Genomic DNA, 72,089 nt, shown 5'->3' with positions numbered 1-72,089 from the left:
AAAAAAAGAAGAAAAGAAGAGTTGAAATAGAAAGAGCGATAAAAATCACGATTCTTATAATTTTGTGTGGCCATCTATATATAGTAGTCCAGACAACTATGATTATCTAACAAACTTAATTTGTATTTATTGCACTCAACTTGAATAAGTAAGAAATTATCTTATTTTAATTTAGTCTTTAATTCATATGATTTGAATTTAGTTAAATATATATAATTTGATTTGATTTGATTATTAGTTAAAAATATCTCAGTTTCCTATTTTATTCATTGATTTATTATTTTAATGACTAATAAATTAATCAAATTAATTAATTAGTACACACAATAAATTTGGTTTAATAAATTAAAAAATAAATTAATAAATACTAACAGAATATTAAAATAAATAAATTAGGAAATACTACCAAATCAAATTGATATAAATATAATAAATTATATGATATTTAAATATCTAATCAAATCAATTAGTTGATATAGGTAGTTTATCGTAATAACTTGTATTTAATGAGTTAAAAGAAATAAATTAGGAAACACTCTCAGAAGCATGCCATGTCAGCTCCATCATTAAATGCAGAAATCTGATTTTTATATAATAGAATAGATAGAATAGACTAGTATATGTTCCCGTGTCCTACACGGGATAATAAATAAAATTATATAAATTTTTTTTATTAAAATTTAAATAAAAAATATCTATTGTAATTATTATTATAAATATTTTATAACTTAAAAATATTAAAAATAATTAATATTTATTTTAATCAATTTGGATTGGTTGAATGGTCATCTCATTTGCCGTTTAAGCAAGTATTTGGAGTTCGAATCTCGTCTTGTGTGTATAACAATCCATTAGTTAGAGACAGACCCTTAATAAATAAACCATCAATATGTAGTGGATTAGTTCTCGACTTGCCGAGTTAGAAAATTCGTAGAAAAAATTGTATTTGTCTTTAAAATAAAATCATTTTTCATTAATAGCAATACTTATGGACTTTTGTCTTTGTTGAAATTTACTTGGGACAATTTTATTTGTTGGTATCATATTCATTCTTAAAGTCAAAACAATATGACCAACATTGTTACTCGTTAAAACTTCACATTTTATGAAATGATTTTTAAATTTTCAAATTCATAAACTTATGTCATTACAAAAGTTATTAGATTGATTAATATTTCTTGATAACATGGTGTACCAAAATACCATCGTTGAGTATTATTTAGTGTAAAAAGTAACTAATAATAACTTTTGTTATTCAATATATAATTTAATCTATTAAAAAATAAATTAATATTTTCTAAACTTGTAAATGAATTTTCTTCTAATTTCTTACACCATTTTATTTGATAATATTTACCATTAAAAAATAGCAAATCACCATACTATTTTACAATATATATGATGTACAAAGTAATTTCTTATCTTGAAATAAATTCTGGTTAGTGAGATAAAATTTAAAATATATTTTTTTATTTTCTTACTCAAATTTAAATTTAGAATTGATTAACAACTCATCCTTTTTTAATTTCAATAAAAAAAATAAATTGGTTAGATGCAAAATATTCAACATTTAATAATTTCAATCATTTAAATTTTAATTACCAAAAATTGGATTAAAATTTAATTATAAACTCAATAATCGATAATATATATATATATATATATATATATATATATTAGTATGTAAATAATAATTTCCAATGTATTGATTATTTTTTTTTACAGAATTAATGTATAATCTATTGAGAATTGATTTATTATTCAAAATTTTTTTCATAAACTTTGTAATATGTGATAATAGTAATCTTATTTTTTATTATTATTTAAGAAATTTTTCATAATTTTTTAATTAAGTAATTAACTTAATTAATAACCTTTATTATTATTTTATACTAAAAAATATCAATTTATACTATTTATATATTTTTTTACTACTAATAAATAAATAAGTATTTACACTATTATATTTATTGTCTTAGATAATGACTTAAGTTACTTATTTTGTATGTTAAATTTATTAAATATTAAAATAAAAAAAATAAATTATACAAATAGCTAAAGTGAGGGCCCCGGAGATAGGATTTCTCAACTGTCGATCGACGCGACAATCATGCCTGCTTGACAAAGCCTTTTTCAGTCTCCCAATAAACGAAAAAGGATTGCTGGTGACTCTAACGCCATCTTACTATCATAAAAGTTATTTCATTCCAGAGTCTCTGGCTGAGGGATATCTAGTTTAAGTGCCAGTTGCCATTGAGAAAAAAAGGCATTTCGATTAAAATAGATAGAAAACATATTATTTTGTCGCGGTTATCCCGGACTGCGTTCCGGAAAAAGTGGCCTACTAGAAATGAAAGAAAGGGCGAGCACTCTTGTGTTTCAACCCCACTATCACTATACTATTCATAGTTATGGGGCACGGAAATTGCTCGTCCTGCTCGAGTCGAGCAGTCTCTAGTTTCCTTTCCTACAGAATAGTGTTCGGTTCCATTCAGTGATTTTAGGCCAACTGGAAGGGTCAATCCAGCAGATAGAGAATTAATGGAGTCACTAATAGCTATTGAGTATTCAGTTTCTTTGGATCAATCGGAAAAAAAAAATTATATAACATATATAATAATCCTTAATATATATAGTTTCATGTATATATTAAGATTATCTATTTTAATTATGTAAATAATTATTGTTATTTTCACTTTTTTGTTACATTAGAAAATAATATTTAAAACTAAAAAAAGAGATAATTAATTTTTTAATTTGAATTAAAAAAATGTCTTGTAAATATATCAAACTTTTATATATATTAAGTGTTATAATATTAAATAGTATAGTAATTGCTATAACAATGACTCAAAATATTAATCCAAGATATATTTGGACTTAGTAAGACCTCAATGCAAGCAAGATCAACTAAAATTCATTGTTAGGGTCCAAAATCCGACTTAGGTTCATTACCTTAAAGGCCCAATGCAGATGAAGTCCACGTGTCCCCTCTTAAATTGGCTCAGATTGGATCTCCATTGCTAGTTAGATATGGTAATGAGTACTCAGGGGAGCGTGAGAAGTCCCCTTTCCATCCCTCACTCCTATTTAAAAAAAAATGCTCCTGTTCCTTCTTCGTCATTGCAAGTTCCTGTTTAATTATCCCTTAGGAAACGCAGATCTTCTCGGATATCTACGAATATTCTTTGAAAATTTTTTAAAAAGATTAACACAGAAAAATATAATATAATAATCATAAAATAATCAATTCAATATAATTCAACATAATTTATAACATATTCGTTATGAAAAATAACATTTCAAAAGGAGAAAACATGAAAATATATTCCAACATAATAACATAACATAATTTTTTGAAACGATATTGAGCAACGTAGTGACGAATTTGAGAGACAGAGAAAGTAAGTTAGAGAGAGAGGATCGAGACTGAGAATGAGTCTGGAAGAAAAAGGAAAATTTTGAATTAAAGACAGAAAGTAGGGTTACTAAATTCAAGAAATGGATTTATGTATATATAAATTAGGATAAATTAATAATTTTATATTCGCGTATATTTAATAGGTTCCATGGGGCGGGTACTTATGTCCGTGTCCTCATTAGGGGTGGCAAACGGAAAAGCCCGCCCTATCTCGCCAAAAGTCTGGCATCTGGTGGGCTGGCCCGTCCCGCCCCGCCTAATAAGGCGGTCCTGAATTTCTCCCCTGCTCCGCCTAATGGTAGGCTGGCGGGATCTCCTCTTTTTTTATAAACCATTAAATATTAAACAATATATATGATTTTACAATAATTTTAATAAATTTATAATTTCTAAAAATATAAAAAAATTATAATTTTTAAATTCACACACATTAAAATCTTTATAATTATAAATATGTAATAAACATAATTATAAACCAAATTTTTTAAAACAAAATAATAAAATCAACATTGTCTAAAGTAAAACAAATATTATCAAAAATATATAATTAAACATCTTCAAGTTTATAATCAATCAAATATAAAACATAATCCAAAATATAACTTAGAACATCTTCAATGATCATCTTCATCCTCTTGTAGATCAATTACATCATAGAAATTTGTAAAAAAATAGCTCTGACAAAATAAAAGTTTGGCCCAGCAAAAAAGTTTGTCCCGCCCCGCCAAAGCTCATGGATTAAGCGGTACGGGAGTAGGCGGGCTTTTTAAGTTTGGCGGTCTTAAATTTCCAACCCAACCCACTTTTTTTGGCGGGTTATGCGGGTTAGCCCGACGGGTTTCAACCCGTTTGCCACCCCTAGTCCCCATCCATTTTTGTATGGCAGGTCGTGAGGATTTCACGAGTCCCCATCTAACCCAAAACGCGAGTAATCCCTGTAAATACCCGCTTTGGTTGTTTTTGTGATCATCCTTATTGTTAGCATTCATTGGTTCGTGACGTGGAGCTATTCTAGCCACTCAATAAATTCTCAGATAATCAAAGTTTAGGTTATATCATTTTTATAAAGTCACATGTATCCTTATTATAACAATATTAATAAAAGATAAATGGATAAACACTAAACTATTGTTTGGATATAAGATGGAAAATAAGAAGAAAGAAAATGGAAAGAAAGAAAATAAGAGGAAAGAAAATGAAAAGAAAATTATATTTTTTTGTGTGTTGTTTAGATGAAGAAAAAATGAATGAAAAGAAAATAGAAAAAAAATTCTTTTTCTTGGATGGAAGGAAAAGTAAGAAGAGAAAAAATTATAATAGAGTAAAATTATATTAATGTTTTTATATATTATATATAAATTATAATTCAAATGGTAACTCTATATTTTTACTCATATTTGTACTTCTGCATCAATTTTTTTTCCAATTTTGAAGAGAAAACATTTACATGAGCTCCACATACACTTTTATGTTTTTCATTCAATTTTTTGTTGATCCAAACAATAAAAACTTGATTTTTTCATCCATTTTATTCTCCAGCATTTTATTTTTCTACAAATTCTTCTAATCCAAACAATACATAAATAAGTCACATTTTCATATATATAACAATAACTAATATCACATAGTAGGTTAATTTACGTTGATAAACCAAAGCCACCCCAAAATTACCTGAATCACCCAAATCCAAAAACGTTACCTAGTTGTCTCCATTTACATTTCTATATAAATCGAATTTAATGAATTCGAATTAGGGTAATATGTAGTAAATCGAATCTATAGGATTCGAATTACTTGCCATTATGATTCGAAAGTAAATTGAATTTAAAGAATTCGAATTATGTCATCCCCTACTAAATCGAATATATAAATTTTGATTTATATGGTTCATGCTAAATCGAAGCAATAAGGTTCGATTTATACTCACTTAGTAGCAATCCAACTCATTGTAAATCGAATCTCCTTCATTCGATTTAGTAGCATAGATAGCATCCAAGTAATTTGAATCTTATAGATTTGATTTACTACAAAACACATAATTCGAACTTCATAAATTTGATTTATATAAATATGTAAATTGAGACATGTACGTGGCCTTTTTTATTTTGGAGGATATAAGTAAAATTAGTTTGCAAATGGCTTATAACGGTGATTTATCCCACATATTATAACTTGTGAAATCATAATATTTTGAGAAGTAATGTATAGACAAATTAAAAGTTGAGAAGTCTAAAAAATTTTAGAAAAAAAATAAAAATATAAAAAAATTACATGTTGATCCATAAGATTTTTTTTAAAATAATTTGTCCATAGTCTATGATTAATAACTTTAAAATTATATATGTTATTTATTTTATAAATATTTTTTATTTTATAAAGATTTATAATTTTGTTATCGGTGATGTTAGTGGTTATAGAGAGATTTTTATCTTTAAATAAATTATAAAGAAATTAAAAATAAAATTGGTTGCTATTTTTTGGAAAATTCATTTAGTTTTTAGTTTAAATTAAAATTAAATTATATATTCAATTTATATTTATTTGTTTATCCTAATGATTGTATATAATAGATAATATATATGAGCATGTTTTGAAAGAAACTATTGAATTTTATATAATTGAAAGTTAATTATGAAATTAAGATTAAGATGAAGTGAAATACAATAAAAATATGAGGAGTGAAAGTAAAATAAAGAATTAAAGATAAGGTAATAAAATAATTAAAAAAAAGTAAAAAAGAGAGAAAAATAATGTATGTAGTTGATAAAAATACACTGTAAAAAAAATTAGTATAATCAATTAATATAAAAGATGAAAGACAAAAATTAAGATATATTTTTGTTAAAAAATTCAAGAAAAATATTGTGAATAAAAACTTATTAATTAAATTTTATGAAAATATTATAAAAAATTTAAAATATTAGTAAATAAAATAGTAACTTCTTTAAGAACTATTAACAAAATACATAAAAGCACATTCTGATTTCTAGATATAGAAATAATAAGAGAATAATTTAAATTAAATTCATTTATTTTATTTTTTATTTATTATTTATTAAATAATTTAATATTTATTTAATTTTGATCAAATCAGATAATATAATTGATTAGTTATAATTAATATTGTTCACCCTAATGGTACAATTGAAACATATTAAAACTCTAAAGGTAAAATTAAAACTAAATATTAAGGATAAAATTAAAATAAAAATGTATTTGCTATCTTGTAAATTTTTTTTAATAAAAATCTCATTTATACATCTTTAAAATGCATTATTTTAATACAATGATATTTTTATTAAAAATAAAAATTATGATAAATATCTCATATATTTGTTATAAATTATATACAAATATTTTTTGAAGCATATCACTTTTATTATATGAAAATAACTTAAATACCTTTAAATATAATTATGATAATTCATTAAGTATTATATTTTTTTACTAATTTATATTTAATAATTTACCTCTAACTTTTAATTATAGTAAAAATGTAAGATATAATGCCAAAAAAAGCTAAAGTGACATAAATTTTTTACTAAAAATTTTTTTTTCATTTTTTAGACACGTGTCTATTTTTTTAAGTTATACATTTTAATTTATATAAATTAATGACAATTAAATGTACAAAAAAAATACTACTTAATAAAAAAATTTAAGATAACATGTTCTGAACAAATTGAAATAAAATAAATATTTTTAATTATGATAATTAATTATAATCACATATATTTATTTCAAGATTTATACTTCAAAAACTTAGTATATTAATATTTTGTATTTTTATTTCTCAATTTTAGACTATCACAAATATTAGTTACTCTTCAATAATGACAATGCTTTTAAAAAAATAAACATAATTAAATGATCTTAAAATTATATAATAATTTTTAAAATAACAAAAAAATATATAATTACCTAAAATATAATATTTGTGTAGTAACTGAAATTTAATTACCAATATGAAAATAACATATAATATCATTTCGTAATCAAATAAGTGTTTAATTAAAGAATTTAATATTTATATAATAATATGACAAAATAAATTAAAGTTTGAGTTTAACCATACCAAGCGCTCAAATTTAAATTTTCAGAAATTAATTATTTTTGTTAAAGTGAATTGCGTAATAAAAAAATTCATATAGTAAAGTAGAAAATAATTTATTTATAAATACAAAATTAAAAAAATTATTCTTAAAATTTGAATATGTAGATAAAAAAAATAAATTATAACTTGCAAAAATTATCTCTAAAATTTATTATAATAAATAATAAAATTGTAAAAATCATGTATCTATATAAATTAAATTATATTAAATTATAAGATATCTAGATATTTAATCAACTTAATTAATTAGTTTGCAACTGATTTGATTTAATAATTTAAAAAAAATTGAATAACCTTTTTAGAAATATGTCAATCTAAATAATATATATAGATTGAAGATAAGAAAAATATAACTAAATAATATAGATTTGAATCTTTATTGCTTGTTCGTTTCTAATTTTTTCGTAATTACTTAATAATTTCCGCCTATAAAACTATCAACTACCTAATATTATGATTTAATTAATAAGAATGATGACATTAATATTTTTCATAAATCTTGTTATTATTTATAATTAGAAAATAGTCATAAATAAATTTATTTCCTTAATGAATGTTAATTTTGTTGTTAAATTCTATATTGCCTTTAAAATTTTAGCGTAATTGATCCTAATTTTTATATTTTGAAATGAATTTACTCGAAAAAATTAACATGTAAATCACATTATTATTACAAAATTACTTTTTTAACATAATTAGTAGTGTTTATTTGAACCATTAAATTTAGCTTCTAATGATATTAAAGTCAACCTATTTTATTATCTTGTGTCTTTAAAGAATTTACATGACTGACATAAAAATATAACAATTGAAAAAAAATTCATTAGAATGAGTATATTCATTTTAACAAATATTCTTCTATCTAATACTATAAAAAATACATCGGCTACTTTGAAAAATTGAGATATATTCACCAAACAAACAATCAATAAAACACTCATCCGTACTTTCTCATTTTGGGTACATTTATACATAAAAGAAATTATACATAAAGAAAAAAAAAAAGAAGAAAAGAAGAGTTGAAATAGAAAGAGCGATAAAAATCACGATTCTTATAATTTTGTGTGGCCATCTATATATAGTAGTCCAGACAACTATGATTATTTAACAAACTTAATTTGTATTTATTGCACTCAACTTGAATAAGTAAGAAATTATCTTATTTTAATTTAGTCTTTAATTAATATGATTTGAATTTAGTTAAATATATATGATTTGATTTGATTTGATTTGATTTAATTATTAGTTAAAAATATCTCAGTTTTCTATTTTATTCATTGATTTATTATTTTAATGACTAATAAATTAATCAAATTAATTAATTAGTACACACAATAAATTTGGTTTAATAAATTAAAAAATAAATTAAAAATACTAACAGAATATTAAAATAAATAAATTAGAAAATACTACCAAATCAAATTGATATAAATTATAATAAATTATATGATATTTAAATATTTAATTAAATCAATTAGTTGATATAGTTAGTTTATCGTAATAACTTGTATTTAATGAGTTAAAAGAAATAAATTAGGAAACGCTCTCAGAAGCATGCCATGTCAGCTCCATCATTAAATGCAGAAATTCGATTTTTATATAATAGAATAGATAGAATAGATTAACCTAAATTATCCTAAGAGGCCTGCTACACATACAAGTCTTTTTGACTTACAAGTCTTACAAGTTGCTACACATACGGGCCTTTTAATGTGTTATTCAACCGTTTCCTGTTTTCAAAGCGCTACACTCACCATGTATTATGAACGACTCTTCTCCTTCCTCTTCCTCTTCCTCTTCCTCTTCCTCTTCGTTTTTTTTCGATTTTCATGGTTTCTGAAAATCAAGCTTTGAAATCATTTTGAAGATAATGGAACTTCCGAAATACACCCAAACGATTACAAAAATACACCCAAACGATTACAGAAATACACCCAAAGGATTACAGAAATACACCCAAAATTCGTTGAAGTACACCTTATGCATAATTCAAAACTCTTTCTCTTTCTCCTCCTCATCTTCTGCTGCTTCTTCTTCTTCAAAAACGATTTCAGAGCTTGATATCAAAAAACAATAAAAATCGAGAATAACAAAAAAAGAAAACAGAGAGAAAAGCACGTAAATAAAGAAGAAGAAGAGGAAGACGAGGAAGAAGAACGTGCAGCAAGAAGAAGAAGAAGGAGAAAGATAAGGAAAGAAACGAAAGAAAAGAAGAAGAGAAAGAGGAAGAAGAACGTGCAGCAAGAAGAAAAATAAGGAGAAAGAGAAGGCAAGAAACGAAAGAAAAGAAGAAGAAGAAGACGAAGAGGAAGAAGAACGGTTCGAAGCGCGTTTTGAGCGTTAGTTTTAATTGGACTTGTAGGGCTTACAAGCCTTAATCGCTTGTATGCAAAAAATTTCTGTTATCCTAATTCCAAAACTAAATTAATTTAGTTTCAAAACTACTAAATTGACCTAATTAACCTTAGCTAACCTAATTTTCAAAACTAAATTAACTTAAGCTAATCTAATTTTAAAACTAAAAGTAATCTAATTTCAAAACTAAGAGCTTATTTAGGTGAGCTTTTAAGAAAATATATTTTTTCGAGTTATCTTTTTTTAAAAGATCTTATGAAAAAGTAAAAGTAATTTTATATTTGGGTATCTTATGCAAAAAGATCTTTTTATTTATCAATTATGTTTGGGTATAACAATATAAAAGTATTTTTTTGTTTATTTATTACATGAAAAATATTTTTTTAAAAAAAAATAAGATCTTTTAAAAAAATATGTAAATTATAACTTCTCAAAAAAGATATTTTTTATTTTTCTAGCGCTTTTACTTTTATTACTAAAAATTTGTTAAACACGCTAAAAAAAATAAAAAAGATATTTTTCATTGAAAAAAGATATTTTTTAATCAAAATAATGACGCTAAAACAAGTATTAAATTAACCTAAACTAACATAAATCATGTCATCCAATCTACTAAAAATTAAGGAGATTGCTAGGTAAACAATGACCATCTTGAATAACATGAACAACTACCAACAATAAAATAAAAATACACTATATCCTAATTTAATGCTACTAATTAATTTTAAGATTAATTTACTCTTTTAACCCTATTAATTCACATTATTCATATATTATTTAAAAATATTGTTGGTTACCTATATTTTTCCAAAAATTAACTAATCTAAACTGACTTAAAAAAAAAAAAAGAATTACCTAATCTAAATAGACAACTAAAGAGAATCTAACTTAGATTTCATATTTGACAGATTCAGGGCGTGGAAACTATTGTGAGAGTTAAGGGTTTGAAATTGGAACAAAAGGAATAGGGAAAGAGGTAGCGACATGCAGACTCCAAGGGAGAACGAGTAGGGGCGGAGCCACTCATACAGAAAAGGGGCACTGCCCCTTAAATTTTAATTTTTGTTTATAAGTTATGTGTAGATTTTAGTTTAACTCTCTTTAAAATTATAATTTTAATTTTTTTATATTAAAAAATTAAACTTTGGCACCTTCCTAAATTTTATCTTAATTCCATCCTTGAGAACAAGCAACAAATTTAAAAAGGCAATGACAAAGGAGTTCTGGAGCGGCTAAAAAAGAGTGGTGGAGGGAGGCAGTGGTTGGGGTTGAAAAAGAGAGACGAGGAGATACTAAGAATGCAAAAATGAAGAAAGAAGATGTTGAACTCAAATTTAAGTTAGAATTTCTATCGAAATTATGGTCGAATTTTTACGACAATATAATAAAAAACAAATTTAGAGAAAGTGTTTTAGTTATAAATATTAATGTCGGATTTCTTGACGCAATATCTGATGATAATATTCGTGTTATTTAAATCTTCAATAGCTCCTATATTTTATTGAAATTTACCGTTGAATTTTAGTGTGTGATACTAGTAACACTAGGGATGGCAACGGTCCCATGGGGCGGGACATGCCCCCCTGCGCCTCCAGAAACCCCCATCCCCCGCCTCCAGACCCTCCCCGTCCCCGCCCCATTCCCGTAACTGGTAACAGGGATTCCGTCCCCGTCGGATATTAGGATATCCGCAGAGTTTGAAGGAATTGAAGAAATAAATAAGAAAAAAATTAAAAAGAAAAAAAAATCCAATAAACAACAACAATTTCACAAAAATCTCAATATTATGATCCAATTTTACAGTAAAAATTTAAGAATCCAAACTCTAATTCCAATTTTCCAGCAATAGAATCTAACTCTAATCCAAATTTATCAATCAACAAAATCTAAAACCTAAACATAAACTCAATTTCACATTAACAGAATCAAAACCCTAAATCTAAACCTAGTTCACATAAACAGAATTTAAACCCTAACTCCAGTGTCCCAATTTCATAGCAATTTTATAAATTAAAAATCAAAACATATGTGAAAACCAATTTAATCAATTAACAGAAACATCTAACTTATTGCAAGGTGGCTGACCACGGAGACGGAGCACAGTCGTCATCATCTTTGCTGAGCAGAGGCGATGCAGAGTCGTGGTGGGAGAGGCGTCATCGGCGTCGTGGAGCAGAAGCGTTGCTGGAGGTAGCTTGTCATCAACGTTGCAGATCTGAGGCTTCGTTGCAAAGCAGAGGTGGAGGCGGCGGTGAAGCTAGCAGCAAGCAGTGAGCAAAGTAGTGAGAGGAAGAGTGAGCGGCGACAGCGATGGAAAAATGTGAGCGACGATAGCGACAGAGGAAGGTGAGCGACAGCAGTGACAGAGGAAGGTGAGGGACTGAGAGTGAGAACGCAAAGATGAGAGTGTGAGATGACTGTGAGAGAGGCTCATGTGAGAGAGTGAAGTGAGTGAGAGAGGCGCACAAATTATGGTTTGAGGAGGTAGGATTTCATCAAAATTATATATATATGAGGGTTATTTTTGTAATTTTATAATCACGGGTAATAAACGGATACCCATGGGGCAAGGACCTATCCCTTGCTCCCGCCCTCCTCGGAAAAAAATGTCTCTAAAATCTGTCCTCCGACAGATAAATCTCCGCGAATATCCGTTCCGCCTGAAATTTTTGCCATCCCTAAGCAACACCCTCAATCGATTTTAATAGATTATTGTATTGTTAGAAATCCTTAGAATTAATCTAACGGTAATTATTGTCGAAATAATCCGACAAAAAATTATATATGCTGATAAAATCACGTATGCAATAATAATAATAATAATAATAATAATAATAATAATAATAATAATAATAAATTTGAGTAATAGAAAACAATTACATATATATTATTGAAAACGAGAGATGCAGAAAATGCATTAGATAGAGATGCTTTTGATAACTAAAGTATATTTCTTATATATTGTTTCGTAAATCACCTGGGTATCGTATATACCAAATTCTTATTGCATGCAGATGTTTAGTTACTGTGTTAGTGATGACGCTAATATAATAATAAGAAAAAGTATATGGAACCAAAAGGTGATCAGCCAAAAAATAAATAAAACTGTTTAATTAGAATCGCTTTTTGAATAATATATTTGAAAATTGCTCCTGGGATCACAGAGCACAAACCAAAACCCAATTTTTCATGGAGCCCAAACACATTTTGGCTGATTTTTGACTGATATGCTTTTGGTTCCTTAGTTGTTCTCTAATAATAAATATGAGAGATCAGAAAATATATATATAATTTAAAACGAAGGCTACTTTATTAGTACTGGCAAGACCAGAGACGTGTATAATATATTTAAGTGCATATTGAAAATGCAAGGAAAGTAGTAATACAATAAAGAGAAATTGGAAAACAAAATACTTACGTCAAAGTACTGGGTAACTGAGTCTTTATCACTTCTTACAAGAAGGGTTACAGAAGAAAAGGTGTACAAGCACTACAGCACAACATTTTATGCGGCTGATTGATTTCTGGTTACATAGAGAAACATTCTTTTGGTTTTTTGCTTTTATACCATACCATATTTTATAGTATGAGATATGTTTGGAATTGGAAGATAAGATCAGGGTTCAAACACTCATGAATGAGTTTTGTATAATGCTTTCACATCAAACTCTTCAAGAAAAACTTTACCACATACTTATGAAGAGGGAATAAACTAAATTACAATTGTGATCAACAAAGGGGAAATAGTTGGGGACGAAGCAAAGGAAGAGACCAACAATAAGCCTCTATCCAGTTCTCTTTTGGTGTAATTTCCATGATGATCTTCTTTAACATCCGAAGTGGAGCCATGACACCCCATTGAACCACCGGCCGCGAGGCAAGACAAAACCCTCGCCGCTTGTTCCCTAACCGGACACTGCTGCCTCTCCTCCGCCGAAGCCGTCTCCTTGGACGGTACAATCCAACCAACATTGTAGAGTTCGATGAGAACATTGATAGGGAAACAATGCCTCTCTTGAACATATATAAGTTTTCTCTTAACTGTTTTCTGAGCAGCATGGCATGATACTAAACTCTTATGTAGCATGTTGGAAAGGTTTGTTATTGGTTGCCATCATCATGGTCATAATGAGTTAATGACTGCAATTATATCAATCCTAATGCTTTTGGAATAATTCTAGTGTGCAATAAAATAATGCTTGAAAAGAAATTCTTTAGTTCCTCTTTATTAGTTTAGGGTGGCGGATGTCATCATTAGAGGAGTAGGCTTTATTAGTTGAGATCGTATGAAATTAGTATAGGGCAAGAGCTACAAGGTGTCTTTAACTCTTTATGATCTATTATGATAACTTGTCTCATGCTTTCACTATATGACCCACGAAGTTTCTCTTTTCCTTTTAAAACTTCAAGGAACGAAGTGAATCACCCATCTGAGGAAACATAAAAAAGAAAAAGAACCGTCTACTTTATTATACTCTTTAAATCATCTATCTACTTATATTATATATATACATGAAACATGATAAACATATTTTTTTCATTATCCCCGGTCTAGTTCAAATTTTATCATATTATGTGTTCGGTTGTTCGTGGAGTCGGTCGGGTGTGAGGTGTGAGTGGTGGATTATTGGGATCTAAATACGAGTTTTGAGGCAGAGAACTGCACCACCGAGTCGTTGGTTTGTTGCTGTAAGACCCAAGACTTTTAAAAAAGTCTTATCTTAAACTAATCTCAAATCATATATTTATTTACAGTTTTATTTTCAGAAAATCAGTTTATTGAAAATAATTTGAAGCAATTTTGATTAATTGGATTTAAAATAAATTAAATTTTATCCAAACTTTATAATTATGGATTATTTTACTATTTACAATTTAAAGTTTTAGAAATTCAAAAATTGAGGTTTGGCTATTCAAAATTAGAGTTTTATCTAATTCTACAACTATTGAATTATTTCTATATTTAAATTGTAAAGTTGGTAGTTGTGAAATAATAAAGATTTTATATGATTTGGATAAATAAATAATATTTTAAATGTTAATACTGCTATCTTGAAAAATGAAGAAAATAAGTATATTATCTTTAATTATTTGATTTGGACATTTTATTGAAAATAATTTATAAAATTGATGAGCAAATAGTATTTTCTATATACCATTAGTGTTGGATTTAAATTAGGTCTCAATTTCTTTAATATTCCTACTTTTATTTGAAATTACAAACTTATCCTTGTACCTAATTTTACCATAATCCTAAAACTCAACACACACAACCCTAACCCTGAAAAACCCTAACCCATGACCCGGTTCCCCTTCTTCCCCCCTTCCCCTTCAACAACACAACGCACACACTCAAAGGAAGAAGAAATGGAAATAAGGAAAGGGATGAGAGCAGAGGGGGATCCGAGAGAGGCCCGAGCCAGCGCCGGTAGGCCTCGCCGTCGCCGCCGAGCTGCTCGCCACTCGCCACCATCGTGTTAGCGCCTCGCCGCCGTCATCCTCGTAGGCATGGAGGAAGCCTTGCTGCCGCTGCTACCCGTGAAGCCGACGCCACCGCGGGTCAGGACTCAGGCAAGAGAGAGAGAGAGAGAGGACTCGTGAGGGAGTCACCGCGGGAAGGAGTTCGCCGCCGTCGCCCTCACTGCGTCGCCGTCGTCCTCGACACGGAGCCAGCCGCCGTCGAGCTTCCATAGCCACCATGTTTCACCGTGGTTGAGGGCGTCTCCACCACCGCACCTTGGCCGACGGTACTGCCGATCTGCTGCTTCGCGGTGCCTAACTGGAGCTTCTGTTGCTGTCGCCGGAGATCGGTGGTTGCCGGAAAACACCACTGTTATCGCTGCCGGAGAAGGGAGCTGCATCGCCGGAGTTCTGGCCGCCAGAAAACCTCACCGCCGTCGCCGGAAAATCCTGCCAGTAAGGGTTCAAGTTGATCTTCATTTCCTTTGGGTTTCCGGAAGCTTCATTGTTGTTGTATGATTAGTTTCAGTTATCATCGCCAGAGGTCTGGTCGCCGCCGCCACTCGAGGTGGTTACCGGGTGCTGCCGCCGAACCGGTTCGGAGACTGCCGCTGTTTCGGTTCAGCCGTTCCTTCTTCATTCGGTAAGCGTTTTCCATTTGAAAGCCCTTTAGATTATTGTTCTGATAATTTAGGCTGAGGTGTTGTGGCGTTATTAGTCGTAGGGTTGTGTATCGATTGCTTGCGTCATGTGCTCGGAGTTCGCGACTGCTTTATTTCGCCAGTTCAGTAAGTATTTATGTTTTGGAATGTCTTGCGTTAGTATTCTAGTATGTTTGGTTATAAACTCTGAGGTTTGGTAACGTAGGTTTGAGTTCTGTATGTTGAATACCGCTTTTAAGTTGCTGTGAGTGCTGCGAAAGTGATCAGGGGTTGAGTTTGTGGATTGCTGTTGAATTTGGTTGAGAGCAAACGTTTCGTAATGCATTTTGGGTTATGGTTTCGACGAGTCGAGGTAGGGGCTTTTTATACAAACTGATTTATTTTAAAGTTGAAATTGTTATAAATAGATATGCTATACAAAATGTATTTCTGGTGGTTATGTGAGTCTTATGAATTGTCTAGTTTTATCTTGAATGAATATGGTTGCCTGTTTGATAGTAACAATGTCTGATTATGATAAATTGGAGATTTCTGGATTGGTTGATTTGAATGATTTTTGATAATTTGAAAGTTGAGTTTTGTTTTATTAGAAACTGATTTGGTCTTGAACCTGTTAGAAAGAGTTGATGATTGGTTTTGTTGGGACTCGAAAAGGGTGGCAAAGTCCAAGTTTTAGGGGAGATGCTGCCGAAATTTCTAGAAAATCTGAGATTTTGATTGGAATTATTATTTTGGAAAAGAATGAATTATTCTTTGACTTAAACGGTTGAGAAATAAATTATGTTTGAACTTGCCTTATTAGAAAAATCTCTATATTTTTGATGTAATTCTTAAGAAAGGAATTATGCCTTAAAAATCAATTTAAATATGATTTTTTTTGTTTTGGAATTTGATTTACGTAAACAGATTTTGGAGGGGTTTTAATGGATTTAAAATAAACCTGGTTTTCAATTAATCTATTTCACTTTACGACATTTAGGAAGAGCTTGAAGTATTTTCTGGAACTTTGATTTATTAAAATTGAAACACTTCCCGAGCCCTTGGGAACAGATTTAAGAATGAAACTGAAATTGGTTTTCGGTTTAAAAATGATTTTGTTTTGGCTTAAGTTTGGTTGGTCTTGAAATTGGTTCGGAATAATTGAAAACACGATTTGGTTTTGGGTTTAAACCCTATTCTATTTATTCAACTCAAGAAGTTAAAGTTTCGGAGGTTTTCAAGGAATTTAAGAAATGAGTTAGGTTATTCTCCCCTGAAGTCTTGAGACTCTGCTGAGGAATCTTACGACCAAATCTTGATTTAGAAATGAATGATTTAGAGTCTTTCAAAGAGATTTTTAACTTGGCATGGTTTTGAGATTTTTGGAAGTGTTGGAAAGATGTGGAAAGTGGCTCCGTTTTGAAAAGTGATTCTTGGTTAGCTGTGATTTAACTATGTTTGTTATTTAAAAGTAAATGGGCCAAGAATGATTTTGAAATAAGATATTGAGCATAATTGATTGTGGATATAATCAAGATTGATGAGTTATTGTTTGGTAGGCGTAAGGGCCGGGTTCGTCCCGCTTATGCTGAGAGATTTGATAATTGACGAGATTGTTGATAAGTCGCTTGCGCCTGGCAAGGACGGTGGTTAATCCCGCTTGTCGAGGTTGCAGCGCTTGCGTAAGGACGGTGGTTAATCCCGCTTACGTGTAGATGTGAGGTCGGAGGCAAAGTATCCCGCTCACATCCTTTCGGATCACAGGAGTGTGCAGGCACTGACATCCTGGACCGTGTGGCGGGCATGTTATCCCAGAGGGTTCCCATTTATACGTGACCGAAGGGCAACATTCCCATGGGAATGTGTCGGGTTGGCAATTGAACCGACAATGTGATATCACAGCCAGTAGAACAGGCATTCATCATTTGCATTTATGTGATATTGTTTGGGTGTGCATATTGTATTTGGTTTGCCTATGTGAATACTTATGTTAACTGCTAACTGTTATACTTGTTGTAATTATTCTTGATTGTGCTTGAACCACATTAAAATTGATTGTGTTTGAATTGATTGGTTTGTGATGAGTTGGTTGCTGATTGAGCTGTTTGGGCCGGGGGCCGTGTTGGATTGGATGGGCTTGAGGCCGTGATTGGTATATTGAGTCTTAGTTCTGTATAAAGTATCTAACCGGTTCAGCATAGACTTAATGAACCTATGCTTGGAACGGGATGATCATTTATACCGTGTAGGTAACTGCTTTCATGGTTACGGTCTAGGAAAAACTTTTCAGACATTTTCTTTAAGAAAGGAAAAATGTTTTGTTTTAGAATATTTGAGAAATTTAGCAAGTCTTCAAAGAGGAATTTTCTGGATTTCGAATGTGAACCTATGGTTTTTGGGAAAGACTCATAAGACGAGCAATGATCACTGAACTCTAAGAATGATTTTATCTTTACGTATCTTGTTATAGCAAATTCTGTAATCCTATAGTGAGGACAAGCGAGGACGACGTTCTCACTCCCCTACAGGTTATTCTTTTTCAGGATATGGAAGACGAAGCTTCAGGAGGGTTATGTTATTTTCTGTTCGGTCTTTTTGTATTACCGTAGCTATTGCTTTCCCTCACCTTTATCTTTATTAAGTTTGTAAGAGGGATAGGAAATTATGATATGTATATTTGTAAACTACTGTTATGTATATATATATATATATATATATATATATATATATATATATATATATATATATGTATCTGATTTGTATGTACATGTATGTTTATATTTTCACGAAGAAGAGTTATTGAAAGGTTATGCGGTTTTAAGTTTTAAACAGGCTCATATTTTAGTCTTAAATATTATAAAAGTCGTGGTAATACTCGAGCTATCAGAGTGGCGCAGCCGAAAGCGTGACATTTTGATAGTTAGGGTGTTACAGGGACCACCTGTAAAACATTCCAATGTTTAAGTTTAGCATTCGTACAATGAGACAGCTATGATTTTTTTAGAATAATGATAACGTATTCGATAAGAGGGGTACAAGTCCCTCTCCCTTATCCTCATTTGTTCGGGTGGGCCCTACTCTCTTTAGGATCCAACCCCTTTCCAACTTTAGCCAGCTGTCGAGATCTTACTGAGGGAGCTAGCTCGGGTCACATGGAGGATGCCTGCCCGTACGGAGGGGGCATGTGTCCGCCTAGTGGGCCACATGGATGTTATTGGGTTGGGCCAGAATAGTTCCCCAATGCGTCAAAATGTGAGATCCACGGCTGGTGCATTCGCCTACTTGGATTCTCGTAACGACAGCCTCTATCCAATGCGGGTCAGTCGTCACGGATTCGGACTTCTGAAGGCTTCCTAGCGTGTGGGAGTTGCCCTCAACACCCGTTTCAAGAGCGTCGCTTCGATTGCTAGTGCGGAATTTAAAACCACAAACTAACCGGCAAGTGCATCGGGTCGTACCAAGTAGTACCTCAGGTGAATGAGGGTCGATCCCACGAGGATTGATGGATCAAGCAACAATGGTTAAGTGATTTACTTAGTTAGACAAGCAGAAAATGGTGTTTGAGTGTTCAAAAGCATTAACAGTAAATTCAAAATATCAGAAAGCAAGCAGTAAACAAGTTATGAAAAATATATATGGAGAAACAGTTAAGTCTTCAGAGATATCTATTTTTTGAATTGACTTTTCTTACTAACTATTTTAATCATGCAAGATTTAATTCATGGCAAAATATATGTGACTAAACCCTAATTCCTTAGACCTTTTTAGTCTCCTCTAAAATTCATCAACTGCTAATTCCTTGGTCACTTAATTCCAATTAGAGGGTGAAGTTCAATTTCTAGTTTATATGCCACAAAAATTCTAATTACCCAAATATAAGAGATTATATGTCACGTATCCCGTTAAGTCCAGATAATTCAAAATTTAGGATAAATTGTTTTCAAGCTGTTGTTCAAGTAAAGAGCTTTTCCAAGTTATACAAGAACTCAATTAGAACATGGGTCATACTTCCGTTCCACCCAAATTCATAAGATAAAGAACAAAAATAATTCTTGAATATAAATCAATACATGAATTAAAATAGAAAAATAATTGTATCAATCCATACAATAGATAGAGCTCCTAACCTTAACAGTGGAGGTTTAGTTGCTCATGGTTCAGAGAGAAAAACTAGGATTCGTAAAAACTGTAAATTTTGGAATGAGGTAGAAGAGAAGAGAAGAGATTTCCGAAGGGCTGATTCTTTTCTCTTTTATATCTAATTCTAATTAATGTAAAAATATAATTCCTAAACTAAATAATATCTTTTCCTAATTATAAATAAAATAAAAGTTTAAATCAAAATTATTTTAAATTGATCCGTGCAGCTTTGGACGAATTGGGGACCACTTGATTCAGTAAGGTCTATGCTGAACTTGGAAATTCTCAAGTTCAGCGTGGATGAGGCAGTGTTGCAAACTTTGTTTCCCTTGAATCCACGCTGAACTTGAGAATTTCCAAGTTCAGCATGGAGTAATGCATGCAGCTTCCTTGATGCGTTGGGCTCCACGCTGAACTTGAAAAAAATTCAAGTTCAGCATGGAGAAGGCCATATGGAATGGAAGAAAAGGGTATACTATTATATACCATTGGAAAGATCTGAAAGTTAGCTTTCTAATGTCACTAGAATCACGTCAATTGGACCTCTGTAGCTCAAGTTATTTCTGTTTGAGTGCAAGGAGGTCGGGGTTGACAGCATCATTCGCTTTCTTCCTTTTCTACTACAAAACTCCGTCAAATCCATCCGAATGCTACCTGAAATTAACATAAATTGCAAAAAACTCAAAGTAGCATTCATAGTTGCTAAAAGATATTTAAATCTTGATTAAACTCCACAATTTGAATGCAAATTCACTAGAAAAAGATAGAGAAGATACTCACGCATCAATTGCTGCGCCTAGAGAATTAAATGTGCTTTAGGCGTGATTTGAAAGCGCGTGAAAATGTCGATTTGCCCCTAATCTTTTGTGCTTTTTCTCATATAGTTACGGTTACCACCTTTGCTTCGCATTCCATTTCTACTTCTCCCTTCATTTTTCATGTCCAGTTATCTCTTCTACCCATTTTCGCAATTTTAGGTTTTGTGTATTGAAAAAACTTGTGATTTTGGTTGTTTAGGGGTGCTCTAATATGAGTTATTGGTGGGTTTCACCCAAAACTTCGGTGGACAAGGCAAGGATTCCCTAAACCCTTTTGGTTTGTTGATATTGTGAGTTCTAATGTTGATTTTTTGGTAATTGTATAGTATTAGATTGAAATTGGTGTTGATTGGAGTTGATTTGGTAAATTGGATTGCTTTGAGTTAAGTTCTTGTGGATGAACTTAAAAGCTTGTGAGGAAGAAGTCATTTTTGGTGGTTTTGAGCTTGGAAAAAAATCGATTAAGGTACGGTTTAAATTTCATTTAAATACCATATAATATGATATGAAATCCTATGCTAGATGCCTCTAGGAATATGATTGAATTGTAGGATTTGATGGAATTAATTAATGTTGTAATTAATGATGTGTTGGTTTTGATTTTGAATTGGTAATTGGTTGTTTATGAGTTGTGAGAATGTGGTATGAGTTACTTAGAAGTGAATAATTGTATGAGAAGGTGATATGAGATTGGTGATTGTGAATGATGAGTTGTTGATTGATCGTTTATGAATTTATGAATTGATGAAATTTGGAGCGAAGGCCGTGAATTTTGGGTCTGAGAGTGGAAAATGTGAGTTTGGTCAGTGTGATGAGTTGAATTGATGAGAATTTGATATGGTTGTGATTGGGTTAGTATTTATTGAAATTGATTGTTGATAAGATGAGAATTAGTAAATTGTGAATGGAAATCGTTAAATTGAATAGATAGAGAGGTAGAGCATAAAGGAAATGTATGTTGAGATTGGTTAGGGGTAATAAACTGGTATAATTTTGAATTGGTTTGGATTGTGAATTTCTTGAAATTTGGCAAATTTTGTTTTTAGGTAAAAATGAGTTTTGGACCAACTTCAGCGGACCGTAACTCAGTCTTCGGAGTTAGAAATTCAATAAAATTAGATTTTTATGAAAGTTTATTCAATGGTCTTTCCAATAGTTTAAGAATAGTTGAAAAATGATTTCTAACAAAAAAGTTATGCATATTTAAAGTTTTTTATTAAAAAAATTGAATTATGCAGCATATTAGCTTTTTGAAAACCTACTATGCATGCGTATGCGAAAACAGTATGCATACGTGCCCATGTTTTTTTGACACATATGCGTACACGGAAGCCATGCATACACTTGACCACTCTATTTTGTAGAAAATGTATTTTTTTTATATATATTTAACCATTTTTCATGCCTTCTAAACCTCTATAAATTCTATTATAAGTCTAAAGTCGGTGAAATAGAGAATAGAGTAGCAAGAAATGAAACTAAATGAGATTGAGACATGATGATGATGGTTGCATATTTCATTAAATAAAATATTTAATTAATTTAAATAAAAAATTCTATAGATCTATTAATTTTAGAATGATTTACTTGAATTTATTTTTGTTTATAAAAATATCTTCAAACTAAAGGAAGATTTAGTTTTAAACAAAAAAAAAGGTTGTTTAATATGTTGTATCACGTCTTGTGTTAATCTAAAAACTTATAAAGATTTAAATCTATCTTTATTTCTATTTAATATTTTTTAAAATCAAACTTTAGACTTATTTTTAGTTTATAATTCAATATAAAATATATCTAATTTATTTTTTTAGATTTAGATTTAATTTATTTCTATTATATATAAATACATATTGGTCGTTGTCAACCAGCTATAACTCGGCGTCATCCGTTATAACTCGTCCATTTATGAGCTATAATTCGGTCAGATAAATGCTCTTATCATAATTGACGATCAAACGGTTCACAAGTCAGATACATTGTCCACCATTTTTATAACTGACCTTAATCCCAAAGCGTAACGGATGAACATCCCATCATATAAAGCAAAGTAAAGTATTTTCTTCGGCAAGTTCGAATACTGACTTAAGTTTTGGAGTGCCTTTACAGGTATACTCCCCCTTTTTTCATTTGTTCGCGCTCTTACGTCACGTTGAGAAGAAAGCTCGAATTCAAGGATTGGACGTTCAGCCACCGAGGTGATAGCTCGGCAATCATCCATCGTTAGGGGCCGATCTATTTCGCAAGTAAGAACACGTATGATGTTTCTTATGAATAAAATATTTTTTTTGTCAAAAAAAATAAATGAGATATATAACATAATATAAAAATATAAGTTCTAATTAATTTAGAGTATAAAAATTGTCACTTCTATTTTGGGAGGATGTCTGACTGCGTGGTGGTGCTCTGAAAGTCCAGTTTCCGAGGCTCTTCTCAGTGTCAAACCAAAGAGGATCTTTTATAGGGGATTGCGGGTTTTGGGATGGGGTTGAGTGGATATGGAATTTCCAATGGAGGCGAGAGCTATTCCAATAGGAGTTGGACCTAGTAAACCAGTTGCATGATGCATTAAGACTAGTCAAACTGGCTCATGGTAGTGAGGATCGAGTTGTATGGAAATTTGATAAACAAGGGATATTTTCTACTAAATCTTTTATGCAGGTAATCCAGGAGGACAACCTTCCAGAGGATATAACAAGCTACAATTTTACAAGGACAATTTGAAAAGGTTTAGTTCCACCAATGGTGGAACTGTTTGTCTGGTTTGTATTGACTGGTAGGATCAATACGAAGGAGATGCTGAGTCGGTTGGGAGTTATCCATCAGGAAGATATCATATGTGTGTTTTGTAATAAGAGTATTGAGTATGTTCACCACTTGTTCCTTGGCTGTGAATTTTCTTGGCAGGTTTGGTGTGCTTGGCTAGCATTTGTTGGAAGGCAATGGTCATACCCAGGAACGCTAAAGGAACATTTTATAACTTGGACTGAGATATCAGCTAGTAAAGAGGAGCGTAAGAGGTGGTTGATGGGATTTTGTGCGATTATCTGAAATATCTGGCTAGAAAGGAATAGAAGAATCTTTCAAAACAAAGGAAAAGGAGTTGCTGAGGTCATTCATATGTCCGTTATAAACTATAAGGAGTGGCTAGGTGGAGATCCTTTTTGTTGTTGATGGCAATGCCGGAGATGTCAATGGGATAAACAGTAATATTACTTGGAGTTGGATAGCGTAGTTTATGATTTTTTGTTTTGTCTACTAGTGTTTGCTCCACTTGATGTGTTGAGCTATTTTCTTTAAAAAAAAAAATATTATTTTTTTTTCAAATTTATGCAAATATTATAGTTCTAAAAATCAGACTGAATCAGTGGGTTAGATCGATCTGACTGAGAGCCGGCCGGTTTCTGTAAAACGATGCTCCCAGAACCAAACCCGTCTCACACGTTTCTTTCTTTAGACTCGGAAGTTCAGAGCTCTTGCCCTCAAAAAACCAAACCCTAGCCATCTAACCTCCATCACCGCCGCAAGGAGAGAGACACTACTGCCGTCCGTCGCGCTCAGGAGCTTCTCTCTTCGTCTGGTTGTCGTGCTCCAGATCTCCAACCCCTGTTCACTCTCACCCATTGCAGTTTCTTCCTCAAGATCGGCGTCCGTCGTCTGCGCTTCTGCCGCCGTCCGTCGCGCTCAGGAGCTTCCGTCTTCGTCTGGTTGTCGTGCTCCAAGTCTCCACCATGAAGACGGACGAAGAAGGGTCGCCGTCGTCCATGGCGTTCAACTTTTCTTCCTCTTACTCTGCTCACTGCCCTCACCGAAGGTAATGGTTGCTCTGTTCAGTGCTCAGCCACGTTCTTGGTTGATTAGCTTTGCTCTGTCAGGTTGATGATTATTGATGACTGTGTCACTGCTCATTGCTCACTGCTTCTTGCTTAAATTGAAAATCTTGTTAATCTTGTTGATTAAATTGATGATGGATGACTCTGTCACTGCTCATTGCTCATCCATTTAGAGATTTTCATTTTTATCTAGATTTTTTTTATCTATTTAGTTTTCATGAGAGAAGAATTTTATTAAGATGAAGAGAGAAAAAAAAAATGGAGAAATAGAGGATAGGAGACCCAATTTTCATGTGTTCAGAATATCAAGTAATTCTCATAAGCTGTGAATTTATCTTGTTACAAGGTCCAACATAGATGCTAACAGAAAACTGTTGCTGAACTACGAATTCTTTGTCAAATGGTTGATATTTTGGGTTGGTGACCATGATAGGGGAATACAGGGAAGATTAGGAGTAAAAATGGGGAAGTTGCATTTTCTGACCCAGTTTTTTTTTTTTTTTGGAACTCAATTTTGGTTTCCAACTGTATCAATTGCACAGCCTCTATGACATGGTATAATGGTGAAACAACACAATGTGTTTTCATTTTTGGTCTTCTATGGGAAAAGACTGGTTTTCTTGAGATTGATTTTTAAAAGTTGTTATATGTTCTGCTTAGATTTTGTTGTGGGACATGGGGAATTATGGTATGCTCAGATGTTGTCATTAGTTATTAGAAATGTTTGCTATTTTAATTATAAAGATGTGCTCTTTCTCACTTTCTATCTGAATTGAGCTTATTACATCATGCTTCTCCTCTGGGACTGATAGCAGAATGGGGTCGATTGCAAACGATGACTCTTGTTAATCTTGCTTTATCTATTTATATTTGTTTAGATTGTTAAATGCTGGTTAATTCAGCATAGGCTTTTGAGAACTTACATTTTCCATGGTTGATGAATATTGCCAATTATACATTCGCCCTGTGTTTATCCTTATTTTTGTTAATTTTTGTGCTAACAACCTTGTTAAAATTGTGCATAAATTATGTGTTTATTTATGTTTTATTTATTATAAAATAGTTATTTCAATTGAACCATGATTGAATCGGTTGGACTAGTAAACCAGTAACTAGAGTGGTCGATGACCGATCCGGTTTTTAGAATCTTGGCAAATATAGAAGGCAAAAATATAATGTGCAGTGACATAAAAAATATCATTTCTCTATGTTTTACAGTAAAAAATAATAATTTTATTCTTTTTTAATATATCATTTCTCAATTTCTAAATGTATAAAATTACCCTTTCAAATTTGTGAAAAAGGTGACAGCAGTGCGGACGGAGAGTTTGGAGTGCGAAGTCATCCACTGCGAGAAGTGCGAAGTTAAAAGCTACTTAAGAGAAAATACTTGAAGTTAAATAATAAAGCAAAGCAGTGATGGCTGTGATCACCCGCCGAATCGCTACTCTTACTCACCGCTACTCCTCTTTCTCAACTGCCACAAAAGTTCCCCTTCTCTATGCCTTCAACGAAAACGACACTACTTCTAACCAAAACGACGCTGCAACACTCCAGCTTCTTTCTTGGGGCAGAGGCGGTTCTGGCCAACTTGGCGGCGGAATCGAAGAAATCCGCCTCTACCCTGCCCCGGTCGCGAACCTTGTCCTCCCTAAAAACTCCTTCGGCCTGTCCCCAACCCCCGGCCGCCTTCTGGACAAACCGGCCACCGCCGCTGGCGACAGTGCGAAGAAGAATAAGAAGAATAAGAAGGAAGAGGTTGTTGAAGTTGGCATCTCGTGTGGGCTTTTTCACTCTTCTTTGGTTGTTGATGGATCCCTGTTGGTTTGGGGCAAAGGTGATGGTGGAAGGTTGGGTTTTGGACATGAGAATCCCTTGTTTGTTCCTTCATTGAATCCACATCTTGATAGTGTTCGCTCTGTAGCCCTTGGTGGCCTGCATTCGGTAGCGCTGACCTCCGCCGGCGAGGTTTTCACATGGTTAGAATCTCTTCAACTCTGGCTTAGTCTATGTAGCTTTTTGCAATTGTAAAAATTAGATCGCTTCGAAAACTTAGTAAAACAATTAAATGTTTTTAGATACAATTTATATCAAGATTTAGTTAATTATGAATGTGCTCAATTTTCAAAATGACATGTATTTTGATGCAGATCTATTGTCAAAAACAAGTACAATTTGATTGATCTTTGGTTTGTAGTCCGAAGCTAATCATGCCGAGAACCATCATCTTATACTATAACTAAATGACAAATATGATATGAGAAATGAAGCGGAATTCATAAAAGCATTGTTGTAGAAAGAAGAATTGTATGAATTCTATCAATATTTGAGCCTTCCTCTATTGTATAGAGAGAAAAGGAGGTTTGTTTCTTGAGTTGTTCTATATTGATCGAATTGTAATGGGTTTGAAACTTGATAACAAGTTAATTGCCATGATAACCACACTTAGGCAATTGTTAATAAGTTTTATTGTCATTGTTTTAATTATGAGGGAGACTCTTACATTGGTTACCATGATTGTGAGTTTTGACAGAGAGTTTGTAGCTCTTTTGGTGATGGAAATGCTCACTTGAAGCCTATGATTTTGACTTTATGTCAAAAATCATTGACGTGGTTTTATCTTTGAAGAGTAGTGGAAGTGAATGTAGTCTCAACATTTAACATTGTGATATCTTATTTATCCAAAAAACTTTGCTTAGTAATATGATAGATTTTTGTGGAACATGGTAATCAATCAGAAATTTGGTGTTTTAATGGAATCCAATGATGTTGACTGATATAGCCAAATATATGGTAGTAAGAAAAGGCTGGTTTTTGTTTAATTTAATGTCATAGTAACTAAAGAAAGCTTTTTGCATGATTGAATCTAAGCATGGCTGCATTGCTTTGTTGCTGATGAAAATGTTCATCTGACTATCCATGCATCCACTTATCCAACAGATGATGATTTTGACTTCTATCAAATAGGAAAATGATTGCCATATTTTATGTTGAATATTTATTTTGAAGCTTATATGGGTTGTGAGTGTGGAATGGCCATCATAAAAAATTTTATGAATGAAAATGAAGCTTGCAGGGGTTATGGTGGTTTTGGTGCACTTGGACATTCGGTATATACTAGAGAACTATTTCCTAGGTTGGTAAGGGGCTCCTGGGAGGGAGCTATACAACACATTGCTACCAGTGGAACACACACCGCAGCAGTCACAGAATCAGGTTCAAATGATGGCCAGAACTTTATCTGTTCATATTTGGAGTTTGGGATTTTATTGATGAATTGTTGGATAATGTAGTGTTTGAATTTGAATCCAAATTCATTGCTTTTGTTGTATCTTGACTTAATTCAAATTGTTTCTATTCCATATTTTGTAAAAGCCTGATTAATTATGAATAGTTAATTGCAAGTTGCGGATATGGACTTACCTTTTATTTTGCACAAGAACCTTGAGATAGACAATGTTTTGACCCGATTTTACCATGTGCTGAAATTCAAGCCATTGGGTGGTAGATAATAAACTCCTTACCTTTTGGTGAAGAAAGTTTAGTTAGCATTGGCAAAAACAACATACCTAAAAGCTTAAGTTATTGAATGAAGAAACTTGAAGACTTGATGGGTTATATTCAATCCTATATCCATTGACAAATTGTCATGTGAAATGACGAATCTATATAATTGATGGCATTTTCTGTTGGATGCAGGGGAGCTTTATATTTGGGGTCGAGATGAAGGGGATGGTCGGTTGGGCCTTGGTCCAGGCCGAGGCCCAGATCATGCTGGGGGATTGAGTATCCCTTCGAAAGTAAAGGAATTACCTGTGCCCATTGCTGCCGTTTCCTGTGGGGGCTTTTTCACAATGGCATTGACAGTTGATGGACAATTGTGGAACTGGGGAGGTATTGTCACTTCCTTTATATAAATTGTTTTTCTACATTTTCTCTTGAAAAACCAGAACAATTCATTTATCCAGTACTTTCATTTTGAAAATTGACAATGTTAGCATCTTTTCAGCCAATTCTAACTATGAACTTGGGAGAGGGGATAAGATCGGTGGTTGGAAACCAAAACCAATACCTAGCCTTGAGAATGTCCGAATAATTCAAATTGCAAGTGGAGGATATCACTCCCTAGCATTAACTGGTAAGTTGAGGTGAAATTGTTCAGCTGAATAATTTCATTTCATCATATCATTTGAACTATTTCAATTTTCACTTTTATTAGATGATGGCAAAGTTCTTTCCTGGGGACATGGCGGACATGGTCAGTTGGGTCATGGATCTTTGCATAGTCAGAAGATACCAACAGTAGTTGAGGCTTTAGGGGAAGATCATATTATATATATTTCGTGTGGGGCTTCTTCAGCAGCAGCTGTGACAGGTAAGACCTTAACGCAGTGTTATGTCTCTACATTTTGGAATTTTAAGTAAGATAAATTAAAAAAAACTTTATCCTTTTTTCCTGCAAAATGAGCTCACTTTATGTAAAGTAAAAGAATGTCTTCTTGGTCAATCAGACCTTGGTAAGCAGCCATCACTCTCTTCACTATTAAAAGTGAAAAGCTTTTAACAGAATGTAGAATGAATTGGTCATGCTGCAATTAATGATATACTTGAAAGAGCACTTAAAAGAAAATATGGAGAAACTGAAAATATATCTAGTGATGAAACGATAAAACTATACAAGCGATTTAAAATATGTAGATGTTTACCAATTATCTCCTAGTAATTAGTGATTCCTTGCTTGCATGTAAGTTGGGTGGTTCTTTAGTAACACATATACCAACTAGAGCCCCTAAAGGAACATGTGTATGGCTATTCGTCCAGTGTCCAACTTTTTTTATAAGTGGTTGTCAATCTCAATGTCTAGCATTCACCATTCTCATTGAAATTTGAGTGTCAGATAGCGCCAGCCTGAAATTATCTTTTAACTTTTATATATAGTGGTATGATGGAAATTAAACTCTCGCATTGAATTTTTCTTTTTTTCCTGATAATTTTCTTTTTTTTCCCCCCTAATAATTAAACTTTCCCATAATTTCCAATCAGTGGTATAGTAAACTCTTTTGTTTTTGTTGAAAACAGATACAGGAAAGCTGTACATGTGGGGAAACGGCACGGATTCTCAGTTGGGAGTTCCTGGGAAACCTGCAGTACAACCAAGCCCTGTTGAAGTTAACTTCTTAATGGAAGATGATGGAATGGGACCCCACAAAGTTCTATCAGTTGCAAATGGTGCAACCCACTCCATGTGTTTAGTTTTGAGGGGAGGTTCTTGATACTGTTGACACAGAAACCCCGTGATGATACTATCCTGCCCTTGAACAAAGATAAAGTTCTTAGGCAAAAAGGCAAGCTTCATTAGGTAAAATTCATAAAAATCTTTTCTTTTGTTGAATAAGATGTCTCAAGATTATGGGAAATTTCTTTGATTTTGGATCCTTGTCTTGAAGGCCCGATTCTCATCACGTGGATCCTGGAAATTTTCTTTCTTGGGTTTGATGAAGTAGATCCCGTTAGTATGAACTTTCTGAGTACTTGGGAAATCTCAAACTTAGTTGTAGGAGAATGCTACGATGCACTGAGTTGAACTTGGTTGAACTTGATGCATCATGCACAAAGGTAATCCAACGGCTCAAATCTAGTACATAATAGATCGACATAAATTTACACCGTCGGATTGCCATAGTGAGAATTTAAGACAATTGTCATAAGTTGCAATGATCTAGGATTGATAAGTGTCTGTGTTGTCTGTAGGAAGCTATCATAGACAATACAATTTTGGACAATTTCTTTCAAAGTACTGAACTACATGCACAGTTCTCCTCCGTGCTCCACGATTGTTGGGTTCAAGTAATTGTTGTCATAAGAGACTCAAGAGGATAAGGCTGATGCTTTTACTCCCAACTTGTATTGATATTGATTGATAACAATTTATTTGATTTGTGGCTAAAATTTTGCTTTATCTTATCTAAAAGATAGGAGTGTCTTTGCTTTATGCTGTTTGCTACATTGGCACATAAGAGGACCAAGATTGACATTAATTATTAGCAACCATTATCAGTAGCATCTAGTTAAAGGGGAGTAAAACTAAGCTGGGAAAAAAGAACAAGGTTAAATTAGAGTACCAACTCTACCAATGGAAAGTCTAGAGGGACTAGAAATGATTTAAATTATATTTTGATCACCTCACTGAAGAAATCTACTGCTTAAGCTTGCTACACAGTTTATGCTTGGGAACACATTTACAATATAAAATAAGCTTTATTGTTCTGAAATAAGTTATCATATGAGTAGAATGAAAAGTAAATGGATTATAAGCCAAGTAATAATTCAGTTGAAAACCAGTTTACAATAAAAAACTAAAGTATTGATTACCGTAATCAGGACATACTGTTTAAATTATTTTAATCTTATACATGTACACATAAATTGCTTGTTAAGTCATGATTGAAGAACATTTTAGTTAATACATATCTTTAGAACAATTTTTAAGGATTAAAAAAAAAAAATAAATGGTTACTATTTAAAAAAGGTAAGATTATCAAGCTTCCAATAACAGTATTGAACACATGATGTTAAAATTTAAAATCCTCTAACTTGGTATTATTAAATAATACTCTTAAAATGCTTGCTTAAAAAAGCAGCTGTTCAAACAAACTATTTGAACTAGAGCTAATATTCCCGAAATGATACCTAATCATCTGATAAAGTAATACAGTAATATCTAATTAGAACAGTAGTTGTCTCTTTGAAACTCCTAAATAGCTGAATAATTCGTTCATGTTTGAGTAGCATCCACTTTTAGTTTTTAGTATGAACTACTGCATAGTGAGACGTAGCTAACATTTAGGCAAATCTGCTGGTGGAGGAGGAAGTGAAGTTTCAGGTGTTGGTCCATTCTCAACTACAAAAGCAGTGCCTAGTCCCCATACTTGATGATCATCCACATGGCAGTGTACAAACCATACCCCTGCAACAGATATTAAACTTAGGAGAGTCGAATTTAGACCTCTAAAGTAAGGGAATTGGTTAAGTGATAAGGTGAAGGATTTTCATCATATGTGAATCCTACAATCTTAATTTAAGGATGATTAACCTCTTAGTTTATTACTTTAGCAACTTCCTCATTTTAAAGAAGTTTGATGAGAGTCTAGTACCCTAAATTAGCCAATTGAAATTACTACATTATTGAATTAGCACATTAGATAATGCCAATTACCTGGATTGTTTGCTTGGAATCTTATAATAGCCCATCCTCCTGCAGGGACTGCAACTGTATTCCGGAACTGAGGATTCACCAAATTAAACTTTGCCTTATCTCTAACGGCATCGTAGTTCCCAAACCCTTGAGCCAAAACATGGAAACTATGACCATGGACATGGATCGGATGGCTTTGCGCTTTCAAAACCCCCGTGTTTTGAAACACAATCTCCACCGTGGAATTGAACTTGAACTTCTTCACCTTGGTTAATTTTGGCGAATATACCAGGCTCATGTTGAAAGTGAGGTTAGTGTTTGTGTAGTCAAACACCATAGGAGGATTATCAGGGAAATCAGTAGTGTACACACCACTTACATTGTAATAGGAAGCTTCCAACATAGAATTACCTTTCCCTTTAGGGAGCATAAAAGACTCATTGTTCATGTTTGCTGAGAATTTTTGGTTGAGTGGGCCGACACACTTGGCTTTCAAAGGGCACTTCTCAAGTCCTATCCCAACGGTGATGAACATTTGTTCGTCAACGTTGAGTGGGACAGGGACCCAGTGTGGGCCCCCAACGAGACTCGATAAGTTACTAAACAATTTGAAACTTGTTGGCGTGTCAAAGAATGGAGGCAGTAATGGCATGACCGGTGGTGAAGCTCGAGTATTGTGTCCGTCATAGACGACGATGCCACGTGTCATCGTTCTATCAAAGAGTGGAGGTGGCATGCCAACGCCATACGGAGATGCTGCCATGTAGTATGATCCTGTTGGTTGGTCTGCTTTGAATAGAACGTCAAGGGTTTGACCAGCTGCCAGGATAATTATGTCTGTAACGTATGGTTTGGTGTATGAAGCATCGGCGGCAACCACCGTGAGTTTGTGATCGGCTATCTTGAAGAACAGATTGTTATTCAGTGCAGCGTTGATAATTCTTAAGAGGTAGGTCTTTCCATGCTTCACCTTCATCTTGAACGTCTCTGAATTAATGAGTTTGAATAGTTATAAAGTATTAAACAAAAAATCAACATCATAAATGGTATTAGAATAATGAAATCACAATGAATAATATTTGGTACGGTTTAATCTATACAATAAATATACTGATCTCTATTGAGATTTACGTGGTCATAGTTTTTTTTTTTTGGTTTGCACCAGGGTATCCATCAGGCCGGAAGCCCAATGACTAATCCCTCGGGTACTGCAGAGGCACACAAAGTGGGCGACCCTCCCAAGCAAGCAAATTCCATTCCCATCCTCCAGTGAGTATCGAACCCGGGAGAGATGGTTAAGGGACACAGACCCTCATCCATCTGTGCCAACTTGCGTTGGTACGTGGTCATAGTTGATAAGCATTAGTATAAATGATGTGCATTAGTATTAGTATTTAAGTAATTAAGGCCATACGATTTTGAGAACAATTAAAGAGATCGCCAGGGAAGCCATTTATGGTGTAGGCATTAGATACAGCAACACCTCCACTTACGAGTGCACCTTCCAAAGCATCCAAAAAATTAGTGTCATACCAGTCACCTACATTTTGATAAAATAAAATGTCATAAATAATTAAATATGTTACTCTCTCTCTCTGTATATATAATGAGGAGTGTTAGGGATAATTGCTGGTCTCCTAGACTTCTCCATATATAATATAGGGGTTTAGGACACATGTTAATATTACTAATTAATTGTTCTTATAGAAAACATGGGTCTTTATTAGGATTTTTTATTTTAATAAATTAAATAAATATTTTATTTATTGAAATAAATAATTTTAAAATTTATTATGAAAATATATTATCTATCCTTATCTCGTTTACACTGTAAACGAGATAATTTTTAAAACCGCCCATCTTTCATGTTATATAAATAGTCTATTTTCTCTATTATTTGAAATGTTCTATTTTTAAGAGTTTTGTCTAATTTAAATTATTAATATTTTTTATTATTTTAAAAAAAATATATGTTATATTTATAAATACATATATCTCGTTTAGAGATAATTTTTAATGTATCTCGTTTATAGTGTAAACGAAATATATAGAAATTAAAAAATACACATATCTCGTTTACAGCATAAAGAAAATACATTAAAAATTATCTCGTTTATAGTATAAACGAAATAAGGGTAGATGATATATTTTCGTAATAAGTTTTAAAATTATTTATTTCAATAAATAAATTATTTATTTAATTTATTAAAATAAAAAATCCGTCTTTATTAAACTCATTGTATAAAATAAATTAACTAATATCTTTTATTTGTACCTAGTATTATTGGAACCTGGTGGTAGGGTTTTGGAAATGGGTATGGACCATTGCGAGGGTGAATGATGAAAGCACCATGAAGGGTAGCACGTAAGGCAAATGAGTGAGCATGCCAAAATAAAGTTCCTTCTTGTCCTATGACTTTATATTTATAAGTGAATTTATGTCCAGGATGAATTCCACATTGAGTTACATATTCAACACCGTCTGCCCAAGAAGTAAAGAGCTGATATATTCCATGCCTGTGATACATAATTCAATGTGCCATAGAGAAGTTAGCCATAAATTAAGATTGATATTTTTTGGTTCAAATTATTTGCAATTTTCATTAAAGAATTTAATATTGCTACGTATAAAGAAGTTTCATTCGTGCATTTATTATTAGGTCACCCAAAAAATACATGTATTTATTATTTACTGTTATATCAACAGAAATATTTTTTTTTTGCATCTATTGCATGAATTTTATCGAGACAAACGGAAATGATTCATAATTCTGTAAAACATTTCATATTGTCGGTGTATTCAAATTAAATTCTTTAGTAAAAAAAATATACCTTTTTAATAAATATAAAATTAAGTGATTCCAAAAATAAATTTACTAAATAATCCTGATTTAAGGATAATGTCTTACATGGAAAATGCAGTCACATTTAGTTTTCACCAAGAAGACAATTACTCAACCTTTAACATTCCTATGGATTAAGGATAACTTGACAATTTAATAATAAAGTTTACATAAGAAAATAAATGATTATGAGATAGATAACCAAAACAACTAGGGGTATAAAATGGTTCGCCTCTATTATAATTTTAGGTTTGTTGTTAGCTTGAGCCTCAATGAAATTGCCAAATTGATAGATAATTTAAGAAGTATAGTTTACATCAATTTCTTTTTCATTCTTTAACAAGTTGATTTATTAAATGAATTGTCATCATTATCTTATCTTCGTTAAGACTTGTTTGTAACTTCGCTCAAAATATTCTTGCGGACAAAGTTCAACTTCGATTTCAAGAGAATCCCTTGCTAATATTATTATATTTAGACATTAGTTTACTCAGGATAACTAGCTAGTTCTACATATAAAAAATAAGTCAATAAAATTAGGCATTTCGTAAATATCTTACGTAGAGACAATTATAAAGTTTTATTTTTTATCTTTTAATATTCAAATCAACTCTCTATATACTGTGTAAACCAGCCTGCCTTTCATGAATGTTAAATCTTCACGCACAAATAACATTTTTTTTCCTATTATTTTCAGTTCTATAGATATACAATATATTGATTGCTTGAGAAATTAATTAACAAATAATAACTACCACATGCAATAAAATACACCGGTATAGTAGTCTCTATATATTAATATTAATACGCAATATTTCTTAAAAGATTAGCAACAAACATGGGACAAAACAAAACCATCTTTTGCCGAAAGCCTCATAATCTGTCCTTTTTCTTTTATTGGGTTTTGTTTCGGTGAATGAATTTACCGTACCAAAGAGTTCCGCAAAACAGAGGAGGAACTTGCATAAAAAATAACGAATAAAAAAACCTTATCTGCTTAAATTTGGTTTAGGAACACAGCTAACAGAAAAAGAGAAATAAAACAAGTCAGAAATAAAATCCTTGCCAATAAGAAAGGGTCACACTCACATTCAGAATAAGAGAGTGCATAAAATACAGAGTGAACACAAGAAAAAAAAATGAAAGAAAGAAACTCACAAAACATCATTTTTACTTTCTTCTCTATATCTCGGTATACTTTTATATTATCAAACATAAGAAAAACTAATATCTTTGATGACGTAAACAAAAGACCAAAAAAGAAAATAAATGGTAGTGATTTAAAAAAAATTTAAAGTTGACTCAACAATGATTATTGACCGCATTGAAAAACTTCAATATAATGCTGACAGAAATTAGAACAAAAATTTGTTGACAATTTAAATATTTAAATATACTGAATAGGAAAGTGATAAATATAAGAATGAAAATTGTCACTCTTATTTTGATAATGTTACTTTTGTTTTTTCCCTCTAAATTAATACAAACATACAATACAAAAACCAATTTGTGGAGTAGCACCATAAAAAATGAATGTGGTATTATCATTTCCCATAAATATATTTGTATAGGTAATATGTAAAGTATGAGAAAGCAAAATCAATTTAATTTGATAATTAAGCAATTTGACCAACATAAAACTTTAAGAAACACTACAATAAATTCACGCTGAGGCAATTCTTAAAAAATATTATCTATAATAAGAAAAAGCAATATTTTTTATCAGACAATACTTTTTGATAAAACACAACGTTTTTTGAAAGGTTGGTTATATAATTATGTTTGGTCTAAAACAACGCTTTTTTGCATCAAAGGGAACCTTTCTTAGCAACACTAGAAAAAACGTTCTCTTTTCTTCTATATAAAACAACTTTGAGTAAGGATTCAAAAGTAATGCTTGACGAATTACTTTATTATAATACTTTTTACGAGTTGTCTTTGAAAATATATGTGAGTGTTGTCTTTTTTAATACCTAAATTAAAACAACACTTATTTAAATTTTTCTGTGTTACTTTTTTAGATATCTAAAATAACATTTATCTAAATTTATTTAGAATTATTTCTTTAAAAAGATATATGACACTCTCTAATAAAATTTAATTATTTAAACTAGATTTAATAGATAAAAAGATTAAGTTTGTCTAATTTAAAGGTCAAAAGTTCTTTAAAAAATTAAGTTTGTCTAATTTAAAGGTCAAAAGTTAATTATTTGATCAAAGATTTTAACTTAAAATTATCAACTTACAACTCATAAATATGCAAATTGATAATATCACAAATTGTTATATTTACTTTGTAATTTCACTACCTATGAATTAGTATAAATAGGCGGCTTAGTTATAGCTTAATTTTTCATGGTGGAAATTAAAATGTAGTGAGTGTTAGAAAAAAAGTTGTAAGGTTTTTCTTTGTGTGTTGTGCCTCCACGTTTATTTTGTGTACCAAGTTATTAATTATTTTTTTGGTTAAAAAAATTGATTTTGTACTTTCGATATTTTCTTTTTGTATTTAGGTTAAGTGTTTATACCATTTGATTTGGTATGTTAGATGTAATTAGGACTTGATTTTGATGGAATATTATAAATTACCATTTGTATTTTTATGTTAGAGATTTAATTTAGGTAGTGTAAAAATCGGAAAAAAACTGCTTTAATAAAATAATAATTTTTAATTATTTAGATTAGGCTCAAAAATATAGAAGTATTTTTTTTAAATATAAAGGTGAAATTTGAATTCAATGGATTTGTTTGAGTGAAAAAATGTATCTTTTGCGAAAAAATTTTATACAAATGCGTACCGGTGATTAAGGTGGTAGTACCGTCTCTAGTCTGTCTGATACTGCGTATTTTGGAAAATAAGATTTTGAAAATTGAAATTTATTGTTTTGAAAGGACAAAAATAATTTAGAATAAAAAATCGGGCGCTAATCTTAAAGGTTTTGGCTCAAAATTGAGTCAAACGGACCAAAAACGCTAACAGGTTGGACCGGATCCAAACCAGACCCAAGACCCAACATATATGTGCTCTATTAATGAGCTTTCAACTCATTTTAATGGGAAGAGAGAGAGAGAGAGAGAACTTGGATAGATTGAAGAGAAGAGAAGAGAGGGATGAACATTATTCATCTCCTCATTCTTTTGGCCATAACTTGAGCTACGGAGTTTCGATTGAGGAGCCGTTTGTGGTCACGCGAAACTCTCGCCGAACCCGTTATTTCTAACTAAGCTTTGTAGATAAAAGCTCTAAACTTGTACTCCAGTTTTCTGCCCTAACATTTTTGCATTTTTTGTTCTAGTTTTTGAGTAGATTTTGTGACTTTGTTTATTTAGGAGTGATCTACCATTAGAATATTGTTGGGTTTTGTCCCTATTCTTGTTGGGTAAGGTAAGTCTTTTCAAACTCTTGTGGTTTGATATTTTGGGTTAGCCCTAGTGATGTTTTTGTATGTTATATGATGTTAGATTGAGGCTTGGTATTTGTTGGAGTGAGCTTGGTAATTTTGGAGCTTTGAGTTTGGGCTTGGTGTTTTGAGTTGCGTGGGAATCGGTCAATGTATGGTTTTGGTTTTCTTTATGTGATATGTAATTGATGCGTGAGCATCTTTTCTATCTTTTCCTAGTGAATTTGCATTCAAATTGTTAAGTTTAATCAAGATTTAAATATCTTTTAGCCACTATGAATGCTACTTTGAGTTGTGTGTAATTCTATTTATTTCAGGTAGCATTTTGGACGAATTTGACAGAGTTATCATGAAGAAACGAAGCCACAGCATAATAAGAATTTGAAGCCAAACTTGAGAAAGCTCAAGTTTGGCGCCAAGGATGAAGAGTGGAGAGAATTGCTTGCTGCCATGTTGAAGCCAAACTTGAGAAAGCTCAAGTTTGGTGCCAACCTAGAAAGATCATTCAGCCTCCTCCACGCCAAACTTGAGAAGTTTGGCGCCACTCAAGGGCTCCAAAGGGAAGTTTCACGCAAGACTCCATGCCAAACTTGAGATTACTCAAGTTTGGCGTTGGCAAAGAAGTCCCAAGAGAAGGCAACACTGCCACCTCCACGCCAAACTTGAAGAACTTCAAGTTTGGTGCCACAACAAGAAAGCTTAAGGGATGCTACGCACAACCTCCACGCCAAACTTGGATCCTTCCAAGTTTGGCGCCACAACTAACATTCCAAAGGAAGGCTTCTCTGCACACTCCATGCCAAACTTGGATTCCTCCAAGTTTGGCGCCACCCTTAATGAAGCCAATGGTCCCCACTCGTCCCAGGATGCACTACACGTGAAGGCTTTACAAATTTTGATTAAATTTTATTTTATTTATAATTAGGAAAAAATATTATTTAGTTTTAAAAAATATATTTTACATTAATTAGGATTAGATATAAAAGGGAAAAGAATCAGCCCTTCGGGCTCCTCTCTTCTCTTCGACCTCATTCCGCAATTTACAGTTTTTCAGAATCCTTATTTTCTCTCTGAACCATGAGCAGCTAAACCTCCACTGTTAAGGTTAGGAGCTCTATCTATTGTATGGATTGATTCTATTATTTTTCTATTTTAATTCATGTACTAATTTATATTTCAAGAATTGTTTTCGTTCTTTATTTTATGAATTTGGGTGGAACGAAAGTATGACCTTGATTCTAATTGAGTTCTTGTATAACTTGGAAAAGCTCTTTACTTGAACAACAGTTTGAAAACATATTCTCCTAAATTTCTAATTATCTGAACTTAACGGGATACGTGATATATAATCCTCTTATATTTGGGTAATTAGGGTTTTTGTTTCATAGAACTAGAATTGAACTCCACCCTCTAATTGGAATTAAGTGACTAAGGAATTAGCGGTTGATGAAGGTTAAAGGAAACTAAAAAGGTCTAAGAAATTAGGGTTTAGTCACATATAGTTTGCCATGAATTGAATCTTGCATGATTAAAATAGTTAGTAAGAAAAGTCAATCCGGAAGATAGATATCTCTGAAGCCTTAACTGTTTCTCCATATATATTTCACAACTTGTTTACCGTTACTTTCTGATTCTCTGATTTACTGTTAATGTAGTTGAACTTTCAAAACACCATTTTCTATTTGTCTGACTAAGTCAATCACTCAATCATTGTTGCTTGATCCGTCAATCCTCGTGGGATCGACCCTCACTCACATGAGGTATTATTTGGTACGACCCGGTGCACTTGCCGGTTAGTTTGTGGGCTATAAATTTTGCACCAGTAATGTTTCGTGAAATATAGGCTAGTGGCCTTTAAGATAGGATTTGAATTGTATAAGTTGAATGAAATGATCTTTTGATATGAAGTTGGTATTGACGATAAATTGTGATATTTGTTGATATTGGTGATGATTATTGATTTTGGTTGATAATTAACGATGAATATTGATGTTGTTGATAATGGATGGCGAGTGTTGATATTGTTGATAAATGATGTGGATTATGAGTTTTGATGATGATAAGTTGATGCTTGGATTGATAAGTGTTGAAATAGTTGATAAATTGGAATATTAAAGGTTGGATGTTGTATAGTTGAATAATGATGGATATTTATAAGTTTTTGTGTGATTTAGGTTGAATTTAGAGTTAGATGAGGTGAATATTAAATGGTTTAGATGATTGAATGATTGATATGGTTGAGGAATATTTGGTATGGATTCTTGAGTGATTTTGGTATTGTTGGGTTGTGAATAATTAGTTTTTAATTGAAAGTTTTGGTAAATTTGAGTTTTTAAGGTTTTGGTAAAAACAGATTTTAGGCTAACTTTGGCGGATCATATCTTGAGATTTAGTTTTAGAAATTTATTAAATTCTATATCAAATAAAAGATAATTCAAAGAGGTTTAAACGGTATAGATTTTGTGGAAATCATAATTTTATAGAAAAAGATATGATTGTTGGAAGTTGGTGTCAAAAATCTGAATTTTGTGATGTTGCAGAAAATTATGAGTTCTAGTTTTTGTGCGCACGCACACACCTGTACCTACGCTATGAGTAGAACGAGTGTTGTGACTCGTGCGTACGCACAAGGGGTGTACACACGCACACTTTGTGAAATTTACAAGTTGTGCGTACGCACAACATCATGCGTACGCACAAGCTGGGAAGAGTTTTCTGTTGAAGGCATCTGCACGTATTGATGCATATACACAAAATAGAACATTTTACTTTGTGTGCGTACGCACAGCTCTATGCGTATGCACAGGTTGAGAAAACACTTCTGGTGCGTGCATACGCACAACCCTGTGTGTACGCACAAGTCCTGTTTTCATCTAAAATCATGTTTTTAACTGTTTTACCTTCCCGGCAAGCTTGTAAACTTTTGTAACACTTGTTTAAAACCTTTTTGCTAATTTTTAGGCCTTGAATCAAGGAAGAAAATAATAAGTGAATAAAAGGGATATTTTTGGCTATGAGCTTAGAAGACGGTGACTTAGGCTAGAAAAGTTCTGTGGATAGAATAGTTGACGTGTTTGGGCAGGGTGTTGAGGTGATCATGACTTGAGAAATATGAATGATTATGGTTAATAGCATGAGTATGAACAGAATTGTGCTATGAGTTGTGGTGTATTACTGAATTGTTATGATTGGTAAGTAGCTATGCGCCTCGGATAAGGGCTGTGGCAGTCTCCTACTTATCGAGGTAGCGGTGCCGACGTAGGGGCTAAGGCAATCTCTTGCCTATGTTGAGATGTGAGGACTGTGACAGTCTCCCACTCACATAACCTTTCTGCCGCCAGAGTGAACTGGGGCACTATAACCCGAAAGAGTGTGCCAGACACTATAACTCACGGGACGCATGATAAAGTGCTGGGTACTAGAGAGAGTGAGTAGGGCACTATAACCCTGGTCGTGGCAGAAAGGCGACATCTCGGAGATGTGTTGGGTTGGCATTTTGAACCGACAAGTGATATCACGAGACAAATACAACAGACATTCATCATATGCATCTTTTACCTGCTTGCTTGCTTTGATTACTTGAGTTATGCCTAATTGAATAATATGTCTAAATGCTAGTTGACTTACCTATTCTACCTCAATATTATTTGTGCTTTACTTGTTTGCAATAAATGTGTTTTACTGGCGTTGAGGAGGATTGGGAGGCGGTGGCAATGGAATCGCACGGAAGTTAGGTTGGCGAAGGCTGTGGGATGCAGTGGTGCGTCTGGTATTAGTTAGAAATCCCCTAAATTTGGATAACCCTATTTATGGTTTATGTTATTTATGTTTTTAAGCTTGAATATTTGTATTTAATGTGAAGTTCTAGGATTGTCTTTGGCATTCTGAAACTTTGTATCTTACATATTAGGTACTGTTACCATACTAAGAACCTCCGGATACCATATGTTATTATTTTTCAGATTCAGGTCGTAACCCACCTCGGTGAGTTGCAAGATGGTGACGGAGCGGAATATTTTATGCTCTCTTTTGTATTTTGATTATCTTATTGTAGTACCTTCTCTCACCTTTTTATTTTAGACTTTATGGCCTTAGAGGCTTGATTTGAGAGATAAGTTGTATAAACTATTTTAAATTTCAAAATTCTATTGTATTCAGTTTGATTAGCCAGCCTGAACTTCGCAGGCTGTGACTAATCCTCTTTTTGTATATTATACTTATATATATCATGTTTAATTTAATTATTACCTTGTGTATCCTGGAGGTATCTACAAAGTTTTACATATTATATCTTGTTCTATCCGTGCCTACGTGTTTAGTTATAGTGTGTGAACGCTTCGCGTTTCGTAATTTCGCTTTATGCGACTTTGAGCTTTATTCCTTCATCGGGCGTCTAGTTATATAAGTTCCTGGATATATATATATATATATATATATATATATTAAAAACTTTAAGACTGTCGTGACACTTTGTCATCCTTTACTTTACGGCTAAAAGTAAGGTTGATGGTAACAGGGTGTTACAGGTAGAGTGGTTACCCGTTTAAGATATATTTAGAAAGAATTCAATTAAAATAGAGCACGTCATCAACTACCATCTTCTATCTTATTAGAGATTTAGTTAGGATAGAATAGTTACTCAATTTTATAATTTTGTTACATTATATTTACTTAATGAAATATTTAGTGTTTTTCTTTGAGAAAATTGTGTAAATTTGTACTCTCCGTCGCACTTTTGGTTTTCTTACATAAAAAAATCATTAAAATCATGTGTAGATGAAAATAGTATACTATTAATTTACTAAATTTAATTTAGTGTTTTCAGCTAACATGTTGAAGAAAAATTGGTGATCCATGTCAAGAGAGAACAGAGGAGGAAGAGAGTTTGTGAGAGAAAATTCAAGAAGGATGATAAACTATAAAGAACAAATGCACTTGAGCTAACTACTTATACTACTCTCTATTACTAGTTATTTGATAAATATCCAAAGTTCTACCTTTCACACCATCTTAACTACTTTGCTGGCTAGACAATCTTTTAACTAATTCTTTGAACAATAAAATTACACTACAGTCTCCTCATATTAACACCATGCACATGCACAACTCATTAAGTGTCAAGTATGTCAACACATGAAGATAATTTACTATACAAAAATCTATAATAAAACAGATCAAAAATGAAAATAAAAACATCTGGAATAAAAGACAAGCCCTGACCAGTACAATAACAATTTGACAAAGAGTTACGACAATGGACAAAGGATTACAAATTAAAATCAATTTGAATATAAAAATATCATTTCTAAATAAATCAGGGAAAATTAAAGATTACAAATATCCAAGATATTCTTTGCATGTCAAAGAGAGTTGTAATAATTCCAGAAAATATTAAGTAACAACTAATTTAGTCTGTTTTTATATTTGTATTGTATTTAAGTATTTAAGTCAACAATACTAATCAATTTTACAGTTTTTTCATTAAAAATATTAGCTTCCTAATATCTCCCATAATTCAAAGAATATTTTCAATGTACAAACAGTTTGATCATTTGATGTTAGGAAAGTAAGGTGAGGGAAAATTAGGTTAAATAATTTGAAAAACAAATATGCAAGGAAATAAATAATTTACCAATGGAGAGTAATATTGTAGGGTGAGTTATTGAGAACATGGATGATGACAGTGTCACCTTCAGTGACGTGTATTGTGGGCCCAGGATAGAGTCCATTGGCTGCCACTATCACTTGTTCATGGCACATCCGTTTTACAATCTTGTTTTCAATCTGCATGCATACATCAATCAAACTCAGATTTCATTATCATCACAACTAATCTGTTGTTCAAATCGGTTGAAAATATATTAAGCAAATTGTATATATAAAGCGAATACATAATTGAAGTGAAAATTTTCTTTTGTCTTTTTGAAAAATAAGATAAAAAGGGCACATATTTTTTTCTCAACATTTTGTTATATTTCAATTATCAAAGACCACTAATAATATTTTTAGAACACCCTCGTATTATCTGTTATTGCGATAAACTCTATTTAGATTAAATTTATATTTTATCAACGAGAACATTTTGGGGAACTAACATTGTCGCGTCAATATTGCAGCCAATATTCAAAACAAAGAAAAAAAAAATCTAAAATTCTTAAAAATAAGAACAATTAAAACATAATTAAAAAAAACCCTAAAATTCAAATTCAACAAAAAAAAAAAATTGGGTTTCATAAGGAATTTGTCTAATAAGAACAATTAAAACATAATTAAAAAAACCTAAAATTCAAATTCAACAAAAAAAAAAAAAATATAGTGTTGATTGAAATTGGCTACTATAGTGTTGATTTTCTAGTATTACTCTATATTATCTAATAGTAAACAAGAATGCAAATCAAATAATTACATAAATAATATTTAGTTTAATAGAAGTCAGAAACAAAAGAAAAACACAGTGTATCAAGAATTAACACACAATTAGGAAGTAATTAAGATGATATTAGGGATTACATTGAAGGTGTGTTCTACAATGGCAGCTGAAGCCAAGGAAGAAGCTAGAAGAGCGAAACTCCATGCTAATACTGGAAACACCAAAAGCTTCATGCTAATATATAGATGTTTATGTAATCTTAAAGAGTAAGGGAAATTATTTGTGTGTTACTCCAGTGAATGTTTTGGATACTATATATATATGTAGAAAAAGCCACCATATGGTGCTGCATGTCCCAATGATGTATTAGTGGTCGTTTACTTATTAATTATTATGATATTAAATATGGCCATCGTTCTTTATATTAATTTTATTATAAAAAAATATTTTAAAAATAATAATAGAAAATTAATTTAAAATAATAAAAATATTTTATTTTATTTTATTATTATTTAATTGAATATATTATATATAATAATTGTTACGGCCCAGCCCAGCTGAGCGAAATTACCGCCCGGTCCTTGGGTAAATTGATCTGCGTGGTCGGGTCAGAAGGTGCAACCCGTCGGGTCCACGACCCAGACACGTGTCTCGGCTGACAGCTACGTGACAGCTGTGGGAAGCGAAGCTTCCTGGAAGGAAGCCTCCCCTCGCGGGGCCCACCCACTGACAAGATATATAAGGGGAGGGTCCTACCCCTCCCCCAAGGTACGTCATCACACCTTTTCCTCTCCGCCACTTGCACACCCACTGACTTGAGTGTCGGAGTGTCTTTGCAGGTGGCACCCCCTCATCTCACGAAGAACCCATTGGCGCCGTCTGTGGGGACCTTGCCGATATGGACTTTGTTTTGGTTCCTGGTGGGGCCGACGGAGGAGCCAGGCCCTGCGGGGAGGAAAGGGATCCCCGAGGCAGTGGGGTAGCCGCCAGAGCTCCCATAAGCGAAGGCATCAGATCTCCACCGCGACATCCAGAGGGACGACCCTTTGGAGAGACAGGCAGCGACAGCGCTAGGATAATACAAGAGCTGCGCCATAGGGTGCAGAACTTGGAGCGAGAAGTAGCCAACCGTAAAAGCGTCAGCCTACTCCTAGCCAAGAGCCTTCCCGATCCACTCAAAGAGGAGAAATGAGTCTTCGGAGAAGTCACTCTAGGCGCACTCCGAGCCCTCGGACAGAATCAGAGAGCCAGGGACAGAGAGGCGCCAAGGAGACGGCAGACCCCCTAGTCTACAACCGATCACCAACAAGAGACACTGAAGGGGAAGACTGGAAAAGCGACAGAGAACAGCCGACCACAACGAGAGCACCGCCGAGAAAGGGTGAGGAGAAGCCGGCCTAACAGAGAGCACAGCAGGGAGAGACCTAGGAGACCCCGACAATCGGTGGTCATGGGAGCCACCCCTTTCCACCACTCGATCCTCGGAGTACGACTGCCGAGGCACTTTGATAAGCTGACAGATATGAGGTACGACGGTACTCAAGATCCTTAGGAACATCTAACGGCCTTCGAAGCCAGGATGAACCTGGAAGGGGTAGGCGACGAAGTAAGGTGCCGGGCTTTCCCGGTAACCTTAGATGGGCCAGCGATTCGGTGGTTTAATGCCCTTCCCCAGGGCTCCATAACCACGTTTGCCGACATCAGCCGCGCCTTCTTGGCCCAGTTCACCACGCGTATCGCCAAAGTGAAACACCCGATTAATATGCTAGGAGTGACTCAACGAACTGGCGAGCCGACCAGAAAGTACCTGGACAGATTCAATGATGAGTGCCTCGAGATAGACGGCTTAACTGATTTGGTGGCCGGCTTGTGCTTGACCAACAGTTTGCTAAATGAGAATTTCAGAAAATACCTCACCACCAAGCCCATCTGGACAATGCAGGAAATTCACAACGTAGCCAGGGAATACATCAATGATGAAGAAGTAAGTCAGGTCATGGCAGCCAATAAACGACAGCTCGCATGCTCTAATGCCCGCCCATCTGGCAGCGGGAAAAGGTCTAAGGAACACTCCAGAGACGGAGGATTGGCCAAGACTTTCAAACCCTTTCCCCGTGTTGGGAAGTTCACCAATTACACCCCCCTAGCGGCTCCAATCGTCGAGGTCTATCAGCAGATCGCCGACAAAGGCATCTTGTCGAAGCCCCGACAACTTAAGGACCGGATGGGAGGAAGCAAGAACCTCTATTGTGATTATCACAAGGGTTATAGGCACAAGACTCAAGACTGTTTTGACCTGAAGGATGCCCTGGAGCAGGTCATTCGAGAAGGAAAGTTAGCCGAGTTCTCCCACCTAATAAGGGAACCAAGGAGGAGGGACCGATCAACCGATGACAAAAGCCGTGCCGTAAGGCGAAGACGGGAACCCGAGGAGGACAGTGAGCGTGGCCTCACTGTGGTATGTGGTAATTGGAAGGGACATCCCTCCCAGATCAAAATCGGCTAGTAAGAAGGACACCAAGGTCTTAGCAATGACCTCTGGCCCCGTGCCGACCTCCTGGAGGGTACTCTCAATATCTTTTGGCCCCGAAGATCAATGGTTTGATGAGGTTGCAGAGAACCCGCCGATGGTGATCACGGCCAGGGTGGGCACCGGCCTAGTAAAGCGGATCTTGGGGGACACGGGGGCTGACTCCAATATCATGTTCCGTAATGTATTCGATGCTTTGGGCCTACGGGACACCGACCTGAAAGGACACCAACACGGCGTGGTAGGCCTAGGCGATAACTTCATCAAGCTAGACGGTGTAGTTTCCCTCCCGGTCTCCATTAGGGGAGGCAGGGGGAAGAGGTCGCTCATGGCGGAGTTCGTTGTCTTAAGAGACTCCACGGCCTACAACCTCATCCTGGGGAGGAAAACCATCAATGATTTTGGGGCGGTGATCTGCACCAAGTTATTGCTAATGAAGTTTGTAGCTGATGATGGATCAGTGGGGACCATCAGGGGTGAGCTGGAGATGGCGGTCGCATGCGACAACGCCAGCTTCTCCCTGAGAAAGAAATCTAAAGAAGCATTTGGTGTCTTTCTCGCCGACCTAGATGCCAGAGTTGATGACAAACCCAGGCCGGAGCCAGAGGGGGACCTTGAAAAGTTCAGGGTCGGCGACTCGGATGAGAGGTTCACCTTTGTAAACAGGAATCTACCCCACAGTTTGAAAGAACCCCTGATGGAGATGATCAGAGCCAACGGCGACTTGTTTGCCTGGACCCCGGCCGACATGCCGGGTATAGACCCCCAACTCATGTCGCACCACCTGGCCGTGAGACCGGAGGCAAAGCCGGTGGCTCAAAGGAGAAGAAAAATGTCTCAAGAAAGGGCACAAGAGGTGGCCAAACAGACGGCCGACCTACTAGAAGCAGGCTTCATTCGAGAACTCGACTACGCGACGTGGCTGTCGAACGTGGTATTGGTTAAGAAACCTAGTGGGAAATGGAGAATGTGCGTGGATTACTCCGACCTTAACAAAGCATGTCCCAAGGACTCCTTCCCCCTACCCAACATCGAAGCTCTTGTTGACGCGGCGGCGGGGTACCGGTATCTGAGCTTCATTGACGCCTACTCTGGGTACAATCAGATACCGATGCATCGGCCAAATGAAGAGAAAACGGCGTTCATAACGCCAGGAGGGACATACTGCTACAAAGTAATGCCATTTGGACTAAAGAATGCAGGGGCCACATACCAAAGGCTGATGAACAAGGTCTTCAGAGACCTCATCGGCAAGACGGTAGAGGTATATGTGGATGATATCTTGGTCAAGATAGACAAAGCTGACGGCCTCATGAGTGACCTAGAAAATGTCTTCGCCTCTCTTCGTCGACACGGAATGAGGCTCAATCCGTTAAAGTGTGCCTTCGCTGTTGAAGCTGGGAAATTCTTGGGGTTCATGATAACCCAAAGGTGTAATAACCCTAGTTTTTGAAAATCAAATAATTAGTTATTTGTGATTTATTTTATTTGTTGATAATTTTATTTTAAGAAAATTATTTTTCTAAAGGTAATTAAATAGAGTTTCTTGATAATTGAAATTTAAATTAATTAGAATTTTTATATAATCTTTATTAGATATTTGGTATGATTGAAATTATAATTTTGATAATTGATAAGAAGAATCGTATAATTTAATTCTGTTTTAAATGAATTATGTTATTAATTTGAACTCTTAGAAATTATTTTAATAGAAATGATTAGATTGATATTTATAAATACTTTAAGTTTAAGTCAATTAATATTTATGTATAATTTTTATTATAATTAATTAATTTATAAATTGAAATTAAAGTTTCAGAGATAGAAAAATAATAGAGATTTGTATGATTTAATCTAGAAAATTGATATTTGAATTTAAATTGTACTTTACAAAATATAATTAACTTGTTCATTTTATAATATAAATTAGAAATAATTGATTTAACTTAGCAATATGTTGATAAATAATGTTCTTAAATATTTTTAAGAGAGTATATTTGATTTTAAAATTACTCTACCCTCCAATTTTATCAAAATATCTATTCATATCTATCCATATTTCTTTATAAAATCCCTAATTTCTAACCCTAATTCCCAAATCAAACTCAGAAACCCTAATTTCCCAAATTGGAAACCCTAACCCTAGAGATCCCATCCCTTACCCACGGAAACCTCACAGCAAGAAAGGGGGGGGGGGGGAATGGAAACAGGGGAAGATGGGAATCAGAGAAGAGAAAAGGGAATCAGAGAGGAAGGGACGGCGCTACGGCTAGGGCTCGCTGCCGTCGCAGTCGCCGTCGCGCCTAGCTGCGCCGTCACCACCGTTCCATGGAGCTGCCGCCGTCATCCACGCGTTGTTGAGGGAAGCCCGAGACGGAGATGAGGGAGATGCCGTCGCCACCGCCGTCGTCCTTGTCGCCGTTTGTGGAGCCGCAAGGAGCGTCGCCGTCGTGCCATCCACCCACGCCGAGATGGAAGAGAGAAACAAAGGAGAGTGGCGTCGCGTCTGCTGCGAGCTTGCCGCAGAGGAAAGCCACACCATCGCGGAAGGAACGAGGGAAGGAAGACGAGCCCGAGCCCAGAGCGGAAGGAAGAAGGTGTCGCTGTACCTCCCATTACCGTCTCCGTTCATGCTTCGTCGTCGCTGCCGTTCCATGGAGACGCGTCGCCATCACTGAGTGATGGAGGAAGAGGACGCACGAGAGGAGTCGCTGCTGTTGGGTTGCTGTTCTGCCACCGTCGCTGCCACGTGATGAAGGAGGAAGTTGCCCTGCCACCATCCGAGCTTGCTGCTGCAGTCATTTGTACTGCTGCTTCTTCATTCTGTTATTACTTTCTAATTGTTGTAAGACATTCTTGCTCTTATTTTAATTTGAGTTAGCCTTGAATTTCCAGAATTGTTCATTTTATCTGTTTTGAATTCACCGTTTTTGATTGCTGCCATGACCACCTCACGTTGCTGCTGGCTCTGTTTGAAAATGGCTGCTACTTCTGGAATCTCAGATCGGAGAGGAGAGGAGGCGTTTAACCTTGTCATTGTTGCTGCCATGGAAATAGGTGCTGGAAACTGCTAATGGAGCAGCTGCGTTTAGTGATTTTTGCGAGTTTCGACTAACTGAGGTAGAGGATTTAACGTTTTTAATTTATAATGCCTACAAAGTTATTGGATAAGTGCAAATGGTTAATAATAGTTAAGAATTTCTTAATTGACAAGAATGACTTAAAATGTGTTTGGGAATGGTTAGCTATTGTGATTTTTCTGAGTTATGATTCGAATTAAATGTGGTTGTGAACGGTGATTAAACTGGTGATATTGATTTTGATTTGAGGCTGTAACTATTACCGATTTTCTAATTATTTGGAATTATTGAGAATCTTGTTATTTGATTATGTTGAGCTGGTTGCCATAGGCTGGTTTGCTTGATGATTGCAAACTGATTGAAATTCTGATCTTTGACGGATTTATATTGAATTGAATGATGTGCTGGTTATTTGATATAGTGTAACGGTAGTGGATTTGTTGGAAATTCTGATCTTATGTGATATTGCTGAATTGGTTGAAATCTGGTTGTGAATTGTATTTTGAATTACTAATTTTTTTGTGATGAGTTGGCTGAGATTTTAATCTTGAGTGAGTTATTTTGAATTGTTTGATATTGAATTGGAATTTTAGTATATTGGAATGGCTGTGAAATGGACTTGTGACGGGTTGAAATTAGTTGAAATGGGGCTGTGAATGATTTATTTAATGTTACTTATTAAGCTAAAAAAATGTTGAGCTAATTATTAAGAATCTGATGTTTTGATAATTGATGAATGGAGTTTAGATTAAGGCTGTGATTGTGACTGGTTCTGTTGCTGTGAGTGATTGATTAATTGGTAAGATTAATTCTGGCTAAGTTGTGGCTGTATTCTGATTATTAAGAATAAGTGCTTGTTGTTATTTTTTTTTGTTATCTGATGTAACGGAACGGCTGTGATACTGACAACGACTGATTGGAATTGGCTTTGATGGTTGCTAAAGTTGATTTATAATTAATTAGAATTAAGTTTGAGAACAGTTAAAAGATTGAAGTTTGATTACTAAATCATTCTCTTCAAATTTGACTTTTAAAACTAAATAGTAACTGTGCTAAAGAGTAAATGACATTAAAATAATTAGAATTATGAAAGGCTGATTTTTGGGATTACTAGTTGATTGAGTTTAATTTTGAAAGGATTCCATGATATGTGAATAGTAAATATGAATTGATGAGATTGGAGTTGGATTGATGGATTAGTTGGAATTGTGGAGTATGATTGATTTGTTAAATATTATGAATTGTGAATGTCTGATTGATTGAGAATTATCTGTTTGAAAATTGTTGGGAAAAGGACTGGTGATTTGTGGAGAAAGAGGGAACCCATAAGGGTGGCTAGGTCCGAGTTTTAGGAGAAGTGCTGTCGAAATTTTATAAAAATCTGAGGTTTCATTTGAAAAGTTATTTTAAAAGCTTTGAATTTGGAAAATTATATCACTTGAGCTTTATTTAGTTTAGAAAAGAATTAAAATATTTTGAGTTCAATTTACCAAGGAAAGGAATTATGTTTCGAACTTGAATTATTTAAGAAAGAAATTATGTTTTGAATTTGATTCAATATAGAAAGAGTTATGTTTTGGGCTTGAAATAAAGGATTACCTTTTTAGAAATTTGGTGAAATAATAATATTTGAATTTGAATAGTAAGAGAGATGATTTTTGAATCTTTGTAAAGTCAGTAAACTTGAGAAAGAGTTTTATTTGGTTACTTCTAATGAAAGGTTATGTTTTGAAAAGTGTTTAATGAATTTAAAAATAAATTATTTCCTTGAGTCTTTGATAGAGAACTAAAAATGAAAGATAGTTTTAAAGTTGGCTTGACTCAAGATTGCCATAGCAGAGATTATGAACTGAATTGATGATTGAGATTTTTATGAACGAATGGTAAAGAGAAATGGCTTGAGCCAAGATATTACAAAAGTGAAATATGTAAAGTTTGTATAGTATGATTGAACAGAGAAAGAAAAAGATATTGCATACGAATGTGAAAGTGATGATGAATAATGAGAATGATAATGAATAATGATAATGAGAATGATTATGTGATGATCTGCTGCATGAAGGCAGTCAGATAGATGGTGGTACGACCACTGAGATTGTTTTCCTGGGATACTTAGCTATAATGCTATTCTGTAAGTCAGAGGACTCTTACAGAGGTATCGAGAACACACGACTAGCATATACTCCTGTAAGTCAAAGGACTCTTACAGTGAGAGTGTGTTGGGCAGATATAAGTTAACTAGCTCCGCCTTACAAGTCAAAGGACTCTTGTAGTGGTTTGCCTCACAAGTCAAAGGACTCTTGCGAGGGGCATTGCCAACAGGGAAGCCTTACCTGGTCAGAGGACTCCAGGTAACGTCGGGAGTGGATATGTAACCAACAAATGAGCTCATTACCTGCACTAGGGCTAGACATGCATCATTCTTGTTTGCACATTTGCATTTGATTGGGTTTGCTCATTGTACTTCCCTGTGATTGTGCTGTTTGCCTTGTTGTGACTTGTTTGTATGTTGAACTGAATCTCTTGCTTGTACTATTAGTTTGTGAATGTATTAAATTGGTTAAGAATTGATGTTTTAGTTGAGAATTAATTATGTGACTGATAGATGGTTAATGTGACTAGTTTCATATTTAGAATTTGTTTGAGTTTAGAGATTTTGAAGGAGGTAATTAATTAGCTAAAGTAAAACCAAAAGTATTTTAAAAAAGGTTTGAGAAAAATATAGTTTCCTTGAGTATGTTAATTATTTGCATGTTAATCATTAATTTTATGGCATTCCCATTTCCTATTGAGAACGTGTGGTTTGTTCTCACCCCAAAATCTTCCACCCTTTCAGTGATAGAGGTTCGGAGACTCAATTTCAAGCTGCGGGCGATTGTTAGACCTTATTTATGAGTTAAGTTTTTGAATTGAGTTGCTTTCCTAGAATTTCCTCGCCTTTGTTGCTTAAGATTTTATTTTATAAAGAGTGATAGGAGTTGTATCTAGGTTACACTTGAATTTGTTTGTATAATATTTACTAATAATCATGTGATTATTATTACTTGGTGATGTTTTCTATATGATTTTAAATAATAAAAAATTTTTTCCTGGAGTTTTCTATAAAACTAAAACGAGATATCGAACTAAAGGCTCAATAGTAAATAGTTAATAAAGGAAAGCAGGTTGGTAATGCCTTACTTTTGGTACGATCATGACGTACTGGAAGTTGGGTCGTTACAAAAGTGGGTGGAAGACAACCCAAAAAAGTGTGAAGCCATCCTACAGATGAAGAGCCGGGAAAGCGTGAAAGATGTCCAAAGGTTGGCAGGCAGACTCACCGCACTATCCCGTTTCCTCGGCGTGTCGGCGGCCAAGGCTCTACCTTTCTTTAACCTGAGGATGAAGGGGATCGCGTTTGAGTGGACCCCGGCATGTGAGGAGGCTTTCCAACAATTCAAAAAGATAATCTCCGCGCTGCCCGTCCTCGCGAGGGCTAGAAATGGAGAGGCGCTGTACCTATATCTGGCAGTAACCAATGAAGCCTTGGCAGCGGTGTTAGTGCGAGAAGAGGGAAAGGCCCAACAACCGATATATTTTGTGAGTGAAGCACTACAAGGAGCAGATCTAAGGTATAGCAAGCTGGAGAAAGTGGCATACGCGCTCCTAACCTCGTCGCGGCGGTTGCGACAGTACTTTTAGGGTCACCAAGTAGTCGTTAGGACGGATCAAGCGATCCGAAAAGTACTCCAGAAACCCGATCTGGCGGGTAGAATGATGACCTGGGCTGTTGAACTCTCCCAATATGATCTACATTATGAACCTAGGCACGCGATCAAAGCTCAAGCCATGGCCAACTTTCTAGTAGAAGTGACAGGGGATCCAGCCGGGGCACCGAACTTACGGTGGAAACTCCATGTGGACGGAGCATCCAACCAAACGTGCGGAGGAGCAGTAATCATCTTGGAAAATCCAGCTGGGGTTGTATACGAGCAGTCAGTCAAATTCGAGTTCCCAGTATCAAACAACCAGGTAGAATACGAGGCCCTGCTGGGCGGACTAGCTCTAGCAAAAGAGGTCGGAGCTACCCGATTGGAGATATGTAGCGACTCGCAGGTCGTAACCTCTTAGATCAATGGGACCTACCAAACCAGAGACTCACTGCTACAGAAATATCTGGAGAAAGTCAAAGAGTTGAGCAAGCAATTTGAGGAGGTCACGGTCTAGCACGTTCCAAGAGAAAGGAACACACGGGTAGACCTCCTGTCAAAGCTGGCGAGCACAAAACCAGGAACGGGCAACCGGTGCCTAATTCAAGGTTTGATAAAAGAACCGGCAGTGGCTTTACATCTGACCCAGGAAGATCCCTGTTGGATGAACCCTATCGTCGACTTCCTAGAAAAGGCCTATCTCCCCAGCAACGGGAAGGAGGCCAAGGCAATAAGGCGAGAAGCGGCTAAGTATGCGATCATACAGGGCTAGTTGTTTAAAAAAGGACTGAGCCAACCACTGCTGAAGTGCCTGAATCCCGACCAAACGGACTATGTCCTTAGGGAAATCCATGAAGGATGCTGTGGCCATCACATTGGAGGAAAGGCCTTAGCCAGGAAACTCATCAGAGCCGGATATTACTGGCCCTCTATGATGGCGGATTCTAAGGAGTTCGTGAAAAGGTGCAAAAGATGCCTGGAGAATTCAAACTTCCACAAAGCGCCAGCAACCAAGCTTAGCCTACTGACGGCCTCCCGACCTTTCTCACAATGGGGAATCGATCTCTTAGGACCCTTCCCGGTTGGACCAGGGCAGGTCAAATACCTGATAGTGGCCATTGATTATTACACAAAGTGGATAGAGGCCGAGCCGTTGGCTAGCATATCCTCGGCAAATTATAGGAAGTTCATGTGGAGGCAGGTAATAGTAAGATTCGATATCCCGGAAGTCGTCATTTCGAATAATGGGACACAGTTCGCTGATAAAAAGTTCGGGGAGTTTCTTGCCAGTTTGGGAATAAAGCAAAAGTTCTCGTCAGTTGAACATCCCCAAACCAACGGACAAGTTGAAGCCGCAAACAAGGTTATCTTGTAGGGCCTCAAGAAGCGACTAGACCAGAAGAAGGGAGCGTGGGCAGATGAGCTGGCTTCAGTTCTCTGGTCCTACCGCACAACTCAACAGTCGGCCACCGGGGAAACACCTTTCTGGCTCACCTATGGGGTAGACGCAATAATAGCTGTGGAAATCGGTGAACCGAGCCCGTGACTACTCTTAGGAGGAGTCGAAGAGGCCGTAGAAAAGGACTTGGTGGATGAGGCCAGGGAAATGGCTCATTTATTAGAAACGGTGCTAAAGCAAAGAATGGCCCTGCGCTACAACGCCAAGGTGCTCAAGAGAGAGTTCGAACGGAACGACCTAGTCCTAGGGTGCAATGACATCGGGCCCCCGACACCAGGGGAAGGAAAGCTGGCGGCAAACTGGGAAGGCCCTTACAGAGTGAAAGAGGTAATCGGCAATGGCGCCTACAAGCTGGAGCGGCTAGACGGCAAGGAAGTCCCGAGAACATGGAACACGGGCAATCTAAGAAGATTCTATTCCTAGAACAAACTCACCGGCCTAGTAAGAACCTAATATGATGAACTGTTTGTCATTTACTGTTACCATTTACTATGAACCACTTTACGTTCCGACCATTTACTGTTACCATTTATAAACTACTTGTCATCTCCTCCCTTTTATCGGCATTTCTTAATTATTAATTAAGTCATTAAGACGAATATATACGGTAACCCGGGACTGATCACCCCGGGAACCACGAAATTATACGCCAAAATACGCGGCTATTAAAACGATAAAAGCCACGACCTGGCTTCACTAATTACCAACTAAACGGTAAAACTTTCATGAACAAATAGTTAATACCAACAAAATGGTGAGGAGCAAAAAGCAAAGTAAACGCCGACAAGGCGGAAAAGCGGTTTGTAACATGCCAATCAGGCGGGAAACAAATTCGAACAGTACAAAAAGATTGTAAACACTACAAGTTACAAAAAGAACAAGTTACAAAGAGGGGTCACTTCTTCAGAATATCGACGATCTTGCCATCCTTGATAGTCTTAAAAATGCCAACAGTTGAGGTGTCGAAGTCGGGAGACAACAGCTTCACTTAATCCTTGAGAGCTTCCTCGGTCATCAGGATGGCATTCTTGCCCTACTTGACGGTCTCTTTATACTTCTTCTTAAACTCAGCAGTCTCAGCTTGAGCCGTCTTGGCCGAGGAGAGAGCAACATCATGTTCTTTCTCCAGTTGAGCCACCCGACCTTCAGAAGCGTTAAGTTGACCCTCCAAGGTAAGCTCCCGCTCAGTGAGACGGGCCACGGCAGCGTCAGAGGTCTTCACTTTCTCCTCTGCGGCCTGCAACTGGTCGCCAGCAACCTTAACCTTCTCTTCGGCTAACTTGGCCTTCTCCTCGGCAGCCGCTAGTTGTTCCCGGAGCAACTTCACCTCCTCCCTGTATCTGGTGTTAGCCTTAACCGAAGAGTCAAGCTTCAACTCAAGAGATTGGGTCCCCGCCAAAGCAGATTCAGCCTTTCTGGCTATGGCGGCCCCCCTGAGCAGAGTGCGATTGATAAACCACTATTTTATGGTTTATTTTGTGCTTAATTGAGTGGATTTTATCAACTCTTTACCCACTTATTCATACTATTTGTATGGTTTTACATTTGCCTTCCTAATTATGTGCTTTGATTGAAAACATGCTTCTTTGATCCTATATTTGCTTATTATTAATCCTCTCTTATTACCATTAGATGCCTTGATATGTGTGTTAAGTGATTTCAGAGATTACAGGGCAGGAATGGCTCAGAGGATGGAAGGGAAGCATGCAAAAGTGGAAGGAATACAAGAAGTTAGAGAAATTGCTAAGCTGTCCAGCCTGACCTCTTCGCACTCAAATGGTTATAACTTTAGGTACAGAGGTCCAAAAGATGCGGTTCCAGTTGCGTTGGAAAGCTAACATCCGGGGCTTCGATTTGATATATAATATCTCATAGTTGCCCTGACTCTAGGCGATGCGACCGCGTGACCCATGCGGCCACGTCGCAGTGACGAAAATCATCGTGTTTGAATTCGCAACCAGCGAATTCTGGGCTATTTCTGACCCAGTTTGCGGCCCAGAAAACACAGATTAGAGGCTATAATGTGGAGGAATGCATCCATTCATGAACAGGCTTTCACATTCACAATTTTAGGAGTAGATGTAGTTTTTTAGAGAGAGAGGTTCTCTCCTCTCTCTTAGGATTATGATTTAGGACTTCTCTTAGTTTTAGGAGTGACTCTCAATCCCAGGTTCTTTGTTTTTATTTGTTTTTCCAATTTAGTTTATGAACCCTTCATGTTAGATAATAATTTCCCTTATTAATGTTATTTGAGGTATTTCAGACTTATAATTGCTCTCTTTAATTTATTAATGCTCTTTGTTTATCTTTATCCAAATTATTTTCATTCAAGTAGACCTTTTCCCCTTTTGGTTTTGGTTAAGAAATCAGTAACTCAGGAGTTATCCAATTCAACAGCATAATTGATAATTGTTATCTTGCCAATTGAATTGAGCTTCAATAATCCCAACATTTTCTTAGGAAATAAATAGGATTCGAAGATCAAACTAATTAGTCCCTTGACTTTCCTTTATTTTAGTAAAGGTTGACCAAGTAGAATTAAGATTCGATTTTCATTATTATTGATAAGGATAACTAAGTCTGGACTTCCAATTTCTCATACCATGCCAAACGTTTATTTTATAGTTATTATTATTTTACTTGTCATTCAACTAACTTTTTACCTTAATCCAAAACCCCAATTTACAAGACTCATAACCAATAATAAGAACACCTCCCTGCAATTCCTTGAGAAGACGACCCGAGGTTTGAATATTCGGTTATCAATTTCAAAGGAATTTGTTACTTGTGACAACCAAAACTTTTGTAAGAAAGGTTGATTGCTTGGTTTAGTAACTATACTTACAACGAGAGTTTACTATAACCTCTAAACCATCAATCTTCAGTTCTTCAAAATGGCGCCGTTGCCGGGGAATTGCAAACATGTGCCTTATTATTGGTTATTGTAAATATTTGCTTTTTACTTGTTTATTTGTTTTTATTTTTGTTTTTATTTTTGCTTTTTCTTAAGTTAAGAGGTTATTGGTTTTTATTTTAAAATTTCCGAAAATTCAAATTTAAAATTTTTTTTCAAATTTCAAAAATTCAAATTTCAAAAAAATTTAAAATTCGAAAATTTCAAAATTTAATTTTCAAATTCAAAATTTAAATAACCTTTTAATTTAAAATTTATTTTAATTTTCGTTTTTAATTTTTATTTACTATTATGAGTTCTCACCCTTCTCGCTTTGAGTTTGGTTCTAATAATGTTGAAAGGAATGGAAGCTCCAGCAGGAACATGCATCAAGGTCAGAACAGTCAAGGATGGATGGAGCCAAGAGGATCTGATCAACCCTTTAGGCAACAAAGATATCATGGAATAAGATCATTCTACAATGCATACCAAGCTGATAGATATGGTGGATCTCCTGGTAGTTACCAACAAGCCCTACCCTGTGCTTATAGACCATCCTCTCAACATAGCTTCAAACCACCACACTCACAAGCCCCTTACCACCAAACACCACCATATGACCCTAACCCTCAACCACCATACCAACCACCTTATGAGCCATATGAACCATATATAGAACCACCCTAATTCCAACCCAATTACTCACAAGAACCACCACTTCAATATTCACCATCTCCATATCATTATCAAGGTGAACCACCTTCCTATCATGAACCCTCTCTCCCAACCAATGAATCCTCATATCCACCCCAACCTCCAATGGATGACAGACTTCGTGTTATTCTTCAAAGGAAAGAAAGGATGAATAAGAGTGTGCAAAATTTCGCAACTGCCTTCGGCGAGTTAGTAAATATAATAGCTTCCCAATATCTGAGCACTCAAAGAACTCCCATGGCTACATGTGGAGAATCAAAAGAAGAGCAAAGCATGAAGGAAACACTAGAAACTTCGGTGGACAATGAGGAACATGGCTTTGTATTGGAACAAGTGGAGGAAGTCATAATAGTTGCAGAGGAAGAAGTGGTTGAAGACTTAGGAGATGTTGAACCTCCATGGAAAAGTCAGGTTATAAAACCTCCTTCCAAGGTGATTGAAATTGATGCTGAGGAGGGTGTACAACCTCCAATGTATATTATGACTAAGGACTTGGAAGAGGTCGATCAAGAGATGGAGATTAAAGAAGAAGAAGCACAGCCTCTCATGCCCTCGGTAAGCAATAAAGAAGAGATTGAATTGGAGAAAAGCTACCAAGAGGAAGAGGTTGAAATTAAAGAAGCTTGCAAAGAGGTGGAAGTTGTCAAAGAGCACAAGGAAGTGGAGCTTGAAATCACCTTGCCAAAGTTATTGGAGACCCCTCCCCCTAAGATTCCATCATCCTTTACAACATTCAAGTGGGTAAAATTCATATCCCTTATCTTTCTAATTCCACTTGAATATGGGCTACTGGAGACGGATGGTCAACTTAGAGCTCTTTGTGGCATTAAGAGTAAGAGGAAAATGGTCAGTGGTAAGAATTGTCCTGCAAGGTTCATTATGGTTGGAAGCTTTAAGTTTAAATGCAAAGGTTGGTATAAAGCTCAACTAAATGGGTCTAGGAAGTTGTTTGGATGTCTCAGTGAGAATTCTGACTGTTCACCACCCGAGTGGAAAAATGATGATCAACAAGAAGATGGGTGCAAAGGCAAGGTCTGGGACCCCGGAATTCAATCTAGAAATCAGCACTCTTGGGGCCTTGTCACTTGCTTTAACTTACTTGAAGGCTCTCTGCACTTAGTTTGGGATCCCGGAGGCCATTGGAATTACAAACATTGGTGGAGATTCCTGGATGAATACAAGCATAAGCCACCATAACAGGAAGCTCATCAAATGTCCAACTTAAGGACTTTAACTAAAAGTGCTAGGTGGGAGACAACCCACCATGGTATAATCGTTCCTTTTTCATTTTTTATTTAGTTTTATTTGTTTTCGAGTTTTATTTTATTTTATTATATTGAACCTGGAGTTTTGTATCACATTCATATTAGCACTGCATTCTGCATTTTTTCAGATAAAAAAAAGCACGCACGCGACGCGGCAGCGTCGCTGACGCGTCCGCGTCACCAGTGCAATGGGAAGAAAAGAAAACGAACAGAAAGTCACGCGAGAGCGTGGCTGGAGGCGCACCTTTAGCATAATTTGTCCCACGCGACCACGTCATATGGGAATAATGACCTCCCACGCGACCGCGTCACCCACGCGGCCGCGTGACCTGATTTCGACGTAACAAGGTGTATGGCCGAAAGTTGAGCTGGAATTGGGCTGGACTCGTGCTGGAAGCCCAAGCCCTACCACGCGACCACGTGCCCCATGCGACCGCGTGCCCCACGCGGCCGCGTCATTTTAAGAAAATGGCCATCCACGCGATCGCGTCAACCACGCGACCGCGTCACCCTGGATTTTGGCAATACTAAGTTTTGAACAGAGAGTTGTGCGACCGCGAGGCTGCACTCGCGCCACTAGCACAAATCGACTCACGCGATCGCGTGCCCCACGCGTCCGCGTCACCCAACCTTATCGCGCACCACGCAACCGCGACACCCACGCGTCCGCGTCGCCTGCGCCGCACAACTTATCCAGATAAGCGCCAATTATCTTATCTTTTCTTTTCTAATCCTAATTTCTTCTATCTTTTCTTCTTCCTTCTTCCTTTTCTTACTTTCTTTCTTTCTTACTTTATTTCTTTCCCTTCTCATCCTTCTTATCTTTTATTTTATTTTATTTATTTTCATATTTTCATTCATTACATTTCAATTTTGTATATTTTTATTTTTCTTTTCTAAAAATTATTATTTTACCATTGGTGTTCAAATGTTCTTATTCAACTGTTATATCTTTTCTGGTATTATTTTAGTGCTTATGACTTGGTTTATTTTGATTGGGTAATATTATTTAAATCAATGCTAATCTCTTATGATATTTGTATCCCTTTTTTTGCATTGACATGAGCTTATACTATCTCTCTTTACCCACACTCTCTTCCCTATTTTTGCAAATTTTTGCATTCCTGATTTGCCATGTACTTCTACTATTTTCTCATTTGCATGTTGTAGCTACCATGTAATTGAGACCCTTATTATCTGGCATTAACACCCATATTTTATTTATTTTCTATCTTTATTTTTGGGTTACTTTTTCTTTTCCCTCTTCTTTCAGGATGGCCACCACGAAGGGAGCGGAAAAACTTCTTAAGGGGAGACAGACAAGTCCATCTGCACAATCCTTAGAGAAAAGCAACAATTGAAACAACCCGTCCACCTGCACATCTCAGCATGCACCGAGGACGGTGCAATCTTTATGTGTGGGGAGGTCGATACCGACTTCCAGGGGTTAGTTACCTTCTTTTCAACACCAATACTCTTATTTTCTTTATTTGTTCATTGTTGCATTTGCATATTTAATTGCATGTTTGTTTGATTTTTTGCATATTTTACCACTTGGTTGAAGTAATATTTTCTTTTTCAAGAAACCTTTTTAGAGCATTTCACTAATTTGAATAAAATTTAATGTTACACTTGTTTGAAGAGATATTATACTGGAACATGGTTTAGAGCTCGAACACACAAAACCTGTGAGATTTTGAGCCTATTTGAATTGGTTGTATTTTTCAACCAATAATTTATTTTTGGTGTGTATTTTTCTCTCTAATAGTGTGATCTTTGTCTTGCTTAATTCTATATTTCCATTATTTAATGTATGCATACACTTACATAATTGAGGCCTTTGTTTCACTGAGCTTACATACCCATATGGCCTTACCTTTTCATTATTCTTTGCAAACCAATGTTGAGCCTATTATACCCCTTTGTTCTTTACTTTAGCACATCATTAACTCTAAGCGGAAAACAATAATGTCCTTAATTTGAATCCTTAGTTAGCTTAGACTAGTGAGAGTGCTCATAAATTAAGTATGGGGAAGTGAATTTGGAAACATTTGGTTTGAGAATTGAGTATGTCAGAGTTTTCTGAAAATGTGAAAAAAAATGTTTAGGACATGATTCATGCATCCAATAATTTAATCATATGCATTGAGAAAAAAAAAGAATATATATATATATATATATAAAATAAAAAATAAAAAAAGAGAAAGAAGTGAGAAAAAGAAAAAAAAAGAGCAAATAAGAAAAAGGGGACAAAATGCCCCAAAGTAAATGGTGAAAGCAATGCATATGTACTGTACTTGAAATTAGAATGCATGAATATGTGGAAAATATTGTTAATGGACAGTTAGATGTGGTATTATAATTACATGGATTGTCTAAAGTTAGGTGGAAAGTTTAAGTTAATTAAGGATTCAGATTTTAGTCCACTTGGCCAAATGCAATCCTACCTTGACCCTAACCCCATTACAACCCTTAAAAGACCTCTTGATATGTGTATTTGTGCATTAAATTTTTGTTGATTGTTAGATGAAGAGCAAGCCTTAGAAAGCAAGGATAGTGGAGAATTGAGAGAATCGAACCTTAAACACTTGAGTGATTAGAGTGTATACACTACCAGTGAGGGTTCGATGCTCAATTCCTTGTTCCCTGCTTTCATGAGCTATTTTCTTCTTGCAAGTCTATTTGTACTTCATTTTTATGATTTGAATTAGTGAAATCCAGTTCATATTTGTTCTTAAAAGATTTGTTTACTTTTAACCAAGTAGGTAGAAACGTTTTGCATGTAGTTGCATTCATATAGATAGGTTGCATTTCATTCCTCTTCACTCTCTTATAGCTTCTCTTGAGCTTAGCATGAGGACATGCTAATGTTTAAGTGTGGGGAGGTTGATAAACCACTATTTTATGGTTTATCTTGTGCTTAATTGAGTGGATTTTATCAACTCTTTACCCACTTATTCATACTATTTGCATGGTTTTACATTTGCCTTCCTAATTATGTGCTTTGATTGAAAACATGCTTCTTTGATCCTATATTTGCTTATTATTAATCCTCTCTTATTACCATTAGATGCCTTGATATGTGTGTTAAGTAATTTCAGAGATTACAGGGCAGGAATGGCTCAGAGGATGGAAGGGAAGCATGCAAAAGTGGAAGGAATACAAGAAGTTAGAGAAATTGCTAAGTTGTCCAGCCTGACCTCTTCGCACTCAAATGGCTATAACTTTAGCTACAGAGATCCAAACGATGCGGTTCCAGTTGCGTTGGAAAGCTAACGTCCGGGGCTTCAATTTGATATATAATATGCCATAGTTGCCCTGACGCTAGGCGATGCGACTGCGTGACCCATGCGGCCACGTCGCAGTGACGAAAATCAGCGTGTTTGAATTCACAACCAGCGGATTCTGGGCTGTTTCTGACCCAGTTTGCGGCCCAGAAAATACAGATTAGAGGCTATAAAGTGGGGAAATGCATCCATTCATGAACAGGCTTTCACATTCACAATTTTAGGAGTAGATGTAGTTTTTTAGAGAGAGAGGTTCTCTCCTCTCTCTTAGGATTAGGATTTAGGACTTCTCTTAATTTTAGGAGTGACTCTCAATCCCAGATTCTTTATTTTTATTTATTTTTCCAATTTAGTTTATGAACCCTTCATGTTAGATAATAATTTCCCTTATTAATGTTATTTGAGGTATTTCAGACTTATAATTGCTCTCTTTAATTTATTAATGCTCTTTGTTTATCTTTATCCAAATTATTTTCATTCAAGTAGACCTTTTCCCCTTTTGGTTTTGGTTAAGAAATCAGTAACTCAGGAGTTATCCAATTCAACAGCATAATTGATAATTGTTATCTTGCCAATTGAATTGAGCTTCAATAATCCCAACCTTTTCTTAGGAAATAAATAGGATTCGAAGATCAAACTAATTAGTCCCTTGACTTTCCTTTATTTTAGTAAAGATTGACCAAGTGGAATTAAGATTCGATTTTCATTATTATTGATAAGGATAACTAAGTCTGGATTTCCAATTTCTCATACCTTGCCAAAAGTTTATTTTATAGTTATTATTATTTTACTTGTCATTCAACTAACTTTTTACCTTAATCCAAAACCCCAATTTACAAGACTCATAACCAATAATAAGAACACCTCCCTGCAATTCCTTGAGAAGACGACCCAATGTTTGAATACTCGGTTATCAATTTCAAAGGGGTTTATTATTTGTGACAACCAAAACTTTTGTAAGAAATGTTGATTGCTTTGTTTAGTAACTATACTTACAACGAGAGTTTACTATAACCTCTAAACCATCAATCTTCAGTTCTTCAGCGATACATCCACCTCGCCTGAAAAGAGAGGTCCCCACCAAAGAAGAAGTCCTCCGTGCCGAGGAGTAGTTGGGAATCAGTAAAGTTCCTGGCATTAAAGTTCTTCTCTAAAACGGTGAGAGCCCCCTCCGGGCTAGAAGACGGTCTCTTTTTCCTTGGCTCCTCAATTATTTCAAACTCAGGACTGATAGGTGACTTCCTTTTCTTGGGATTATCGCCTTCCTCCTCCGCCCCCTCAGGTCGAGACCCCGAGCCACCGTCGCCTCCAGCTGAGGACCCGAAAAGGCGTTGGCCACGGGCCCCTCCCCCTGGGCAGATTGGGACTGGACCTCATGCTCAATATTGTCGTCAGCCGGGATCTCTTGAGCAGGGGTCACAGAGTCGTCGTCACTACCAGCCAAGAAGGTGTTGAACAAACCCTCAAGCCCAGTCACCTCGGCAGACATTGACACTGCAACAAAAACATGAGAAACCGTTAACTGCCAAATCGGCAGATAAACCATAACAACATATAAACACAAAGAAATCACTAAACGGCTACTCACGTATATAATTCCTGGCCGTATCCCAGTCACCCATAAGAAGATGAGCGTTAACAAGGTTTTTCCCAAAAACGGCCAACAAGACGTTGGCGACCCTCTTGTTCTCGGGGGACAACCCTTTATACGTTATCTTTGTAAAAGCGTTAGCCCTTGCCCCAAAGCTCCAGTACGTCAGTATGCGACGTTCCCTCTCTAGGGTCAACCAAAAAGGATGCCGACCTTCGGCCGTGTGGATCTTAAAGTACTTGTCTTTAAAACCATGATACGAATCTTCGAACACGCCAAAGATCCGTCGACCCTGGGCCGCTCGGAAGGACATGTACCCCTTTTTAGCCCTCCCCTCCTTAGAAGGATTTGTTAAAGTAAAAAGAAAAAGAAACACTTCGACCGACACCGGCAGCTCCAGGTGCTCACACACCATCTCGAAACAGCGGATGGAAGCCCAGCTGTTCGGATGCAATTGGGACGGCGCTACATCACATCGATTAAGCAGCGCCATTTGAAAAGGGGAGAAGGGAAGGCGGACTCCCAAACGAGTGAACATGGCCTTATACAACCACATCCAGTCAGCGACCTGGGAAGAATGCAAGTTTAGTTCATATATTCGCTTGTTGTCGGCAGGAACGAAGGTGCGTAATTAGCTTCCTCGTCGGTTCCTCCACAAAGGTAGTCGGCCTAACGGAACTCCTCAAGTTCCTCCAGAGACATTTGGTTCGGGGTCTCCTTTACATCCGATGTCACCCATGCGTATCGGTCGTACGGAGCTGGCCTCACGACCCTTACGACAGAATGCTGAGCCATACCTACAGTGGGGGCACCACTCAAAATCAGTCTATAAGGCCGGGAGGTTGGAAGTACTACCAGAAAACTACCATACTACCAGAAACTATAATTTGCCTATCCATCAACTATAATCATCAAAATAAGGCTAGGAAAACAAAATCCTAGAATGGTAACCCCCTACAATATCTACCTAACGCTAAAACACAGGTGAATACGCAGTTCACATCAGACAGTTCACATCAACAGTACAAACGCACATGCAAAGCCAGAAGAATAAACACCAACATTAAGAAAAAGAGTAGGAAGCTTACCAGGATAAGGATGATAATGGAAAGAGACCGAAGAATTGATAAGGAACCGGATGGAGCAAGGGTGTGCGATGCAGATTCTCGAGAGAAAGAGAAGAAAGCAAAGGAAATGTAGCAGAACTGAAATAAAACCAAGCGAAAACCGCAAGGAAAACCAACTCTAAGAAGCGCGAAGGACAGGGGCATAGTGGTCTTTTCTCGCAGGGTTTTAAATTGCCATTAAGAGCATTAAATGCTCGGCGCGACAAACGAGGCGATGAAGGGCGCACCCCAACAGCGAATAGGTCTGCACGCACATAGAAGGCGCGTCCTCACCACGAGGAACCGGCGAAACGACGACTCTGCGAAGGAGAAAAAGAACGCGCTATCAACGGCGCTCGCGACCGCAACTGGCCCGTTGGGGGCACTGTTACGGCCCAGCCCAGCTGAGCGAAATTACCGCCCGGTCCTTGGGTGAACCGATCTGCGCGGTCGGGTCAGAAGGTGCAACCCGTCGGGTCTACGACCCGGACACGCGTCCCGGCTGACAGCTACGTGACAGCTGTGGGAAGCGAAGCTTCCTGGAAGGAGGCCTCCCCTCGCGGGGCCCACCCACTGACAAGGTATATAAGGGGAGGGTCCTACCCCTCCCCCAAGGTACGTCATCACACCTTTTCCTCTCCGTCACTTGCACACCCACTAACTTGAGCATCGGAGTGTCCTTGCAGGTGGCACCCCCCTCATCTCACGAAGAACCTGAGAAGTCGAGAGCTCACGTTTCTCGTCCCCAGGACCCAGGTCGAAGCGAGGATCCACCTTCACACCCAATAAGCAACCCAGAACCGTCCAGTAACCGACCAACTGAATAATAATAAATATTATATATATAAAATTATAGATGTTAAATTAAATAAGATTATTTTTTAACATTATCATTTTCCTATATATATTGTTTGATAATGATTGGTGATAGCATCATGTTTTTGGGTGAAATCGTATTTAACATATTTTGATTTAGTCTAACGGACACGACAAAAGAAAAAAACAAGTAACACTTAATTAGCATTATAGATTTATGTACAAATTCATAAGCAATGCAGACTCTGATCTGATTTGAATTACGTTTGTTAGTATTATGGTTTTACTTATATTCGCATATATCACTATTGCATCCGTTCCTGGATTATTTAATTGTTGCCATTCAAATTCGATACACCCCCGGGAAGAACTAGAATAGGCGGCAACGACTAGAAATATATATCAAATAAAGTCCTTTTGATCGATCTTAGTAGTTTTTAATTGAGTGTACAAGCACTCTAATTTTTATCTATTATCACAGAAGACAGAGCAATATCTAATTATAAAAAATAGTTAAATCAATTTTTATCTCTACATGCCATGAAATAACGCAGTCCTTTCTTCTTATTTCTCGTCAACATATCAGAAAATGTTAAGTTGGTAACTTAGTATGCTAATCGTTAGCGACGGACTAAAAAAACTTTATATGTTGTAGGAGCAAACATAATATATATTACTGTAAAAAATATATTAATCCTAAGTATAAAAAATAAATATACATTAATTATCAAAATACAAAATAAAAAATTTACACTGGGTACTAACTTTTTTTTAGTTCAAATCTTTAAGATATTTGCCTTCTATCTTGTCTTCATATTTTAAGAATGCTGAATAATTGTTTTATTATTAGTTTGATTAAATATTTTTTTATATATGTCATTCAACCATTTATCTTTTATTTTAACAATAGTTTTTTTTAAAATATTTTTTATTCTTATTATTAAAAAAAATATATGTTCTAAATTAGTATATTAATAAAGTTATTTCTAAAGTTTATATACAACTTTTTTTTTTTGTTTTTGAAGGTATTTCATCCTGACAGGCCAAGAATTAATCTATTATAAATTAGAGTTTTATTTAAAAGTTTATTGTTGGCCGTACCAATAAATTGCTACATGTATAATATAACTTAATTTTAAAAAAAAATGACATAAATAATTTTATGAATATGCATAATACATAACAATTAAGCAAAGGAACATAATATATAAATTTATATTACTAAAAATTTATAATATAAGAAAAAGAAACAAATAAACAATAAAAATTGAAAATAAAATATTGAAGAGATTAAAAAATTACATAAACACCTTGAATAGTTGATTTTTTGAAATAACAATAGTTAAATAAAGAAAAAGAAAAAAGCCATACCTCATGAAGGTTAAGTTCGAGTAAACTTCTTCACTAAAAAACTTGAGTTGAGAAAGTGAGAAGTTAGATAGAGCCAAAGATGGACACGGATTTCATGCGCCGTACGTGTTTGACTGATCAGTATGCCTAACATTTAATTTTGGTTGACCCGTACGTCAGGTAAAAAGAGTTGTTGGATTTTTTTATTTTTTAATTTAACGGTAGAGATTATCCTGTTATTTATCTTTTTTGATTAACTAGTGAATATTTTTTGTAAGTTGTGTCATAGAAGTCACTTTAAAAATTTTAATTTTTTGGTGGTTATTATTATAGATGTAATATCTATCTGGGTTAATAATTTAATACAGCAAAAATTTATGATTTTGTAAATTTAAATTAATTAGAATTAATTATTCTGTTTTATGTTAAACTAAAGAAAGATGAAATTGGGCTGAGAAAAGAGATTTTTCGTAAACGTTTATTGCTGTCACTCACCTTCGTGGCTTTTATGCCGTTTGAGTTGCAAGAAGTTACTCCGTGTGAATTACCGGTTAAACAATCACTAAACGGTGAAATTGAAAAATTTATTACCTTAATCTCTTATTGTCATTGGTGGAACATGAATGACAAATACTAGTGTTTTGGTCTGGGCAGATGTTTAGCAGCGAAGGATCGAAACGACATGGAAATGGTGGGCGAGAGACTGGCTAAGGAGAGGCACAAGATGTTTTGGTTCGGGTCATGTTAGCACACAGTTGGATTGGACTTGGTTGCATCCATTCACGCAATACCCATCTGAAAAGAAGATTGGATTTATATAGACTAATTTTTTTTACATGGAGACCTATAGTATAGGTTATAGTAATATGATTTAAAAAATTAGTTCTTTTCTTAGTAATTTAATTAATCATAGTAATATAATATGAGAAATTAGTAAATTTATAAAATAATTTTATTAATTATAATAATATGATATGAGAAATTAATAATTTTTAGATTAATTTTATTAATTATAGTGATATGTCATAAAAATTTATTAATTATTCAGAGTATTAATTATAGTAAGATGCTATAAAAAATTAGTATGTTTTAGATTAATTTTATTAAATTGACAGGTGTTATCGCTAATTTGGAGAATAAATCGAAAATAAAAAAATATACGTAATAAATTCTAAGGTTCAAATGAAAGGATGGCCGTATATTAAGGATAAGAAAAAAAAACTCTGCCAATGAATAATAGCTCAAATGGTATAATCTCCCCATACTCATCTAAGAATATTAATTATGTACTCTCTTAGTTTTATTATGTACTCTCTTAGTTTTATTAATAATATATATAATTAGTTATTTTGTCATATTAATTTTATTAATTATGGTTAAATGATATAGAAAATAATTTAATTAATTATAATAGTAAAATGTAATATAAAATTAGTAATTTTTTAGAATAATTTTATAGGTTATAGTAATATGATTTAGAAAATATATTTTTTTAATAATTTTGTTAATTATAATATAATCTGAGAAATTAGTAAATTTATAAAATAATTTTATTAGTTATTTTAATATATCATAAAAAATTATTAATTATTTAAAGTATTAATTATAGTAAAATGCTATAAAAATTTCATATTTTTTAGATTATTTTTATTAAATTGACCGGCGTTATCGCTGATTTGGGGAATAAATCGAAAATAGAAAAAGTATCCGTAGTAAATTCTAAGGATCAAATGATAAGATGGACATGTATAAAGATAAGAAGAAAATTCTAAAATCTTAAACCATAAATCATAAATCCTAATCTTAAACGATAAATCTTAAGCCCTAAACTTTAAATTAGTAATTTTTAATGTAACTTGATTAATTATAGTATATATATATATATATATATATATATATATATATATATATATATATAATATTAAAAATTAGTGATTTTGTTAAATTTATTTTATTAATTATAGTTAAATGACATGGAGAATAATTATATTAATTATATAGTAACATGTTATGTGAAATTGGTAACTTTTTAGAATAATTTTATAAGTTATAATAATATAATTTAGGAAATTAGTTATTTTTTAGTAATTTAATTAATTATAGTAATATAATCTGAAAAATTATTAAATTTATAAAGTAATTTTATTAATTATAGTAATATGTCATAAAAATTTATTAATTATTTAGAGTATTAATTATAATAATAAGATGCTATAAAAATTAGTAGTTTTTTATATTGATTTTATTAAATTGACAGGTGTTACCAATAATTTGAGAAATAAATGAAAAAAAAAAATATACGTAATAAGTTCTAAGGTTTAAATGAAAAGATGGACGTATATAGAGAATAAAAAGAAAATTTAACCCTAAACCATAAATCATAAATTCAGAACACTAAATGAGTAATTTTTAAAGTAACTTGATTAATTATAATATATATATATATATATATATATATATATATATATATATAATTAGTGATTTTATTATATTAATTTTATTAATTATAGTTAAATGATATGAAGAATAATTTTATTAATTATATAGTAAGATGTTAGGTAAAATTAGTAATTTTTTAGAATAACTTTATAGGTTATAGTAATATAATTTAAAAAATTAGAATTTTTTTTATTAGTTTTATTAAATTAATAGGTGTTATCACTGATTTGGAGAATAAATCGAAGATGGTAAAAGGACTTTGCTAGGTAGACAATGGTTTTTGTGAACAATTTCAACAATAGGTTCTAAAATTGGCCCAATAAAGTAAAACACACTACATTCCCAAATTACCCCATCTAAATCTTAATATTTGGATAATCATCCGCACATCTATTGAATTGAATATCCGATATATCCATTATTCACATTATTTAATATTTTCATTGTCTACCTATACTTTTTCATAATAAAAATACATGTAGTAAGTTCTAATGTTCAAATAAAAGAATAATGCACGTATATCAAAGATAAGAAGAAAAAAAAAATCTAAAATCTTAAATTCTAAGTCCTAAATGTTAAATCCTAAATTTGTAATTTTAAGAGTAACTTGATTATATATATATATATATATATATATATATATATATATATATATAGTAATTTTGTTATATTAATTTTAATTTAATAATTATAGTTAAATAATATGGAGAATAATTATATTCATTATATAGAAAGATGTTATGTGAAATTAGTAATTTTTTAAAATAATTTTATGGGTCACAATAATTTGATTTAGGAAATTAGTTCTTTTTTATTAATTATAGTAATATAATATGAGAAATTAGTAAAATTTTAAAGTAATTTTATTAATCATGATAATATACTATGGAAAATTAATATGTAATAAATTTTAAGGTTAAAAAAAAAAAGATGGACGCATATCAAGGATAAGAAGAAAAAAAAAATCCTATTCTAAACCCTAAACCCTAAAGTCTAAATAATAAACCTTAAATAATTAATAAAATATTAATTTTTTATAACATCTTAATTAATAAAAATATTATTTTTTTACAACATCTTACTGTGATTAATACTCTAAACAATTAATAATTTTTCATGACATATTAATATAATTAATAAAAATAATCTAACATAATTATTAATTTCTCATTAATAAAATTACTCAAAACAATAATTAATTTCTTAAATTATGTTACTATAACTTATAAAATTATTCTAAAATTATTAATTTCACATGACATTTTACTATAATTAATAAAAT

At 34.3% G+C, this 72,089-nt stretch overlaps 4 protein-coding genes across 11 annotated transcripts; 2 read left to right on the top strand and 2 right to left on the bottom strand.

The window, feature by feature from the left end:
- Positions 1 to 13,603: 13,603 nt before the first annotated feature.
- Positions 13,604 to 13,913, bottom strand: LOC107637849 (uncharacterized). Its single transcript, XM_016341131.3, has one exon. The coding sequence runs from the start codon at positions 13,911 to 13,913 to the stop codon at positions 13,620 to 13,622; it is 294 nt and encodes a 97-aa protein (XP_016196617.3). The 3' UTR covers positions 13,604 to 13,619.
- Positions 13,914 to 24,312: 10,399 nt separating this feature from the next.
- RUG3 (Regulator of chromosome condensation (RCC1) family protein) lies at positions 24,313 to 33,559 on the top strand. Of its 8 annotated transcripts, none has more exons than XR_015880881.1 (9): positions 24,316 to 24,760; positions 26,084 to 26,758; positions 27,856 to 27,995; positions 28,479 to 28,673; positions 28,789 to 28,917; positions 28,999 to 29,154; positions 29,859 to 30,138; positions 32,041 to 32,923; positions 33,140 to 33,559. XR_015880881.1 is itself a non-coding variant. In XM_016342938.3 (7 exons), the coding sequence occupies exons 2-7, from the start codon at positions 26,199 to 26,201 to the stop codon at positions 30,050 to 30,052; spliced, it is 1,374 nt and encodes a 457-aa protein (XP_016198424.1). In that variant the 5' UTR covers positions 24,316 to 24,760; positions 26,084 to 26,198; the 3' UTR covers positions 30,053 to 30,728. The 8 variants fall into 8 exon arrangements, 1 of the variants encoding a protein (XP_016198424.1); XR_015880880.1 differs by lacking the exons at positions 32,041 to 32,923; positions 33,140 to 33,559 and adding exons at positions 30,227 to 30,395; positions 30,531 to 30,728 and having other exon boundaries at positions 29,859 to 30,124; XR_015880879.1 differs by lacking the exons at positions 32,041 to 32,923; positions 33,140 to 33,559 and adding exons at positions 30,227 to 30,395; positions 30,531 to 30,728.
- LOC107639443 (laccase-7-like) lies at positions 31,372 to 44,858 on the bottom strand. Its single transcript, XM_016342940.3, has 6 exons — positions 44,729 to 44,858; positions 43,851 to 44,002; positions 34,250 to 34,491; positions 33,389 to 33,514; positions 31,996 to 32,961; positions 31,372 to 31,746 (listed from the first exon to the last, which is right to left on the bottom strand). Exons 1-6 carry the CDS (start codon positions 44,819 to 44,821, stop codon positions 31,616 to 31,618), a joined length of 1,710 nt encoding a protein of 569 aa, XP_016198426.2. The 5' UTR covers positions 44,822 to 44,858; the 3' UTR covers positions 31,372 to 31,615.
- Positions 44,859 to 46,167: 1,309 nt separating this feature from the next.
- Positions 46,168 to 47,094, top strand: LOC148568443 (uncharacterized). Its single transcript, XM_088484701.1, has one exon. The coding sequence runs from the start codon at positions 46,168 to 46,170 to the stop codon at positions 47,092 to 47,094; it is 927 nt and encodes a 308-aa protein (XP_088340827.1).
- The last annotated feature ends 24,995 nt before the right edge of the window (positions 47,095 to 72,089 follow it).

This window comes from Arachis ipaensis, chromosome B4 (assembly GCF_059453495.1).
Source record: "Arachis ipaensis isolate K30076 ecotype BB chromosome B4, ASM5945349v1, whole genome shotgun sequence".
Classification (NCBI taxonomy): domain Eukaryota; kingdom Viridiplantae; phylum Streptophyta; class Magnoliopsida; order Fabales; family Fabaceae; genus Arachis; species Arachis ipaensis.
Note: the sequence above shows the minus strand (reverse complement) of the source record. Positions and strands in the feature narration are given on the sequence as shown.

Excerpts from the sequence above, each read along its gene's own strand:
- LOC107637849 (XM_016341131.3), bottom strand. The coding sequence starts at position 13,913 with ATGTTCAAGAGAGGCATTGTTTCCCTATCAATGTTCTCATCGAACTCT.
- RUG3 (XM_016342938.3), top strand. The coding sequence starts at position 26,199 with ATGGCTGTGATCACCCGCCGAATCGCTACTCTTACTCACCGCTACTCC. Across the intron at positions 27,996-28,478 it reads CGCAGCAGTCACAGAATCAG|GGGAGCTTTATATTTGGGGT; the intron begins GTTCAAATGATG and ends TGTTGGATGCAG. Across the intron at positions 28,674-28,788 it reads ACAATTGTGGAACTGGGGAG|CCAATTCTAACTATGAACTT; the intron begins GTATTGTCACTT and ends GCATCTTTTCAG.
- LOC107639443 (XM_016342940.3), bottom strand. The coding sequence starts at position 44,821 with ATGAAGCTTTTGGTGTTTCCAGTATTAGCATGGAGTTTCGCTCTTCTA. Across the intron at positions 33,515-34,249 it reads CCAGGTTCCAATAATACTAG|GTGACTGGTATGACACTAAT; the intron begins GTACAAATAAAA and ends ATCAAAATGTAG. Across the intron at positions 31,747-31,995 it reads ATTCCAAGCAAACAATCCAG|GGGTATGGTTTGTACACTGC; the intron begins GTAATTGGCATT and ends TATCTGTTGCAG.
- LOC148568443 (XM_088484701.1), top strand. The coding sequence starts at position 46,168 with ATGAACCTGGAAGGGGTAGGCGACGAAGTAAGGTGCCGGGCTTTCCCG.